We start from the raw sequence: 72,089 nt of genomic DNA on the forward strand, positions 1-72,089 counted from the left end.
AATGCCCTTTCTCGTTACCAAATACCCTAAAAACTTACCTAATCCAACTGCAAACGTGCACTTTGATGCGTTGAATCTGTGAGAACCCATCTTTTAATTATTCTTTAAAGAAAATTTATTAATTAATTTTGTCTACAGTCTATCTGAATTATACATTAGTGTAAAAGTTAGTTTTAAATTGACTCAATTCAATCACTAACAAGACATTATTAAGAATAATAATTTTGTAGGTGTTCAATATTTGTTGTTTATAAATTATTTTAATTAGGATTCAATATAATAACTATTCTTACTAAATACCTTAGTTAAAAATCTTAGTGTGTCAATTTTCAGAAACCCACACAAAAAAATAAAAAATAAAAAATATATATAATAATAATAATGCAAACAAACAAACCGTGGACAAACAACCCACAACTCCTACCAAACCCACCATCTTTTAGAATCTAGGATAGCCATAAAAATTAGGGAAAGCTTATAAAATTTAGGGAAAGCTTGCTCTTAGAAATTGGAGAAAGGGAATGGAATGTTTTTGAGAAAATAAAATAATGGAAAGAATGAGAGGGAGAAAGAGATGTCTTCAACTAGCATTTTATATATATATGCATGCAAGCCTTCCTTGTGCATGCAAGCATCCGGTGAGAAAGAAAAAAGAAAAAAAAAAAGAAGAGAGAAATCCCCAAAGCCACCAAGCTTGGTGTTAGGAGAGGAAGAAGAGTAGGAGATTAAAAAAGTCAAAATTCTCAACCATTTTGTCACTCTATTACTAAGTAAGAAAACCCTCTCAACCCTCTCATTTTGTTTTTATATAATTGAAATTTTTCAGATTACGTACATTTGATACATTGTCTGAAACTGTGTTGAGAATAATCTGTCTTGAATCTGCCAGCATGTTACCCGAATTTTTAGAAAATTTTATACTCAAAATTTAGAGATGATTTCTTCTACAAAGCTGTTGATAATGATGTCTAGTTTATCCAGAAATTTTTGGAAACAATTTTTGAGCTTTCTACGAATTTATACAAATTTTTAACTAAATCTGAAACTGTGTTGAGAATAATCTGTCTTGAATCTGCCAGCATGTTACCCGAATTTTTAGACAATTTTATACTCAGAATTTCGAGATGATTTCTTCTATAAAGTTGTTGATAATGATGTCTAGTTTATCTAGAAATTTTTGTAAATAATTTTTGAGCTTTCTACGAATTTATACAAATTTTTAACTAAATCTGAAACTGTGTTGAGAATAATCTGTCTTGAATCTGCCAGCATGTTACCCGAATTTTTAGACAATTTTATACTCAGAATTTCGAGATGATTTCTTCTACAAAGTTGTTGATAATTATGTCTAGTTTATCCATAAATTTTTGGAAACAATTTTTGAGCTTTCTACGAATTTATATAAATTTCTAACTGAATCTGAAACTGTGAGACAGATTTTACCATGTATTTGAAAATTTATTTAAAATTCTATACTAAGCCAAATCTGGTAATTTCTAACTAGAAGATGAAATTTGAGAAGTCTAGTTTCATAATAAATCCTTAGATTATGGGTTTGATCTATAAATTTAAGCATGGAATTAAAATAAGGAAATGTGACAAATCTGTGTCATAAACACCCTTAGAATTTGTTTAGAATTATTTATAAGTTATTTTTGGGAAAAGCTTTCTGAAAAATAACCATAACATGTTTATTGAGTATCCTGTAGATTGATATGAATTTTAGAGTTGTATAAGTAATGTATTTATAATTTTATTTGCAAGATATATACTCTGAAAATTTTATGGACAGAATAAAATCACCACTTTAATATTATGCTAGTCTAATTTTGTAAATCAAAAATTTGTGCATGTGTGTGTTTAGGGTTTAATTCTTGTATCTAAGTTATTATTTCATACCATGGTTTAAATAAATTGTTTATTTAAATTCTGTACTTTTATTTAGTATTGTGTGACACATGCAATATTTTATGATTGGGAATTTTAATGAGTTGATATAACATTACTTGTGATTAAAAATTTGGAGTTATTTGTGATTAATATCAAAATTAACTGAAATGATTAACGACATATACAAAGTTAACAATTGACGGTTAATACCAGTTGTTCGGGGTGAGTCTTGGTTTAAAGACTGTACGGAATTAAGAGTTGACGGTTAACACCGGTTGTTCAGGGTGAGCCCTGGTTTTGAGAATTCTCACGTAAATTGTGTTGCGAAACTCTAAGATGGCACGGGACTTATTTGAACCATTTTCGGTATTCGGTTTTGGAATAAAGGTGGATGTGCAGGTGGCACACAGGGAGGTTGCTTACCCCTGGCAGACCGTTTCCTTGGGGCAGACCGCGGATGCCACTACTTGGGTATATAACTCCGGACGTGGGCATCCCTGGTAGTTACGGTTGGTAACACTTAAATATTTGACCAAGGGAGGGTTTCAAATTAACCATTGCCATGCTTAGTGGTTGGTGAGTTAAATCTCTTTGGTGAGATTTCGAGTGTCACCTAAATTATTAAAATTACTGAAACTATTCTAATGGTTGTAATTTCTGTGTATAATTATATTGTTATCTCATGTTTAGAATATTATTATTTGTCTCTTAAAAAGAATGGTAGGTTGGTTACGTTTTCTTACTGTGTTGCAAAACTCATGGCATATATTTTGTTGCCCTGGCGTTTCATGTCAGATTATGTTGAAGAAGGGACTGAGGCTGAAATTGGAGCTGCTGCCAATATCGAACCTTGGCTGACTTAGAGTCAATATTTTGTCAGAATAAAATCCTGTTATCCCTTGTATTAGGATTAAACTATGTTGTGACGTTGTGTGTGAACTTGTAGTTTTATTCTGTCGTTGGATTTTGGCTTTGTAAGAACTTAAAAGTTCCTAACTAGTAGTTAAAATTTTATCTAGCAAGTTATTGTTATTTAAAATCTTATGACGTTTCAAAAAAAAAAAAAAAAATTTTTTTTTTGGGGCGTCACAGAATCGGAGTCGGTATGTTTTGAGTATATCAAAGACTTCTTTTAGGTTGGCAAGATGACCCTTAGATTCCTTGGTCTTCACGACCATGTCATCGATGTAGACTTCTACCGTTTTGCCAATTAGGTGCTTGAACATCTTTGTTACTAACCTTTGGTAAGTTGCTCCTGCGTTTTTCAACCCAAAAGGCATTACCTTGTAACAGTACAAGCCTTTAGGGGTGATAAACGTGGTCTTCTCCTCGTCTGGAGGGTACATGGCAATCTGGTGGTACCCTCTGTATGCATCCAAGAAACTCATACTTTTGTGCCCTGAAGTTGCATCTACTAGTTGGTCAATCTTGGAAAGAGGAAAGCTGTCTTTGGGGCAGGCTTTGTTGAGGCTGGTAAAGTCTACACAGACCCTCCATTTGCCGTTCTTCTTTTTCACTACTACTGTGTTGGACAGCCATGTCGGGTAGTGAACTTCTCGGATGGTCCTGGCCTCCAGAAGTTTGTCTACTTTTTCTTCTACTGCTTCGACGTGCATCAACGTCGGTCTTCTGGCTCGTTGAATCACAGTTTTTGCCGACCTGTTGACATTCACCATGCCACGTGTTGGTATTCAGAAAATACATCCCCACACTCTATAGTTTAAAATTTGTGTTACGTTGGTCTTTAATTTTTCAATTATGATATATTTGATTATGAATTTTGAATCTTGTTCCAAATAAAGATAATAAAGATACCATTGCTCAATTTTAAGGAAAAAATCGTTAATTTAATAAAATATAAACTAATTTGACAAAAATAAATATCAAAAAATATTTTAAAATTTTTAAAAATTATTTCTACCCACCAAAAATAAAATTATGTAAAATTGATAAATCTTTTGCACATTTATTTATTTAATTATTTTTACCAAATTAATTTTTGTTATATGTTTGGATAATGATTATGTAATGGGTGATTGTTAAGTTTTTAATGTGTAATCGATATATTTAATATAAGAAATGTTTTTAGTTTTAGATTTTTTGATTTGATGGATTGGTTTAATAATAATATCAAGTTGCCGCCATATTTAACTTTAGAAAAAATAGAAACTAATTTAATAAAAATCAAAACAATTACCCATTATATGATCATCACCCAAACATATAATAAAAATTAATTTGGTAAAATAAATAAATAAATAAATAAATGTGTAAAGCATTTATCAATTTAAATAATTTTATCTTTGGTGGATATAAATATTTTTTAAAAATTCAAAAATATTTTTTTGACATTTATTTTTTTCAAATTAATTTATATTTTATCAAATTGACGACTTTGCCCTTGAAATTGAGCAATGATATCTTCAACAGTCCTCATTTGGAACAAGATTCAAAATTCAGGGTCAAATGTATTATAATTGAAAAGTTAGGGATCAAAGTGATACGAGTCCCAAACTATAGGGATCGTTAGTGTAGTTCACCCAATATCCTATTTGGAGCAGTATGCTTACAAGTGTACTTTTTTTTATCTGTACAAAAATTTATTAAGGTAAGTTAAACGGTACTTACAGAAAAGTCCATCCAACAAAAAACTTATACTAAACAAAGTAAAAATATTACAAGAAACGTAAATGAGAAAACTATGAAAATATCCAAACGCATAGCTCGTGCTCGTACTGCATAAGTGTTCAGCAATAAAATATGTCTAAGATAAATTATAGGGTATAACTACAGATTGAGTAAGCTAAAACCACAATATCGATGGACTTTAAGAAACACAACCAAAAAAATCAAAGAAACAAGAAAAATTTTGACTTAAGACAAAAAATGACCAGATTCGTAGAGGCGGGCCAGATTTGTGGCAGATCTAGTGGCGGAAAGGTCGTGTTGGCTTCGGTGTGAGTCGACGGAAGAGAGACATAATAGATCTAGCATCAGCGGGAAGGGAAGATGAGAGAACCAAACAAAACTTCCACCATGAGGGGAAGAACACCTCCCAAAGAGGGAGAAAATAGAAAGATAGAGCTCCCATGACTTACTGAACCAAAAAGGTAGAATAACAGAAGAGAAAAAGAGAGGAAGATGGAGGAGAGAGGTAGCCGGAGGCTAGAGTCCCCATCCCCATCCCCATCCCCATCCCCATCCCCATTCCCAAGCTGCGTTCCAAGCGAAACCCTAAAAAAAAAAAAGTAGAGAGTGGCTCTCGTTTAGAGAGAGAAAGTAATTTTATTTTGTTTTTAAAATTTTGAGACTTACAAGTGTAGTTGTAAATTGAATGAATGTATGTATCAACCTCAATTCTTAAATAAGTATTTACATTCAACGCTCTTCACAATCAATCAAGCCCAAATCAAGCTTTTGCAATTTAAAAAATGAATAAATACTAGGTTTCAACTAATTTTTTTGAGTTACATTTGAGTTACATATAAAAGAGTGCTACTATTTAACATTAATAAATTATAATTTTATTTACATTATGTTATTTATTTAATAACTCAAACGGAAGAATGGCATTTTGATAAAGAGAAGTGCTCTTCACAAATAGTCAATTTCTTTGATTTTAGCTTTGTTTTTTAACCTCAAATTACAATTTTTTTTTTCCGTCTTCAATTCTACTCTTATTTCCTAAATCCCACCTTCACATCTGATGTTGCTGCCGCTCCCTTTGACAACCTCTTTTCTATTGCAACCATTTTTTGGCAACCTTCTTCCCCTAAGTCAACTGCCCTACTTATACAAAACACCCAAGTTGCCTCATCCTTACCCTTGCGCCGTTTCATCCTTTCCAGTGCAACCATTGTTCAGCAACCGCTCTTTTCCAATTCGGCTCCTAAATTTGCAACATCTTCTGCCACCCTATCCTCACCCTTGCACCGCCTCACCCTTTCATCCTCCACACCATATAATAGGATTTTGAGAAAGGAGTTTTCTTAAGTGTGCAAGTGCACACCATGTGCCACTTACACAAAAAGTGTAAGTGTAAGGTGTAAGTATAAGTATAAGGTGTAAGTGTAAGGTGTAAGGTGTAAGTGGGTTGCACATGGTGTGCAACCTCAAAAAAGGTGTAAGTGTAAGGTTTAATTTTTTACAAAAGGTGTAAGGGTAAGGTGTAAGTGTAAGGTATAAGGTGTAAGGTGTAAGTTGCACACCATAACCAAACCCTTTGAGAAAATATGATTTTGCCTTTTAAATTATCACGCACAAATCAATTCAACTTATGTTCTTTTAATAATATTAATTTTATACTTAAATTATTTGATTTTGTACAATTTTATCCCATCGTCAATTGTTGTCTATAATCAAAACAAAAGTTACTAATGTGACATCTAATTTTTATTTAAAAATTCATTTTACCTCCCAAACTATTCCTAAGCTATCGATTAGATCTCTGAACAATATGAAATTTGGAGTGTAACTGATATTTTATAAATAGTTTGTGGGTTAAAATAAAATTTCGATGTCACATTAGTATCTTTTGTTTGATTATAAATGGTAGTTAACGGTAAAAATAAAATTAATCCAAAATCAAATAATTTAAATATAAAATTAATATTATTGAAAAAATAAAAATTAAATTAATTTTTAAATAATAATTTAAAGGATAAAATGATATTTACATTTGTAAGATGTGCACACTATGACCATCTCCAATGGTTATTCAGATTTGTCATTAAATTTAAATTTGTTGAAAAATGACCATTTTTTCTATTATAACGGTTTCATCAAATAGGTATTAAATCTAAAATTTCACTTTTCTTTCATTAAACTGAGGACCAATGTGTCTTTCATCAAATCACTGTTCATAGCCGTTTGATTTTCACTACCGGATGTCCTCGGAAACCACCTCAAGGCAAAAATTTATGAAAAAATTGCATTGGTCGATCGACCACCTCAAAGCAAAAAAAAAAAAATTATACTAACCGGTCGACTAAACGGACATCCGCCCAGTTTTCTAATGAAATTTTAAAATCTTCCATTAGAACATTTAATTTCACTCAAATTCTTACTTAAATTTAATAAAAAAAATTAATAGACCATTAGAGATACTCAAACCTAAAAATAGAGTGGCTACTTATTCCTTTCAATTCCTTGAATAAAAAAAAAATAATTCTTGAAACCACTAATGATGTGACAGTATGCATGCTGCCGTGCCTTGTTTTTTTTTTTTAACATTTTTCACTACACTTGTAGTAGATTTAGAGCTCATTACATCATTATTGCTAAAAAAAAATTGTTAAAGAAAAAATAAATAAAACACTTCAATAGGATAGGAGCACCTGTCGTAGAGTAGGTAGGGTGTCTCGTATGAGAGAGTTATTACTTACTAGTCATTCGTTTCGCCTTTGAGTACCCCGACAACTCTGTCGATGATCTCTACGAAAATCACCTCTCTTTCCACACCCATCTTTACTTTCTCTCGCTTCTCTCTCCACGTAGTTCAATTCAATTTCAATCCCCACGACCAGTTGTGTGGTTCTGTTCTCTGATTTTCCATTGATTTATATATAATTATAATTATTATTATTCATAATAATAATAGGACATATATATATACATATTTATTGTTTATGTCTGAGTCTGTGAAGGAGCGATCTGATGACATTGTTGGTGTCGGTGGCCGCGACGCTGATGATGGGTCTGGTCGGATGGATGATGATGATGATGATGATCAATGGAAGAAGACAAAGCAGAGGAGACATGGGTTTGGAAGGAATCTCAAAAAGGCGAAGAGGGTCACTCTGTTTCGATTCAGAAAGGCCAAGAAACAACTCCCCCTCAGGAAGAACACAAGCGCTGGTGGCAGTGGCGGTGGTTGTTACTGCTGTTTTAAGCAAACCCCATCTTCGGATTCCCCTGTTGAGTCCCAAACAAGCGACCCCAACAGTCCTGAGTTTACTTATGAGTTGTTGAGAGCTTTGATCGAAAAGAATGATTTCTATTCGAATGAATGCAATCCCCATTTAGATTCAGACAATAAGGATGTGAATTGAAAGAAAAGAGCAACACATCTATCTATACACTCTTCTGTTTGTTTCTAACTGATGAATATGAACAATGAACACTTCTTCAAGAAATTTTAGGTGAGGTTGGTTGAATTGATACTGAAGATGGTAGTTGAAAGTATCATGGATCAAACATTATGGGGTTTCATTGCTTGTGGAACCTCAAGTTTTATATGTTGAGCCATTTAGGAGATTGACCGATTGATTTCGGATTGTTGATTTTCGTTGCGCCTCTATATGTCGATGTTGAAGTTCAAGGAAATTGGGATTTAGGTAAACTTGCAACCATTGAATTCATTCAAATTGTAAAGCTAGTTTTTGGTTCAGTTGTTCCATATTACCATTTTGTGTAGACTGTAAAGTTAATTTTTTAAATGAAAAGGTTAACTTTTGTTCAGTATAGTAAGCATATTTTCAAACCTGTTATCTTACTCTTGGTTGTCTTTATGCCAATGTAATATGAATTACTATCTTGGTATGATATGCATGGATCAATGTCATTTGATTAAGAGGTGATATATAGATAAATGTTGGTCAGTGGACTGAAAATCAAGAAATGCAATGCAGCTCAATTGTAGTTATTGTTACTCAGCAGAGGCGGAGTGTGTGTGTTGCAGATTGGATTTGAATTCCATGAGATCACAATGCTTAGTGCCGAAACTGTGAACGTGTTTCATAGAACTGAAACATTTCTCTGGCTGATGAGATTATATGTGGACTTCTATCAAGAGATTTTTGATGATAAGACTCGGGTAAATTGCTTACATTGCGTCATGTTTTGGGCACATTGTTTTGAAGCTTTTTGCATTAAATTGATGGTTTATGGTATAAGGGAAGCAATGCCTTCAACCATAGGACAAATGAACTGGAAGAAAATTGAATTGCTAATTCAAGAACTTTCCAAGTGAAATTGGAAGTGCAACAAAATTATAGAGAATGTATTTAGTCACTTGAAGTGGTTTGCATTTTCTGAATTACTAGGTTCCTCAAAGAGCCTTGGTCCTTGTTCTTCTCTCTTTCTTTCTCATGTTGAATACTTAATTCAACCTCTCAATCTATGTCACTACAATTAATTACAAAAGTTGTTGGCCAAATAAAACATGTTGTTGTACCTTTAGGACCTTGTCATAAAATTGGTTTATCCAAATGATTTTAGAAACCAAGACATGCAAACTTCCCTTGTGTTGACAGTTTTGTTTCTAGTTTAAATGGACCATTTTAGTTTTAAATTGCCATGATTAGACAATAGGTTTTCATTTAAACTATATTAATACTTTATAAATGTTGTCAAAGAAATGGATTGTTTTTGTTCACAAGGACAACCCTGCTTAGTTCATGACCCTCCTTTGCGTCTTGAACAAGTTGAAAAGTGAGTTTTGTTCATTGAAGGTTTTATTTATATAGTTTTTCTTCCCTCAATTACCACATATAGGGTATTCAAAAGTAGAGGAAACTGGAAAGTACATTGGTCGGATTATCCTCTTTCCAACATTATCTGCAGTTTTCTTGTTAAGTGTTTTCATGAAAATAATGTTCATATACTGATGCCCTAATCATCTGAGAATTCTGAGAGCTTGTTAGATTGTTTGTTCTAGGTTATGTGTTTTTTTTTACTGGTTTTGACATGAATTAGAAGAATTGCTGTTTGACTGAACTAAAATAGACAAAGGAGTTATTTTTGCTGTGCAATATAGAACCTAAGCATTGAGCATTTATAAAAACACCAATGTCCTGCTGAAACACAAATAGTCTAATGGTTGTTCATTTATTGGAGGCTATTTGTAGAAGATGAATTAGGTTATGTTAAATATATCTCATAAACATGAGGCTTGCAAGGCTTTATAAATGAGGAGTCTTTTGTGAAGTTTGTTACTGTCGCTAAAACAAAATGGAAACAAGCTTCCCATATGAAAGCACTGACCCATGTACAATTTCAGGTAGTATTGTAGCAGATGAAGGAAGAGCAAAGCTTTGACTTGCTGAGCATTTGTCGCTGAACAGTACATCTGAAAAGGCACTAGCTTCAAATCTGATGCTCAAGCAAATTGGAAGTAGTGAGAAACATAAAGAAATCGTCAACTCTAGTAGAGCACATGCAATGGTGTAAGCTATGGGTGATGGAAAATATGCGGTGAGGATTGACACCGGCTATCCATTACGTCGCCAGGCCATCAGGGTGAGTTTTGCTTATGTTGGAAGAATGGTTTTGTAATATTTTGAGTCAAAAGTTAAGTGGGACCCACAGAACTTTTAACGTGGGTATAAGTGGTGATGTATTTGTCTCCATATGTAGATTCACATGTATTTCCTTAATCAAAATCATTGATGGCTAAATAAGAAATCGACTCTAAAGTGCATCATTTGAGAATAGTAGAAATATGGTAACAAAGCGTAGTTTCATGTTGGTTGGAGAAGTCACCTTTGTGTGGTATATATACTCTAGCCTAAGATTTGGGTTTAGGCATTGAGGAACATCCAAGTTTTGTGATGGGGGAGGACCTAGCCAAATATGGCTTCACCACACGTTTATTGCTGCCACACTTGGCACGTAGCACCTCTTTCCATGGAATGATGCATTCATTCACGGTTAAGCGGTTCTTAATCTGTCCAACTAGTCACCTGTAGGCCTATATAAATAGTTCCTTGCTACATCCAGTCATCATCGATGTGAAATATAGTAACTATATATTTTGTCTATCATACATACCATATTATATTCATTATCATATTTAGGATTACCATATTTAGATTTCTCTCCTCTTATATAAATGAGTCTTGTATACATTGTTAATACAGATTCAATATAATATTCTCTCTTTCTCTCTCTCTCTTTTACATATTGTGACATGGTATAAGAGTTAGGTTAAGTACTTAGTAATTTCGCTTTACCAGCGGACGGCAGCCCAGCCTTGCTTTGGCCACTTATCGGACCTCAACTCAATCCACTGCCATATTTTCCTTTCAGTATTGTTTCGTAGTGATTTCCTCATTTGTCCGCTGGTTTCTCTATATTCCTCCATCACCAGCCAAAGTTGCACTGCATTTCCCAACTCCGGCCATCGCCAGCATCTCACACTGCTATCCACCAACCCATCGCCATCTCAATATCATACTACATATTTTATTATTTTTTCTTCATTACCTTCAATGGCAAAACCGAAAGAACCACCAATTTTCTATTTTCCTCCTTACTTTATCACATAAGCTTTGTTTTCCACTTTTATCTTTTTACACATTTTTTTAATTTTTTTTATTCCCACCATCACATGGGCTTGCTTACACCAACCCATTTCCTTTCTAGAAAAAATAAAAATAAAAATAATTATTTTTTATATAACATGAAAAAAAATCTATTTTCCTCTTCAATTTGTCTTTTCCTCTGCTTCAACCTCAAATAGGTTTCTATCTTCAAACCAAATTGAGTTTGAGGGAGTATTATACCTATATTATGGTGAGCATGGTAATGCACCATGCAAACCACCCAAGCTACTCCCTCCGCGCATTACCTAAGTCGCCCCCTTGGCCCACTCCCTAAGTTGCCTCATTGTCGCACTAGCCACTGCCTTGGCGCACTCCCTAAAGCCACCCCCTTGGCGCACTCCCTAAACCGCCCCCTTGGCGCATTTTTTGTTCCTTTCCAAGCCATCTCCTGGCGCACATGGTCCCTTCCAAGCTGCCCCCTGGTGCACTTCTTCATTTGTTGCCATCATCATTCAGCACTACACCATAAGTTATGTGTGTGCCACGTTTGCTGGTTCAACATCCAGTTCTTCTTCAACGGTCCGACATGACCCTAAAAATTGTCATCTGATTGAGATTTCTTTACTCCCGACTTCTTCTATGACGGTCCGACACGACCTCACCAAAAACTATCTCCCGACATTAGCTCTGACCTTTAATCTATCTCAAGCACCCTTGTGTTTCTATCAGGACTTTACAATCTATTTGTCTCGGATCTATCCATATTTTTAATTTTATTTCATGTTTTAATTTCTCTTTGGGTGTTAAATATAGTAACTATATATTATGTCTATCATACATACCATATTATATTCATTATTATACTTGGGATTACCATATTTAGATTTATCTCCTCCTATGTAGAGGAGTCTTGCATACATAATATTGAATATACACATACTATAATATTCTCTCTCTCTCTCTCTCTCTCTCTCTCTCTCTCTCTCTTACACATTGTAACAATCAAATTCATCCCATCTTTGCATTTATTTTTTCTGTTCATATAGTGTGAGAGAGTACTAGCACTATGTTGGCTTGCCAGACAGGCTGAATTGCTTCATCTCAGTGGTTCTTGATCATTGTAACTTAGGAGGAAAGCATTTATTCAACTCGTAAGGAAATTGTATTAAGTTCTATATTGGAGTTTTCGGTTTCTGTTTCTGATTTTCATGACATCAGTGGTTTTTAAAGGAGGACTAATATTAACTAGACAACAAAGACAAGTAGAAAGTCTTTTCAGTTCATTTGGCCTTGTTTGATTGTGGTATTTGCAGGAGGGATAAGAAGACAAAAAAAGCATGTAGGTCCATGCTGTCCCTAGTTCTGTCCAGGATAAGCCCTCCAGATTTCTTATCCCCCCATATGGGGACTAAATGGGGCATGGAGTGCATCATTGTGGCGATAGAAGATGTGTTAGCCTCACAACCAAGTTCTCGCATAATAGATTTAGTAGATCCCTCTAGACTCCTCATATGAACGTACAAAAACAGATATGTCTTTCATTAACTGGCCAGCACGGTTTGTGGTAGGCACACTACTAGTCAATCAACTATTTGAATTTAGCAGAAAATTCAAATAACTAGACCCTCTGCATTTCTAGACAGAAAATTGAGAACTGACGAGAGCCACAAAATTTTGGATTGTTGTGGGGCAACATTCCTTGCCCATTCCTCGTTTTTCAGTTCATAATTACCATTATGTGAAATTGTTACTGTTTTATTGAATGCCCCTCATAGGTCCTCCATCAACATAGTTTGTTATCGAAAGAAAACTAGAGAAAGTTGGTGACACTAACTTCCTCAGACAAGGTTTCAGGTTCATGAACGAGGAGAGCGAAGACGATTCATGATTAGGTTAATTAGGAAGGGTTTTTAGTTATTTTGAAGAGTTTTTTGCTCTCTTATCTAAACATTCCTAAGCATATTAACCGAAATAATTATGAGAAAGAATGTATGACTGAGGACAGACAGGTTAATTGCTCAGAGAGGGATTACCAATGTTGCTTTTATGGTTAAAATGAAAAATGCTGGAACGGTGAGTGAAGTCGCCAGCTCCAGTACCCGACTCTTCTTCTTCTTCTTCAATTTTTTGTTTGTTTGTTTGTTTGTTTGTTTAAATGGAATCAAATATGCACTTTCACATGAAATTGCATGACCATGTAAAGGCTCTTTGAAAGCATCCATCCCAAGGTGAAAAGAGAGTATTTGAAACCAACAGGTCACTATTTGAAAGCAGAGAGTATTTTTATTGAATATTCCTATTATTCTGTAAATTCTAGGAGGCACACAACTAGTTGTATTATTTGCTTTGATTGGATTAGCATCTGTTTCAGAACCAACCTCCTGCTCATTTTGTGAAAACATAGAATAATATCGTAATTGCAGGCATGGGATCTTCTGTAACCCCACACCGTGGTACACTCGTAGCCACATGATTTGATTTTTTGATAAATTTTTAATTTAATGAGAAATCAAATCTTGTAGTCACGAGTGATGAGGGAAGAATGAACACATTTTTTTGGGGGACATACAATCTCTAATTGCATATATCTCATATAATTAAAGAAATTTTGATATAAGTTCTCAGGTTAACAATTAGGAACTTTCAAGTTTAAATCCTTACTTCGCTTGATATGTGAGGTTAAAGGATTGTTACACGTATTTAGTTGGGGTCAAGCGGTTCCTCATTATCAAAAAAAGAAAACGTATTTAGTTGGGGTCAAGCGGTTCCTCATTATCAAAAAAAGAAAAAAGAAAAAAAGGAACAATTACAAAAATAAAAAATAAAAATCCTAAGGTTTTAGTGTAGTAAAAAAATAAACTCTGTGCTTTTAATTTTATTAATTTAAACTCTAATTTTTTGATTTATTTTCAATCAAACCGTTTGTCTATTGTCATTAAGTAAAATTGATAAAAAATAAATATTTTAATCATTAAACTTAATATAGATATATATAAAATATTTAAAATATCATTTTTATTGAGTTTTATGACTAAAATACCTTCTTCTCTTTTTCAATTTTAGCTAATGGAAATAGAAAAATAGTTTAGATTGAAAATAAATCAAAAGTTTAGAATTTAAATTGATAAAATTAAAATTTAAGATTTATTTTGTTAGAAAGTTTAAAACTTGTGATTTTTTTTTTTTTTTTGGGGGGGGGGCTAATTTTCTTTAAAAAAAGAAGATGTGGAACACGCGACAAAGTAGTTCTAACCCGAGGTTGAACTGATGACAACGGGTAAAAATATAATTTTGTCAGACAAGCTTGGAAATAAAACCCTTATTGTGATTTAAGAGTAATGTTAGAGGTTTTAAATATTTTATTAAATATTTTATTAAATATCTTACATAGCTGTGAGATCTACACTATATAGGTTTCAAATGGATCTCATACCCATATGAGACATTTGATAACTAACATTGCTCATGATTTAAACTAGACTTTGGACAAATTGTTGCTCTAAATGCCCATTAGTATTAGTTATTAGTATTAGTTATTAATTAAGTTGGTAAATTTACTACTTCTTCTTCCCTTTTTTTTTTTTTTTTGTTCATTTATATCTAATAGATACTTTAACATTGTTATTAGTTATGTTAGTAGTTCCCATTGTTGTTAATACTAGGCCAAGTTTGGCAACCTTAAAAAAATTTAAAAAATTAAAAAATTATCTAATAAGTTAAAAAGTTATTAATATTTATTAAAAAAAAATATATTAAAAAAATAATATATAAATATTAATATAAATCAAAAGTTGGGCCAAATGATAGTGACGTGATGCTGTCAGTCGCTGACAGGGGAAAAAAAAATTTGTAGTAGAATATTAACTATTAGATGGTCAAGTTGGGTTTGTGGAAGCCGACCACCGGGTCCTGTTTTGATAATCTGAACTGTTCAATATATAGAATTCGTCTAGTACAATATGCCTAAAAAATCACTTCTATAGGATATCACTAACTACATAATCAAATCAGTTTTTGTATAAAAATAGATAGTGTTATTTAGGACAGTTAACATAAAAAAAACTAACACAATCAGATAGCTATTGATATCCAATCAATGTGATTTTTTACAAACATTTTGTACTCGACGAGTTCTACACATTGAACGGTTCCGATTAGAAAAACAGGACCCGTGGTGGGCCCCCACAGGCCAAGCAACACCATCCAATCAAAGACCACAAATTAGACAATATTTCCTCATCTACTCACCCAGCCGGTCCACTGCCAATCTGTACCATCTCTTTATCCTATCTTCTCCTACACACTTATTAATATAATTTTTTAATACACATTTTTTTATAAAAAGTCAAAAAGTAAACCCAAACATCCATATTTTTTTTTTCAACTTTTTAGTCCAAAAAGATAAAAAGTACACTTATTTAAGACACCCCGAATAATATATAGTAGGAAGGGTTTGGCGAACTTGGGGAGGTTGAGGGAAAAGTGAGGAGTAAGAGCATTTTTAAGGAATTCTTTAAATGAGATTTACTAGTTATTATAGTTAACATTATCATATTTTAGTTATTTCAATGAGCTAACTATTACAATAGTTATGTTAATAAAAAATTTTAAGACTAGCTACATTTAAAGAGTCTTAGTGGACTGTTTAAATAGTTTGTGTGTATCAATAGGTAAAATAAAGAGGTGGTGTTTGGCAAGTGGGTTGGGGCTAAAATAGCCACAAAAGACAAAACAGGCTATTTTAGCCACAACAAACAAAACATCACATCCAACCCATAATCATTACACTCTTCTCTCACAAAAAAAAGCCAAAAAGTCAAAAAGCCAAAAAGCCCTTCCCAAACCAAGCTTTTTAGCCCAGGCTAAAATAGCCAAAAAAGCCAAAAAGCCAAAAAGCCAACCCACTTCCCAAACGGAGGCAGAGTAGCGTTAAAGTATATAGATATAAAAAAAAAAAAAAATAGGTAAAATAAAAAATTACTATTTTTATAATTTAACTAGTAAAAAATGAAAAATATGATTGAAATTGTTCTAAGTAGATAATTGGGCAAATTTCATTTTTATTCTTATACTTTCACACGATTTTCAATGACACCTCCAGACTTCAAATAATTTCAATTTTACTTTCAAAGTTTTTGAAATTGTATCAATTTTGCTCCTGGCGTCAAATTTGAAACGGAAAAAATTTTAAAAAAATTGTATTTTTGGCCCCAAATTTAAATGATAAATGCAAACCTACCATCTCCTACCCAAACCCATAATCTCTTCTCTCTATATCTCTACAACTCCATTGGCCATCACTGGTGGCGACGGCGGCTACTCCTTCTCCCTCCACTGCTGCAATGTTTATGGTTTGAAGGTGAGAGTTGTCAAAGTCCATTAGATCTCTTAATTAGTAACCACAGAGTGAATTCGAATCACAAATTAACTTTCCAAATAACTAATGAGTCAGACACAAAACACAGACAAATACAAAAGAGAGATATAGAGAGAAATACACAAGTAAGACAGGGTTGTAATGTTTACTTTAAATGTTTAAGCTAATGAGCAAACTCAAAAAGCATATCTTTAGCTTCCCACAGTCAATAGAGAAGGAATGGTGTTGCTATTGCTGTTGGTGTTGTTCTTATTGGATCCTTCTCTCTTCCCAGTTGAAAAAGGCTTACTCAAAGCGCTAATTGGACTCACAAATGTCCATCCCCAACTCTTACTCCTCCTATGAGAAAGATACCTTACCGCCATCGGTGTTTTCGCCACTACTGCCACCATTGCCGTCACCATTGCCGCCACCTTGCCACTCATATGATTGTTATTTTCAACTGAAGATGAAATCCAATGAGAAGATGAAGAAGTGATCATGAACCAACTAAAAATCCCATATCATTTGACTTTTTATTTCATACAATCCTGTCCACCACCACGACGATGGAGATGGGTGACCGTAGGCTTGCCTTTCCTCTGATACTTAACTCACCTTATAATACAATCCCCAAGCCTAGTTGAGATTCGCTCAAAAAAACTCATGTTTCTACACCCAACAGGTCTAGATCTGGAAGCATTTCGATCAAATGCAGCTTGATATGGGCTCTTATTCTCCTCCATTACCACAAACTCCTCTCTTTTCTTCGCCGATCTATACGAGCAAGATCCATTTGAAGAAGCCTCTACTTTGAAGACAATGCGTAACAATTCTCTTTACAAGCATATGAAGAACTCTATCTGCAATCCACAATATATACTCATTCTCGTGCTATTGAAATGTGTTTTGTATTCAAAAGATGGTGATGATCTTGCTGTGAAAATGGAAGAGAGATGTGGAATTGAGGGTGGTGAAACTGGGTCTAGGTGGTCTGATGAGGGTATGAATGAGGGTCAGACAGCTTCCATCTTTAGTCCATAAATGCTTTAGTGGTAGAGAGAGGAGGAGGGTTAGTCACCGCCATCGGCGGTGATGGCCGGCAGAATTGTAGAGGTGCAGAAAGAGGAGAGAGTGTATTTGGGTAGGAAATGGTGGGCTTGCGTCTATTATTTGAAATTTGAGGTTGAAATGTAATTTTTTAAACTTTTTCTATTTTAAATTTGACGGCAGAGACAAAATCGATACAATTTCAAAAATGTTAAGAATAAAATTAAAATTATTCAAAATTTAAAGACGTCATTAAAAATCGTGTGAAAGTATAAAAATACAAATCAAATTTGCTCTAGATAATTCTACGACATGACAATTTGGCAGAAGGGGGGGATCGCAAATAAGGGACCACAATACTTTATGCGTTATTTTAGAAAGATGATTATAATTAACTTTTTAGTTAAAAATTGATTATAATTAGCTTTTTGTGAAAGAGGGAAGTAGGTTATAATTTGAGAAGTGGATTATAACCCACTTCCCAAAAGACCCCTATATACTCATTCGTCTTAAAATAATGGTTTTTTTTTAAAGAATTTAATTTTTTTTTGATAGTATAATTATTATATTTTAAAAAAATTAATTTTTCAAAATTATCCTTTGACAATACATTTTTTGAAAAATATCAATATCATAATTATACTTTTTATGTTGTTAATGAATTTAAAAAAAAAAGACAAAATAAGAAATTTATATTATTTTTGTACTTGATTTTTGAAAAGAGACCAATATTTTAGAATAATAAAAAATGGAATAAGGGACTAATATTTTGAAACGGATGGAGTATATATATATATATATATATATTAACATGTCATCCGTGTTATGTACGAGATTAAATAATAATTAATAAATTTATTTTAAAATTAATTAAAAATAATTTTAAAAAATAAATAAATAATATTAAGTAAGCTTTAATTTTTTTTTTTATAAAAAAAAGAGTGTTTGAAATTAGCCTTTTAAGTAATTTTTTAGATTTTTGAAAAGATAAAAAAGGTTAATGTATTTAGGTATGGGTTTTTTTTCATTGTATGGAAAAATGTAAATATTTTTGTTTGTTAGTTAAATTTTCCGTTTTATCCTTCTAAAGATGTAAATACTTATGCACTCACTCACAAGAATTGTTTAATTTTTTTAACCTAGTGTAAAAAATTTTAAACTTTTTTTTTTTTTTTTTGGTGGTACACGGGAAACACATTTTAAAACTCTTTAATTTCTTAACTTTTTAATAAAAAATGATACCATCGCAAATATGACATTAGTTACATAATTTTTACTTTATTGTTGCTACCAATGTTTTGTCCCAAGTATTATAAGCATATGAGCCTGTGCTATGCATGGGCTGTACAAATAATTAAAAATAATTTTAAAATTAAATAATAACCTAAAATTTATTGAAAAAGTATAGAAAAATAATTTAAAATTAATTAAATTTTGATAATTTTATTAGAATACATGTTGCATTAATTGTATATTTTAAATTCATAATAAAAAATAGATGTCATAATTTAATTGATAAAGTTGAAAAAAATAGAATAAATTAAAAACATTATATTTATGATGAAACGAAAATACATTTCGTTTTATAATTTTTTTAGTTTTAGTTTATTCTATGTTAATGTTTCTCATAAAATTCAAACTTATATTTTAGAAATAAAATATATATATATATATATATATTGATAAAATCGCTAAAATTAGTCAAAAGACTAATCAACTTACATAAAAATTAATTAATTAAAACTCTTAAATTTTATTTTTTTTTTAAATTTAAACTTTATTCAATTGAAATATGCATAATATTACATTATTAAATAGTAGCATAAAGTTCACTTTATATAAGTAAAATAACTCACATTTTCATTCTTTTCCTGATGTGAGATTGTATAAAATAAAAGTTGACAATTGTTTGGACGTGAAGTTTATTCGAATCAAGCAATTTCAACCGTTTAATTTTTAATTAGGTCAATTTTTAGTTTATTTTAAATTAAACAAATCTAACCAATATATTTTGATAAAACTGCTAAAATCACGGTTAAACCAGCAAATCAGTCAAATCAAAAATTGTTCAGCCTATCATTTAGGTCGAAAGATTAACCAACTTATACAAAAATTAATTAATTACAACTTTTAAATTTTATTTTATTTAAAATTTAAACTGTTTTGAACTGAAAGATGCACAATGCTACAATATTAAATGGGAGCATAAGGTTTATATAGTGAAACAACTCATTTTTTCCTTTTTTTTCCGATGTGGGATTGTAAAATAAAGCTTAACAATTGTTTGGACGGGAAGTTAATTTCTAATCAAGCAATCACAGTCGTTCAATTTTTAATCAAGTCATCGAATCAAACAAATCTAATCAATATATTTTGATAAAATCGTCAAAATCACTTTTAAACTAGTGAATCAGTCAAACCAAAAACAATTTAGCCTAATTGGCTAGATTAAAAAACCAACCAATTTATACAAAAATTAATTAATTAAAACTTTTAAAATTTAAATCATTTTGAACTAAAACATGTACAATACCACAATATTAAATTGGAGTATAAGATTCGCTTATATAAGTGAAACAACTCACTTTTTTTTCTTTTTTTTTTCCCGAAGTGGGATTGTAAAATAAAAGTTAACATTTGTTTAGGCGAAAAGTTTATTTATAATCAAGTAATCTAAGCGTTCAATTTTTAATTAGGTCAATGTTTAGTTTATTTTAAATCAAACAAATCTAATCAATATATATTGATAAAATATCTAAAATCATAGTTAAACCAGTGAATCATTCAAATAAAAAGTAATTCAGCTTAATCAGTTAAGTCAAAAGACCAATTACATAAGAATTAGTTAATTAAAACTTTTAAATTTTATTATTTTATTAAAATTTAAATTGTCTTGAATTGAAACATATACAATACTATAATATTAAACTAGTGGTCACCCGTGTGAGGCACAGGATTTTAGAAAATCAATAATTACTAAAAAAAAATTTGCTATTTGTTTATATTTCTTAATATTTTTATTTGGTTTGTGTATATAAATCTTACTTCACATCATTAAAAATATTTAATATTTCACATTATTGAAAATTTTAAAAAATTATCATACGTTAGTAAATCATCACATATATAATAGCTAATTTATCTAAGAATTACTTCAGACAATCAAAAGTAGAGTAACAAAGACATATTATAATTAATCAAAATGACTAATATATTAAATAAAGGTAACACTAATTTTGCTTAATCAATAATAGATATTACATTAATCATCTCATATAATATAATAAATTAAAATAAAATTAATTTTAATTTCCATTATATTTAGTTAGTGGTTTAAATTTTTTACATGCTATTTGTTTTTTTGTTATATTGATTCATTAAACACAAATAGGTTTGGAATGATTATAAAAAATTTTTAAAAAATGTTTGAAAATGCATTAAACTTGAATTGACAAACATAAAGAATATAAATATTTAAATTATTCCAAAAAAAAAATTAACATTTTAAATATGAGATATCTTCCATTTGCTCAAACTCTGAATCTAAATAAATAAATAAAAAATTTAAACGAAGAAGAAATTTGTGATTTAGCTTTCAAAGGAAATGAGTTACCAAAAATAAATTTAATCATGAATTATTTCAATAGGATAATCAATAATAAAAAATTAACTGATGAATACATTTAAAGTATAACCTATATCCAATAAATTTTGATGTGTTCTTCATTTTCAATCTAACACCTACACCAAAAAAAAAATTAAACACAAATAATCAATAAGTGAGAGAGTTACAAATTGATAATAGTAGTGCTTTTATAAATAAAAAAAGAATAAAATCTCAATTAAATGACACATTATTAACAAAAAAGAAAGAAATAAGGAAAAACATAGATTGTAACAATTTTTTTTTTTAAAAAAATAATAATATCCATTTATATGAACTCACTTTCTTACGAATGGAAAAACTCATGCAAGTACACATTTCAAATGTAAAGCAAATATTTAAGATTTTTAGGCGGGATCAGAAATGGCTCAATGTTGATTGTTTTCCCCCCAATTTTATGTGCATGGTTTCTTTTGCAGGAACTTGTTTTTATATTAAAAAGATTATGCTTAAACAAAAGATATATATGGGATTCTATCATGTTTAAAATTTGTATGGATAAGTAATTGATGATTTTAAAAGATAAAATATTAAGTTCGACTTGAAGATAAACTGCAAAAAGATTAAGTTGAAATATATAGAAATTCTATAACAAACTAACCAAAGATAAATATAGATCGTTAAAAAAATTATCATCTTTTTACGATATTTATATCTCAATCTTATTCTTTTTTTTTTAATTTAAATATTTTGTTATCTTTTATTTGAATTTTCATTAAATAGTTATATTTTTGTTTTTGTATATTTTTTCATCTATATTTCTTTATTATTCGTATATACATAATTACCTTTTTATTTTAAAAATCATTTGACTCGTAATATTTTTTTATTTAAATTTTTTTAATTGTTCATATATAAATAGTTAACTTTTTATTTTTATAATTAATTGACTTGTAATATTTTTTATTTGGTTATTTTTTTTATCTTTTATTTGACTCTTTATATTATTTTGTAGTTGAAATTTGAATAGTTGTCTTTTTATTTTATTTATTTTATATTTTTATCTCTACCACTTTGTTGTTCATATTTAAATATTTATCATTTTATTTAAATATATATATAATTCTTTTGGCTTTTGAGATTTAGATAATTGACAAATTATTAAAAATTAGGAAGAGTGGGAGGGGAGACTTGAGAAGTGACATGTAGGAGAGAGAATCAATAAGAATTTAGTATTAAGAGTTTGGAAAATTCTCATACTCCACTACATTTGTTTATATAGATAGTATAGATAGATAGATAGATAGATAGATAGTATAGATGAAAGCATAAGATTTACTTTATGTAAATGAAACAATTCACTTTTTCCTTCTTTTCTTAATGTGAGGTTGTAAAATAAAAATTAAATAAAAACTAGCAAATAGAGATTTTATTTATTGTTTAAAATTAAGAAAATTTGTATAAGATATTAAAAGACTTCTTATTGAAAGACCTCTTTTACACAGATGTTGTTCTATTTTTATATATAACACATTTTAGCTATATCATTAAAGTATTTATTTATTTTAAAATTAATAAATACTTAACACGTAAATTATATCTCACAGTTATCACTTCTTATCTATTAATACAATTTTAATACACAAATTTAAATATTCCCTTAAAATTATTTTAATATGACATATATGGAGGATCCTTTAGCAGTGATTGGTAGATACAAGAATCGTGAATTATTATTATTATTATTATTTATTTATGAGCAATGCTAAGTATCATGAAAAAACTTTCATGAAAATGATCATGAAAAAATTATGACCTTTGGATTACACTTAAAATAAAGTACTACACACTAATCAAGGTAATCCAAGGGCCATAAATTTTTCATGATCAGTTTCATGAAAGTTTTTTCATGATCCCTATCTTTACTCTTTATTTATTTGTTTGGCCATCACGATTGTCTAATTAGTGTCCACACATGCAAGCACATGTGATTGTGACTCTTGATTACATTTGAAAGTAGGAGTATAATAAATGAATAGCATTTCCATCAATTATTAAGCTCGTCTTAAAAATTAGGATAGGTACATGGATATGGATTTCGAATCTAGGTTATCTATTTGGATGGGCCCATTTTCAGAATGTTAAGATAATTTAAATTGTTTATTTGGCACGTAAAGTATTAGATTAATCAGATATCGATGATTACTTGATTATATTTGTTTTTAAAAAATTGGAAGGCAAATGTTAAATTAAGAAATTTTCTAATTTTTTAAAAATAAAAATGTGATCCGATTATATAATTATGGGACATTTATACACAAATCATAATTTATGAACTTATACTCCATTAAGTCTTAATTAAGATTTTTTGAACCTTCAAGTCCTATTAAATTTTTAATAGTCGGAATTACCTTTCAAATAGTAATTGTTCATCATTTATGATTATCTATAAAGGAATATGATGATTTAACATTTATTTTGATTTTCAAAACTTTAAAACATCAACTCTAAACTTGAAAAAAGTTTTAAAAAAATTATGTGAAAAAAAACTAATTTTTTTTTAAAAATTGAATTATTTTTTTGTGCAAAACTGAAAATTTTGTGTTTATAAAGGAACATAATGATTGAATATTGATGTGCAAAACTTAAATAAAAAAAACTGATAATATTCTCGGTTTTATTAGATAGTTGAATCAAACTAATAAGTAGATGCGCAAAAATGTTTAATCTTATGTTTTGTTTTGTTTTTTTTTTCTCAGTTAGTGAAACAATTATCTAGAACATTACTATACAAAATTAATAATATTCTTAGTTTTAAAAATTAGAAAAAACTGATAATATTATCAATTTTATCAAATATGACTTATTAATTTAAAAAATCTTAAATAGGACCTGAATTATCATAAAATTTGTAAATAGAATTTTTAGATAATTAACTCTATAATTATTAATATCCGACCAAATTAATTTTTTATATGAATAACTTATTTGGTGAATTTAACAAAGTGAACAATTTAGATGTATGCAGTGGACCTTATCGAAAAGGGAAATGAGGGCTCGTGTCCAAAGCACAACAAGAATTTCTATTCCTATAAATTTATATGAATTTTACCAATTCAACAATTTAGATCATTTTAATAAAGTATGAAGTGGACGCCCTCCAAAGAGGAAGCAGGGGCTATTATGCCAAAGAACATTGAGGTTATATTTGACATAAATTTTTTGAATTAAAAAAGATAAAATAAGTTAAAAAATAATAAAATAAAATATCACATTTAAATCATAGTTATTTTATTTTTTTCTTTTATAAAAGCTAAAAAAATTAAAAAAATTATCGCAAAATAAAATTTTTTAATCTCAAATTAAAATAATTAAAAAATTAAAAATACATAATAGTCTATTAGCATGTTTTGCTAAGTACAAGTGGGTTAAAAAATGTGTCGAGTTAAGAGTACCTGTATCGTTAAGTTGGTATGATCCTATTAGGTGGGGCCCAGCTGTTCCTTTGGAAAAAGTATAATAAGGAGATGAGCTCTGACAGAGTAATGATGAAGGATTAAGCTACATGGAGAGAATATCAAGGAAAATGACTCTATTAAACGGGAGAGAGGCTGAAGGAAGAGAGATGTTCTAAAAAAAACTTGCACTCCAGGAAAATAAAACTATTTTTTGAAAGAAATTAACTTACCCGTCGTAATGTTAATTCCGGCACCGTCGACTAGAATTTTTTTTCTGTTTCAGATAATATCTTAAGGATCTTTTAAGAACTTATTTAGGTTGAAGAAGTATTCCAAAATCACTCCTCACGATGAGCCATTAGAAAACAAATTTGAAGCATCTCCAACATGATTTTCCATCGACATAGAGCTGATAAAAAAAAAAATGACAATAAAATAATGTAGAGAAAAGAGAGTGAGGAAATTATGTGCCATGATTGCCATATAAAGAAGGGTTTGGTTATGGTGTGCAACTTACACCTTACACCTTATACCTTACACTTACACATTTTGTAAAAAATTAAACCTTACACTTACACCTTTTTTGAGGTTGCACACCATGTGCAACCCACTTACACCTTACACCTTACACTTACACCTTATACTTATACTTACACCTTACACTTACACTTTTTGTGTAAGTGGCACATGGTGTGCACTTGCACACTTAAGAAAACTCCTATAAAGAAAGAACAAATTTCCAACTTTAACGGATTTACAAGCTTGAGATTCCCTGTGTTTGGGTGAAGACTCCAATTTTTAACAATACTTTTCTCACGGAGTTCACACTTTACTTTTTTTTTTCTTTTTTTTTTTGTCGGGTAGAAAAAATTCACAGGCTTGCCTTCATTTGTTGCTTTTTAGTAAATGGGCTCATGGGAATGCCGTGCACCTGTTGGTTCATGCTAAATAAAAAATAAATAAATTGAAAAGACAAAATTATCCTCGTGAATTCATTTTTTTAGTTGGCCGAAGCAATTAAAAAGATATTCTTGAAATTTTCATTTTTTTTTATTACTGACTTACCCATAAAAGATAGTACAATTAATTTTTATTTTCAAATGTTTCATACCAATAAGAAATTGTCATATCCACAACTTTAATATACCATTTCGTAACCCTCTCTAGTTTATTACCAAATAAGGAGTTTGAAATTTATTTTTTCAACTCAAGTTATTTCATAAGGTCGTATTTTTAAAATATGATTTTAACGTTGAAAATACAACTTTAGATTTTTAGAAATAATTTTAAAATTGATGAGGTTTTGTAAATTCAATTGTAAATCAATTTGTACTTGGTGAAAAACTCAACATAATCCATCTTATGTAACCGGGGGATTATGGAAAAATACATAAAGGCGTGAAATATCATCTCCTTAATTTTCAATAATCATATAAATTAACAAACAAAAATAAAAATGTTATATGTCATTAGTTCTAAATTATCACTTTCTTATTATTTTATACAATTCTAAGTTGTTGAAGCTGATGTCAATGATGAGCAAACTAATATACCTCGATCGAATCAAAGTGCTGTGCTAACCTTGAACCTGCCATTAGTTTTAATATCATTACTTAGCCATTCTTGACCTTGATCAAGATGGGTTTACCTAATATATCAAGATTGAATCAAAGAGCTAAGTCAATCTTTAAGATGAGGACGTACGTTCTTATTAGATATAGTAATTGCTAGTTGTATTGACGTAGCTTGTGTGTCACTAGCCACGTGATGCCTTCGTACTATTGGGATAACGATATTTGACACGTCAAAGAACACATGGAGGATTGAGAGAAAAACAATCACAAAAATATTTGGAAAGAATCATAAGGGATTTTATAAAATAAAAAGAGAGAGAACTTCAGGGACAAATAAGAGAATTACATTTATTCGGTAACTTAGACGCATCAACAGATGAGAGCAGATATTGATTTGCTCTATCATTTACTAAGATATTCCTGATTTTTTTTTAAAATTAAATGAGTACTATATTGTAAATGGTGATAAAACACTAGAAATACATCATGCACTAAGGGAGGACATTCTCTCCTCTAAAAATCTTTCTAAGCCTCCGTTTGGCAAGAGCTAAACGAGAATTTTTTAGTTATTTTAGCAACAAAAGACAAAATAGACTATTTTAGCCACAAAAAACAAAATATCACATCCAACCCATAATCATTACATTCTTCTCTCACAAAAAAGCCAAAAAAGCAAAAAAGTCCTTCCTAAACCAAACTTTTTAGCCCAGGCTAAAATAGCCAAAAAGCCAACCCACTTCCCAAACAGAGGCTAAGTTCATTTATTTATGTAAAACTAAATTATAAAATCAAATACAATCTTAAATTTCACACTTCAAGAATTTAATTATGTAATCATCGAATATTTATTTCCTTTCACTTACAAATGCGAATAAATAATGATAACAAAATTTTAAGACAATCTTCAAAAATTCAAAACCTTGTAAAGGTAGTGTAAAAAGCTCATGGGAAATTGGATAAATTATATTTTGCGTTATTACACTTTGCACCAAACTTCACTTTGGTCCCTACATATAAAATCATGACAGTCAATCCCCTACATTTCTTGTTAAATTCCACTTTGGTCCTTGCACATGAAATCGTGACAGTTAATTCCCTGCACTTATGAAATCGTGACAATCAACTCCTTGAGATTTGACCAGAAGTGTAAGGACATTGACTATTACGATTCATGTATTGGGACTAAAGTGAGATTTGGTACAAAGTGTAAAGGTGTAAAGTGTAATTTATCCTGGAAAATTCTAATATACACTTTTTTAAAAAGAGTGTACCATATATATTTTTAATTGTGTTATTTTTTTCTTTAGTTATGACTAATTTTATTCTTTAATTATGATATTATTTTAGTTATGATTCATGAGTTATTTAAGTTATGTCTCATATTATGTTTAGTTATGATATTTTTTTTATTATAATTTAAAAAATTTAAATTATATTATTTTTTAATTATAAAATGCATATAACACTTTTTAGAAGGTGTGTACAGTGCACCATAATATTTCATCAATAATGATATATCTCTCTAAATCAAAGAGCTCTGATGAGCTCTGACGACATGGAAAGTCAAAAAAAAAAAATAAAAACACAAAATACAAATATCACTGTAACAGTAAGACCCACACTCCATTAGAACTATTCAGTGTGTTTGGTTTGAGTTTTTTGAATTAAATTTTTTGAAAATTGAATTTTTTGATTTTCGTATTTTTTTGTTTTTAGTGAATATTTTAAAAATTTTAAACATTTTTTTTACTTTTTTAGATGTACCTTACTTAGACGTATCTAAAAAGTAAAAAAATTGTGAAAAAATATTTTTAAAAATTAATAAATACATAAAAATATAAAAAATATACTAAACTATTGTAAATTTTTTTATATTTTTGGTATTTAATGAATTTTTAAAAGTTTTTTTTTCAATTTTTTTTACTTTTTAGGTATATTTATGTTAGGTATGTCTAAAAATTAAAAAAATTGCTCAAAATATTAAAAAAATTCAGTAAAAATAAAAAAACACAGAAAATAAGAAAGTAAAATTTTTTAAAAAATATTTTTAAAAGTGATAACTAAACATAGTGATTAGAATTCTTTTATTAGAGATCCAAAACATTTTTGATATTTCACCAAACTCAAAAGGAGCAATGTATGGGCAATGTGGGTCAGATGCCGGGTAATCGGGAATCTGCCACAACCAAGTGGGTTTGGGCCGTCATATGCCGACAGACAACAAGAGGGTCGTGTGAGTGAGGTCTGCACTGCACGTGAACTCCATAACTCTCTCTCTAACTCTCAATTCTTTACTCTCTATTTCGTTAACCAAATTTGAGTAATAAAAAGCTTGATGAACATTTCAATTTGGTAAAGAATTTAGGTTGCCTTCGGTAGAATTTTGTAATTATAATTTAAGAATATGGATTATATTTTGAGTTTGTGAGATTTAGAATTATGATTTGAGTGTAGAAAATTTATTTGGTAAAGAGTTTTGAAAATAGTTTTGAAAAGAGTTTTCATTTGAGTGAGAAATTATTGATGTGTCATTTGATATTTGATATAAAAATTTACAACTCATAACTAAACATACAACTCAAAATTATTTTAAAGCACATAAATAATTTTAAAAATTTCAAAAAATATTTTTTTTGATTATATAAAAATTAATATATAAATTGCAAAAAAAAAAAAAAAAAATCACTATTCCGATCAACCAACCGGATGACCGGTTAGGCAAAATTTTCAAAAAAAAAAAATTCTGAAAAGCGCGGTTGAGACATAGCTCTCTGCAGAGTTTTGAAACGTGATTCCAAAACTCCAATCAAACACCATACTTGAACCAAGGTGCAGAATCATGATCTGAGAACACAACCAAACACAACCTTAATTTTTTATTGAAAAATTTGCTCCCTTTTGTTTTGATGAAATTATTGAAACATATTTTTAACTCTGTTTTTATAAAATAAAATAAAATAAAATTGATGAACAATACTCACATGATGATGATACATATAGTAATATAGGGTCCGTTCGGGAAGGGTTTTTTCAGACTTTTTTGGTTATTTTAATCACAAAAGATAAAATAGACTATTTTAGTTAAAAAAACAAAACATCACATCTAATCCATAATCATTAGACTCTTCTCTCATAAAGAAAGTCAAAAAAACTAAAAAATCAAAAAATTCTTTTCAAACCAAACTTTTTAATCCAGACTAAAATAATTAAAAGTCAAAAAATTAATCAACTTTCCAAACGGAGGCATAATATAATACAAATGTATATAAACCTATAGGAACAGCTTTCATGATAAGAACTGATTATAGTCGGACCCACTTCTCAAAAACTATTCCAATCAATACTTGACCCACTTCTCAAAAACTATTCAAATCGATACTTGTGTCGATCAACTGTCTCCTTTGTCAATCTATGTATAGAAACTAACTAAACCCTTATGACTTCTACCCAGTCCTTTCTCTTTCTATTATTAGAAATTATTATACATATATATAGGGTGGTCTTGGAGAATGTTCTTTAATTTTAGTGGATTACACTTCTAAGAGCAGTGGGCAGGCAGTGGTGGGTGTGGGTGTGGTCCCTAGGCTGTGATCAAGATTTTGGGGGTAATGGAATTGAGCTTTTCCATGGTGGAAGAGATGGGTTTTTGTGACCCAACTTGGCTTCTTATTTTCGAGTTCTTCAAGCAATTCCTAACACTTGCACAAGATTTGATCTGATTGTCACTCTCTGTTTTTACCCTCTGTGAACTGAAACCAAGGTTAGATTTTCACTTTCTCAACTCTATACTCAGTGATAATCTTGTTCTTGTATAATATTAGCCTTTGGATTTTGTGGGTTGTGTTTCTTTTTTTCTGGGTTGATTCTAGTTTTGAGTTTTGATCTCATAGTCACTCTGTTTTGGCCTCTGTGAGCTGAAAACAAGGTTAGATTTTCACTTTCTCATGTCTTTGTTCAGTGATAATATTGTTCTTGTCTAGTGTTAGCCTTTAGATTTTGAGGGTTGTGTTTCTTTTTTACTGGGTTAATTCTAGTTTTGAGTTTTATCTCATAGTCACTCTCTTTGGGCCTCTGTAAGCTGAAAACAAGGTTAGATTTTCACTTTCTCACGTCTATGCTCATTGAGAATATTGTTTATTTGTAATATTAGCCTTCAGATTTTGTGGGTTCTGTTTCTTTTTTGGCGTTAATTCAAGTTTTGGGTTTGATTTTGTATGAACATATGTGAAATAGTTGTATTTTAGGATCTAATTATCTGAAAAATTTATTCATTTAAGGTCGTGTCTGTGTGTGTACTTTCTGATGATCTGAGCAAGTATTGATCCATATATTAGTGTATAAAGTTTGCTAATTTGAAATCAAGTAAGTTTGAATCAGAGCAACTAGAGCTTTGCTTATATAATTCTTGCTTGAAGAGCATAACTTTGGTCTCTAATACAGTCAAAGAGGAAGAAGATGAATCACATTTTTATTGGGTTGATCATCTGAGTTTTCTGGTCTTGATAGAGCCTGTATGGAAATGTGATGTTTTAAGCAACATATGAAGCATATTCACATAAAATTCCAGTTTTGTTAGAGCATCTACAATCTTTCACTAATTCTTTTATCAAAATTTCAAATTCAAATTTGATGAATAAAGAGCTAAAAATGAGCTCCAATCATTTCATTAAACTTGTATTGAACCTAGTGAGACAAAATTTTCACCAAACCAAGGTTGGACCAAATCCTTTACCAAATTTCCAACAGTGATATTGTTACCCAAATTTGATGAAATTTTAAAAGGAGTAAGGATTGGAGATGATTTTCTTTCATAAAATGGTTAAAACAGGTTTGTAGGGTAAGTTTAGAATTTTTCAAAACAGATTTGATGAAAAAAATGAGTAAGGATTGGATTGTTCTTTACTAGATCAAGCTTTTTAACTAAATTTTCACTCAAATTTGATAAATTAAAAAAAAAAAAAAGTTAGAAAAAGAAGAAGTAAGGATTGGAGATGCTCTTATGAAGATCATGATGATGATGATGATAAAGATAGCCAGCAAAATTGTTATTCTAGATTTTTGCAGAATAAATTTGAAAAGTCTATTTATTGGTTCTCTGTTATAATTTTCTGTTCTGCCAATCATTGTGATTTGTTGTGTAGTACTGCCTTATTAACATATGAGGCTCTTTATATTTTTCAGTTTGGGTGAATATGTCTTCTTCAAGACCTAGCCAGTCTTCAGGCAGTTCAGGGCGATCAAAACACAGCGCTAGAATTATAGCTCAGACTACCGTAGATGCAAAGATTCACGCAGATTTTGAGGAGTCGGGTAGTTCTTTTGACTACTCAACCTCAGTACGTTTCACCAGCGCTGTTGGTGAAGATCAACAACCTAGGTCTGACAAAGTAACAACCGCTTACCTCCATCACATCCAAAAAGGCAAGCTGATCCAACCATTTGGGTGCTTGTTAGCCCTTGATGAGAAAACTTTCAAAGTCATTGCCTACAGTGAGAATGCTCCTGAAATGCTGACAATGGTTAGCCACGCGGTTCCAAGTGTTGGAGACCACCCAGCTCTTGGCATTGGAACTGATGTGAGAACCATCTTCACTAACCCTAGTGCAGCTGCATTGCAAAAGGCGCTGGGTTTTGGAGAAGTTTCACTTCTGAATCCCATTTTAGTCCACTGCAAAACTTCTGGGAAGCCTTTTTATGCGATTGTCCATAGGGTAACAGGTAGTTTGATTATTGACTTTGAACCAGTGAAGCCGTATGAGGTCCCGATGACTGCTGCTGGGGCCCTCCAGTCCTACAAGCTCGCGGCTAAAGCAATTACACAGTTGCAGTCTTTGCCAAGTGGCAGCATGGAAAGGCTATGTGATACTATGGTTCAAGAGGTTTTTGAACTCACTGGTTATGACAGAGTGATGGCTTATAAATTTCATGATGATGATCATGGGGAGGTTGTGTCTGAGAAAACAAAGCTGGGGCTTGAGCCTTATCTGGGATTACATTATCCAGCAACAGATATCCCTCAAGCTTCTCGCTTTTTGTTCATGAAGAATAAGGTCCGTATGATCTGCGATTGTCGCGCGAGACATGTAAAGGTGCTTCAAGATGAGAAGCTTCCCTTTGAACTAACCTTGTGCGGTTCAACCCTCAGAGCGCCACACAGTTGCCATTTACAGTATATGGAGAACATGAACTCCATTGCTTCTATGGTGATGGCAGTTGTGGTCAATGAAGGAGAGGAAGAGGGAGAGGGCTCTGATCAAGCTCAGCCACAAAAGAGAAAGAGGCTTTGGGGTTTAGTGGTGTGTCATAATACAACTCCAAGGTTCGTTCCCTTCCCTCTTCGATATGCTTGCGAATTTCTTGCTCAAGTGTTTGCTATTCATGTCAACAAGGAGTTAGAATTGGAAAATCAGATTCTTGAGAAGAATATCCTGCGTACTCAGACACTATTGTGTGATATGCTGATGCGCGATGCACCCTTAGGTATTGTTTCGCAGAGCCCAAATGTAATGGACCTTGTGAAATGTGATGGGGCTGCCTTGTTGTACAAAAACAAGATATACAAACTCGGAGTAACTCCGACTGATTTCCAGCTGCGTGACATAGTCTCATGGCTCTCAGAGTACCATATGGATTCCACGGGATTGAGTACAGATAGCTTGTATGATGCTGGATACCCGGCGGCTCTTGCTCTTGGTGATGTCGTATGTGGGATGGCAGCTGTAAGGATAACTTCCAATGACACGCTTTTCTGGTTTAGGTCTCACACCGCTGCTGAAATTCGATGGGGCGGTGCAAAACATGAACCAGATGAGAAGGATGATGCTAGAAAGATGCACCCAAGATCGTCGTTTAAAGCTTTTCTTGTAGTGGTTAAAACGAGAAGTTTGCCTTGGAAGGACTACGAGATGGATGCAATTCACTCCTTGCAGCTGATCTTGAGGAATGCTTATAAAGATAGTGAAGTGATGGATTCAAACACAAATGCCATCCAGACAAAGCTCCACGACATAAAAATTGAAGGGATGCAGGAACTGGAAGCAGTGACTAGTGAGATGGTCCGTCTGATTGAAACAGCTACGGTTCCAATCTTGGCTGTTGATGTAGATGGGCTGGTTAATGGATGGAATATGAAAATTGCTGAGTTAACTGGTCTTTCTGTTGATAAAGCAATTGGGAGGAATTTGCTCTCACTTGTGGAAGATTCTTCAACTGATATTGTGAAGAAGATGTTGTCCTCGGCATTGCAAGGTATGTTCTTCTTGAATTGTTAATTCAAGTTGTCTGTGGGTTAACCTTTTGCATTAGTCATATTATATGCATTGAAGATCTGAGTGAGTATAGTCTGAACTTCCATGTAAATTCATCATGTTGGAAAAGAAGAATGACAAAGCTTAAAATTACACTACCAGCTAAGAAGCACAAACATGACACTCACTGACATACCGACATGGAAATTTTCACAAAATATGTCAAATATTTGAATATTTAAGTAAAGATAATAATTTTTTAAGTCTCGAGGAAAATATGTATAAATTTGTAATTTTTTTTTTTTTGGTTTTATCATTGGATTCCAAGTTATTTTATTCAAACTTTTAATATGTTTCATGTGTGTCTAAATGTTAGAAAGTGTCCAATGAGTGTCGTGTCAAGTCGGTGTCGGACACAACATGTTATTTTCTTAGAAGTGTCTGTGCTTCTTAGATAACCAGCTAATTAAAACTAAGGTTCAAAATTTTTCATGTATTGGCTAGGCTTCAAAGAAAGGATATACAATTTATATATGTATTTATGTACACAGATTTAATTTTCTTCTTATATCCTCTTCTTAGCAGGCAAAGAGGAGCAAAATATCCAATTTGAGATCAAAACACATGGGTCTAGGAGTGACTCGGGTCCCATCAGCTTAGTTGTGAATGCTTGCGCAAGCAGGGACCTTCGTGAGAATGTTGTGGGGGTCTGTTTTGTGGCACAAGATATTACTGACCAGAAAACAGTTATGGATAAGTTCACCAGAATCGAAGGTGATTATAAGGCTATTGTACAGAACCCAAACCCCTTAATCCCTCCAATATTTGGCACGGATGAATTTGGTTGGTGTTGTGAGTGGAACCCAGCTATGGCAAAGATATCCGGGTGGGAAAGAGAAGAGATTATTAATAAAATGCTCTTGGGTGAGGTTTTCGGTACCCACATGGCGTGTTGTCGTCTCAAGAATCAGGAAGCTTTCATAAACCTCGGTGTTGTACTAAATAATGCCATGGCTGGCCACGAATCAGAAAAGATTTCTTTTGGTTTCTTTGCACGAAGTGGGAAGTATGTAGAGTGTCTCCTGTGTGTGAGCAAGAAATTGGATAGTGACGGTTCGGTCACTGGGATCTTTTGCTTCTTGCAGCTAGCAAGTCAAGAGTTGCAACAAGCGCTTCATATTCAGCGGTTAACCGAGCAAACTGCGTTGAAGAGATTAAAAGCATTAGCTTATATTAGAAGGCAGATCAGGACTTCCCTTGCTGGGATTATATTTTCTCGGAAGATGATGGAAGGAACAGATTTGAGTGAAGAACATAAACGGCTTCTTAATACTAGTGCCCAATGCCAGAGTCAGATGAATAAAGTTCTTGATGACACTGATCTTGATTGCATCATTGATGGGTATGATATTCTCTATATTCAGTCATTATCCTTTTCATTTGTTTTAAACAATTTTATTTTTATGCATTCCCGATATAATTAACTTGATTTGGAAGCATAGCAGCTATTTGCTTGAGCCATTATCCTCAATCGCATTAGGTTATAGTAATTCTTAGCTCCCATGTTTAATTTGTTTTAAACAAGTTTATTTTGTGCTTTGCCGACATAAATTTGATTGGAAGCACAGCAGCTCTTTGCTCTAGACTTGATCCTCAATTAGATGTAGCTTTATATGGGCTTCCACGTAGGGAACCAGACAACAACCAGCTTAATTTCTTGCGGAGGTTAATAGATTAAATATGGATCCAAAATTCAAAGCATGTGTCATGACTTTAAGGAGCTATAATCGTTTTTCTTCCATGTTTGGTTAAGCTGGGGACTAAATTAGGTGTACTTTTTTAATATTTACGAGTAGATCCTTTAATGGAAGAATGAGAACTTCTATATTTTTCCCCTTTATTCCACTTGTGTATGATATGATGCATATAGTTGTATGTACCTAACCAACGTATCATCTCTCTCATGTGATGGACAATTGAGATTTAGTATTTGAGTCCTACGGATGAGATGTTTTTGATCAAGCTGTTTCTGCTGATTATCCTATCACTTATGTGGAACAAGTGAGCTTACACATCATCTTGCTGGTTTTAAACTATGCTTGAGAAAGAAAAAAAAAAAACTAGGAGTGGTGTACGATCCAAATTAAGTATCATTTGGTATCTATGCATGCATAAAATGAGAGAGAGAGAAGATAAAGAAGATCAAGAAGTGGAACAATTCTGTTGATTTTCTGACATTTTTTTTGCTCTGATCTTTTCTAACCGTAGCTTTTCTGTCCCAACTATTGACAGGTATTTGGATCTTGAAATGGTTGAGTTTACGCTGAATGAAGTATTGGTTGCTGCCATTAGTCAAATAATGATGAAAAGCAACGGAAAGGGTATTCGGATAGTTAATGATTTGGCGGAAGAGATCATGTCCGAAACCTTGTATGGAGATAGTATGAGGCTTCAACAAGTCCTAGCTGATTTCTTGTCAATATCAGTGAATTTTATGCCAAATGGTGGCCAGCTTGGTGTTACTGCAAGTTTGACCAAAGATCGTTTAGGAGAATCTGTTCAGCTCGTGCATTTGGAATTCAGGTATGTTAACAATCTGAAGTTGAAGTTTTTAAGAAAATGTTAAATTTCAAATCATAGGACCAAAAGTACAGGCAAATTGAGGTGAAAGAGGTCAATAGAATGTTGATGTCTTTCAGTTAGTTAATATTAATTACAAAGGTCGAAATGTACTTCAAGCATGGGCTTTCATAACACTATATAGATTGATAGAATGTGTTTCAAACCATGGAAAAGTGTGTATGCTACTCGAACTGAAAGGTTCTGCTGTCTGCAGTTGTGTGCTGTTTTGCACAATTGTATTAGATTGATATTTCAACATGCTATGCGGAGAAAAGGTAGTTGCGTAATTTTTTTTCCTTTAGAAATGAAATATCTAAATAACCTCGAGTTATTAATTTGTGATTATGTTTCAATTTAAAACTGTGAATATCAATCCCAATAAAAAAATCAATGATAAATCGGTATAGCGATTTAATGTGGAAAAAATCACAATTGGAACATCTCCAATTGTGATAAAAAATTACGGGTCAAAGTCACAAAATAATCCACTAAGAAGACATAAATGAATTACATATGAGTACCCTCAATTACCTAACGAATTCACGCCCAAACTAAACCTAACCTGATGTGCCTCTTCCAACTTCGTTTTCACCATGGAATTGCTTTGCCCAATGTTGAATCCAAAACGCTGATGTCGAATCCACAATGATGAGCCACTTTAGAATCCACCAAAGTTTTAAGCCCAAGTTTTCCGGAATCCACCGAAGAACACCTCTCTCTTTATGTGAATAAACAAACAAAACTACCCTTGATATTTGACACTCTGTTATTCGTTGATCAATCAATTATCTTCTATACATCAAGGAAACTCGTATAAAAACACTCTCCAATATAGAAAACTTTGTATTTTTCTCCTCTTTGAAAATCTGGACGGGTTAAATTTTAAAAACAACGAATGGTGCACTTTATAGAAATAGGGCCGTGAAGATCGCTAAAGCGCACATTTCACCGCTCGAGCAGTGTAAGTAAAGGCGGTGCAAAATATATAGGCCAACCGCTCGAGCGCAATATCCACTGCTTGAGCAGCAAAACACATTTTCCAAAAGTTCTGAATGTAGGTTGAAATACTGGAAGTTCCACTTCACCACTTGACCGCATAAATGACTGCTTGAACGGTCAAACCATAGTCAGCGATGTGGCAAACAAGGAATGCTCAAAATATGGAATGTCAGCACAAACTTCTCTACACAAGTACAATTCGGGTTAGATTCGCATCTAAACACTCACACCTTCACTGAAACAAAAGAGTGAACAGAATCACAATTAAAAGGAATTTTGTTAAACGGGATTGCCAATTACAAAAACCTACCAAGAAATGCAAGAGTAAACTTGGGGCTCTTATAAATTCAATCCAAATGGTTCATACTAACCGTTTCCTTGTTCCTTGGGCAAGGGCCTGGCTGATTTTCCTGGAACAAAAATTGTAGACCTACAATAAGAAATTCACACAAAACAAAAGAAGAAAAACAAGGAATAATAATTAATAATTGAACAAATAAATTGATGAAATTGGTATTTTGGGATTGCTTGTATGGATTGATTTTTTAAATCTAAATTCTTGAATTCAGGATAACTCATGCGGGAGGTGGCGTGCCGGAAGGGTTGTTAAGCCAAATGTTTGGAGGTGACATGGACACGTCTGAGGAGGGCATTAGCCTTCTCGTCAGTAGAAAATTGGTGAAGCTCATGAATGGAGACGTGCAGTATCTGAGGGAAGCTGGGAAGTCAACTTTTATCATATCTGTTGAGCTCGCTGCAGGCAGTAAGCCTCGGGGGTGAATGATTTTGGGAACATGACTCTCAATCTTTTATGTAGTACTGTGTTTTGCATCTCTCTTCTTCTTGACTTCATCATTTGTGTTTTCTGTTTTAACTTGTAAATATGTAATTTTATCCATCTTTGATAGGCTTGGCCGGGACGAATTTCAGATTCACATTTTATGTTATGAAACAATTTCATTCGATTTCCACATTACATTCTTCTTGTTTGAGCAGCTAATCGTTTGCGGATTTATGGTTCGAGCCACTAATTGGAGTGTCCATTTGAAGTTCTGGTGAAAACCAACATAATTGGTTGGTTGTTTTTTGAGTTTTTGAAAATTGTTTTGGCACTAATGCGAAAATTATGGGTATTCTAAAACTGTTTGATATTAAAAAAATGATGAGTTATGCTAAAAAAATAAAATAAAAAATGATGAGTATCTATTAACTTTTTCTTCTTTTATTTTAAAAGAATGAACATAAATTTGTGTTTTTGTTTTCTTGATTTGGTTTTGATTTTTAATTTTTTTTTTGTATGTTTGAAAATAAAATAATGAAAAATATGAAAACAACATCCCTGTCCAGTGCTATGAAGAAAGCCCAATGTGGTAAAATAAAATAAATCTGATTTAGAGTACTTATAATTCAATAAAATTCACAAAGTATTGTGTTTCCCTTAATTTCATGCATTTGAATTTATATTCTAATAGGCCATTTTTCTATATTAGAAGTATTATGTGGATTATTTGATCTTTATAAATTATTATTATAGGGAAATTTTACTATACACAACCCCTACCATATGCATTTCTAAGTTATAACATTTTCTTCTTTAGTTAGGACTAATTTTCTTCTTTAGTTATGACCTTATTTTAATTATAACTAATGAGATCTTTGGTTATGTCTCATGTGTTGTTTGGTTATGATTTTTAATTTTTTTTTTTTTTATGACTCAAAAGTATGAAATTATGTCATTTTCTTCTTTAGTTATAAGGTGTATACATAGTCTTTTCCACATATATATATATATATATATATGTATGTATGTATGATACTATATATCTAGGAGAGAATTATTATTTGATATATTTTATGTATGATATATATAAAATATTTTATATAAATATAAAATATTATTATTTTTAGCATTTTCTTTGCCTCAATGATAGGGATACCATTATTTTATAATCAGGTTATGTCATGGAAGAACATTTGGAAAAGAAGGTTAGTTGTACATGTAATCATAGAAATGGTGGTAAACTGACGACGAACAATTATTTTTTTGTCATTATTATACATAAACTGTAATCTTTTCATCAGTTTGTGTAGTAATTGATATTGTGTAATTTATTCACTGGTGTTATACCGAAGTTGATTATATACAAATTTTTCTAAAAAGGTGCGTAAATAAATATGAACTATTTGATGATTTTTTATATATTGTTTGATGATTTGTTTTATATTGTTTGTTGCTATACTTGTTGGTTGGGCAATTATTTTTATTGTTATTGAATAATCAAAATAGTCAATTTTTACTTCTTTTTATTTTTTATTTTTAATTTTGTTTCGTGTTTTTATGTTGCAATGTGAATGTTCACATTGGTATGAGTTAAGTGTTTTTTAAGATTACTTATATGTTAATTGTAAATTATGAACATTCATATTGTATTTTGGTATAAATCTTATTTTTAGAAGGTTAGTTATATGTTTGTTATTTTTGTTACTATACTTATTAATTGAAGAATCATTTTTGTTGTCATTTGACTAATCGAAATAATCGATTTTCACTTTTGTTTTATGCTTTCACGTTGTAGTGTAATTATTTACATTGGTATGAGTTTAGTTTTTTAAGGGTAGTTGTATGTTAATTATTAACTGTGAATATTTACATTGCATTTTGATATGATTTTATGTTTTTGAAAGTGGTGGTGCTACATGTACCAATTAGTGTACTAACTAGTGTACCAACACTAATTATGACATTATTATTGACTCCACTCATTAATCACATTACAAATCTCAAAAACCTATTAAATTATGCCACATCATCAATTGGTATACTAATTAGTGCATATAACATTATTCTTATGCAGTAAAGTTAGTTGTATATTTGTTATTTATTGTGAACATTTATATTATACTTTGGTATATCTCTTATTTATTAGTAGTTATACTGGCACAAATAACACTGTGTTGTTTTGATCACAAACATAGTGTATACATATAGATATAAATGTTTACATTAATTATGTAATACACATAGGCCGTCGCACCCAATGTTAATGATGACACACTCATATAACATTGAGTGTGTGTATGGTTTCATAAGAAGACGTTATTTATCCGCATATATTTGTAATGTGAAAATTCATATCAACAATTAGTGAGAGATTTTTAGAAGGTAGACAATTTAGGATTTTGATAATGTGAGATTTTTTCTATGGAATAAGGGAGATATTTTTTCCTCAGAATGAGAGATATTTTCTCTATGAAATAAAGGAAAGATTTTCTCCCTAGAATGAGCAAAGATTTTTATTATAAAACAAGAGAGATGTTTTCTCAATAAAATAAGAAAGTGTTGTTATTTTTTACTATGTATTAATTTCAAAATAGAAACAAGTGCATAAAATTGGATGGGTGGTTTGGTCATATTACACCAAATAAAAGTTAATGAAATATTCAAAAAAAAATATGAGTTAGATGAAATATAAATTTTAAGAATGAGATTTACTAAAAAAGCTCTCAATAATAAATAAATAAAAGATGTATGTTTTCTATATTTATTAGATTTTTCATAAATTGTCAACTGTTTTTTTAAGTTTTTAATGATAATACACACACACACACATATATATATATATATATATATATATATATATATATATAATAAAATATGAGAATTATTAATCTCATTAGTAAAATTTGGTTTGATAATTGATAATTGATAATTGATAATTGATAATTTACTTAACTAATAGAATATGATTGACATTAAAGTGTAAGAGGATTATAAAATTCATAAAATATTAGGGAATAATTCAGAACCAGTAAGTTAAATTACGAATAAGTTAGTCGATATAAATAATTACATAGGTTCAAAATGTCCCATGATTATATGTATGTCTAATAATATTTTATAATTTATTTATTATATTTTTATTTTTTGAATCATATAGGCATTTGTGCTACTATTAGACATGCATAAAAGTCAATACTGTATCAGAATAAAAGATAACTATTTCCATGATTAAGGATTTGGTAATTGCACAAGTTGCAACATTGGGTTAATACTTAAATCAATGATATATTGGGTCCTCCGAAAGTGATACAATTGTGTAATGATTAAGCCAATGAAGAGTGCCTGTTGTTATCCTTACCTATAAAGTAAGGCCAGTTATATTCAACTGGCTGGTAGGCCGAGTGTTTTAAGGTTCACCTCCTGATGGTGCACCCTTTGGAAGTGGGACCCTCTAGCCATTTTTATGATCATAATTTAACCAATCAAAAGTAACATACCTCCAAATTTTGAACCAGCCAAAAGTAGCATACAATCCAATTTATCTGCTAAGCAATCTGAGAACTGAGATGGTTAGAGCAATTTTTTGTGTACAATAAAAAAAATTGAAATCAAATTAAATAAATGAAATAAATAATTTATAAAATTTATTTTATTAAATTGAATGAATATTTAAAAGATCAAGTTGAGTATGTGACACTTTATCCTTAAGACAGATTCGTCCCGCTACGGTGCTTACGGACAAATGACGTTTATCTCCCAAAATACAATGATCTTCACAAATTGTAGTAGCACTCAAAATAATTTGTTCTGCGAACAAAACCTGTGTTCTAAACTCTTTGAATTTTTCCCTAAAATAATATGAAGAATAATTGGTGCAAGAGAGCAAAATAAAGGCAACAAAAAATGAATTTTCGGAATTATTTTTGGATCTCCAAACTGCTGAAAAGTGCTGGTATTTATAGGCAAATTTGGTGACTGTTTGAACAGCCCGAATAGGTGCAAAATGAAGTCAACATGTGCAAAATTCAAAAGAACAGATCTGGTATATATAGACCCGAATATGTGTTATTTTCAAACCGGAAGAGATTGGTTTTTGAAACCAATAGGTGCACTATTGTTTGAATAGATAACTGTTGGGCAATTTATATATGTTTGAAACTGCAACAGTTAAAAACCTGTCCAGAAAATCCGAGTAGGTATGAAATCTTCCTAACATATACAAATTTGAAACTGAACGGATATGCAACTGCTTTGAATAGATGCAGTTCAAAAAACTGGACAGATCTGCTGTAACTGCTGGACAGATTTGAATCTGTCAGAGCAGTTTTATAACTGTTCAACATTTGGGAAATTAGTGGAATTCGGATATGAAAAGAGGCACAAATTTTGGAAAAAAATTTGAATTCAAATTCAAATTACATTGGTGCAAAATTTAAATTTATTTTTTTCCCGCAAGAAATTTGAAAAAAATTCAAATAAATTTTGTCTAAAAAATTAATATTAAAACCAAACTGACCTACACCCGCGCTCGGACGACGGCGCGCATGTGGTGGTTTGGGCTAAGGTTCACTTTGTCCATAACTCTTCCCTTCTACAAACTTGGGGTGTCCCTTGGGGCCTAACCCAAGTGTTGCCACTTAGAACTTATATACACATATAAGTTCTCTTAAGTTTCCAATGTAGGACAAGCCTTATAAGGAAACTCATATTTAATTCTTGAATTTCCTATTCCACAAATCCGAAAACGACGTCAACTTCCCATTCACTCATAAATGGTTTTGACGAACCGTTTTCACCGTGTGACTTACCATGCAATAAGGAACACGTCACCTTTTTAGACCCACCCCAAAAGACGTGTGGTACCCTCTCTATTTTGGGCTCAAAGTTAGTAAAAAATAAGCCTATAAAAACCAATTTTCCAACAGAGATTCCATTTCAAAATTACCAAATTAAGATATATACAAAATTTCCTTTTGAAGGAAAATAGTATTTTGGCAAAAACAATTCAAAATAATTGTACTTTTATAGAAATGTAAGTGAAAATTGTATTTTATGTCAAAATTCACTTACATTCTTACAAAAGTTATAATCATTTTAAATTGTTCTTATTAAAAAATAAATTTTCTTTTCTTTAATATTTTAATAAATAAGATCTCATTTCCCAAAGAGAAATGACCAAGAGATTGATCTAATAAATAAAATGCTGCAGAATCGAGTTTTATTACTCTAAATGCAACTTCTATTTTGTAATTTCCTTTCTACCCATTGCAAAAGAGGTCAATAGAATGCTGATGTCTTTCAGTTCGTAAATATTAGTTACAAAGGTCGAAATGTACTTCAAGCATGGGCTTGCATAACACTATATAGATTGATATTTGGCATAGTGCTCTAGAATGTGTTTCAAACCATGTAAAAGTGTGTATGCTACTTGAACTGAACGGTTCTGCTGTCTGTAGTTGTGTACTGTTTGCACAATTGTATTGGATTGATATTTCAACATGCTATGAGGAGAAAAGGTAGTTACATAATTTTGTTCCCTTTAGAAATGAAAAATCTAAATAATCTTGAGATATTAATTCGTGATTATGTTTCAATTTAAAACTGTGAATATTAATTTCAATCAAACAATCAAGATAAATTGTCACATTGATTTAATATGGAAAAAATCACAATTGGAACACCTCCAATTATGATAAAAAATCACACGCCAAAGTCACAAAATAATCCACTAAGAGGCAAAAATGAATTACATATGAGTACCCTCAATTATGTAGCAAATCCGCGCCTGCATTGAACCAAATCCAATTTGCCTCTTCCAACAACGTCTTCACTGCAGAACTGATTTTCCCAACATTCAATCCAAAAATGCCAATGCCGAATTCACGACAATGAGCCACTCTAGAATTCACCAAAGTTTCCGGTCCAAGTTTCACGGAATTCACCAAAGAACACTTCTCTCTTTATGTGAATAAACAAACAAAAATAACTCTTGATGTTTGACACTTTGTTGTTCGTTGATCAATTGATCACCTTCTAGACATTAAAGAAACTCAAATAAAAACACCCTTCAATGTAGAACACTTTGTATTTTTCTCCTCTCTCTAAAAATCGCGAATGACGCACTTTATAGAAACTAAGGCCATGAAGATCGCTCGAGCGCACACTTCATCGCTCAAGCAGTGTGAGTAAAGGCGGTGAAAAATATATAGGCCAACCGCTCGAGTACAATATCCACCGCTTGAACGGTAAAACACGTTTCCAGAAGTCCAGAATGCAGGTTGAATTACTGAAAGTTCCACTTCATTGCTCGATCGCACAAATGACCGGTCGAGCAGTTAAACCATAGTCAGCGAAGTGGCAAACAAAGAATGCTCAATATATGGAATGTCAACACAAACTGTTCTACACAAGCACAATTCTAATTGAATTCAAATCTAAACATTCACAGCCTCACTGAAACAAAAGAGTGAACAAAATTATAACTGAAAGGAATTTTGTCAAATAAAATTGACAATTACAAAAATCTAACAAGAAATGCCAGAGTGAACTTGGTGCCATTATAAATTCAATTCAAATGGTTCATACTAGCCATTTGCTTGTTCCTTGGCAAGGGCTTGCCTGATTTTCCTGGAACAAAAATTGTAGACTTACTATGTTGTAATTGTATTAAGAAATTCACACAAAACTAAAGAAGAAAAATGAGAAATAATAATTAATAATTGAATAAATAAATTGGTGAAATTGGTATTTGTTGGACAATCTTCACTGTATTCCGAATAAATTAAGTTTGTGTACTTAACAACAAACAAAAGAAATAAATGAAAGGAGGGAGAATGTTTGATTACAAAAATCAAACTAGAAAATAAAATAAATAAATAAATAAAATTATTTTGTTACAAAAACAAAATCAAAATCTGATCTAAATAAATAATAAACCAGAAAATAAATTAACAACTTACTTGATTAATATCTTGAGTAAATTTTTTATCAAGTCCAGTGTTTAACACTGTGTCCTTAAGGCAGATGCGTCCTCTCCGCGGTGCTTTTAGATTTGCGGACGTCTATCTCCCAGGATAAAATGATCAACAACGAATAATTGTAGCACTTCAAATTATTCGCATAACGAACACACTTTGTGTATATATTTTTTCTCACCGAAAATTAATGTAGCAAAATGTAGAGATTAAAGGCAACAAAGAAGAACGAAAATTGAAGTGAGAAAACAAATGAGGGACTTGTCTTATTTATAGATGATTGGTGGCTGTTTGGTTTAAATTTAACAGGTACAAAACCTGTTTGAACAGGTATTGAATCTGTTCGGGACAAATTAAACAGTTAAGGCACTGTTTGGTTTGAAATTAAAACAAATATTGAATCTATTCGATTTTAATTCAAACAGATTGGAACTTGTTGGGTTTAAATTTAAACAGAAATTGAATTTGTTTGGGTGGGAAAAGCTAGACAGATTTTATTTCAAAAACAAAATTAATTTCAAATGTTTTTGGCCCAAAAAATAATTAGTATTGGGACCATACACCTGCGCCCAGGCCCAGCCCGCCCGACCGGACGGACGGTGGCAGCGTGCGCGTGTTTATTTTTGGGTCTAATGGGTCTTTACCCATAACTTCTCCCTTCTACAAACTTGGGGTGCCCCTTGGGGCCCTCCCAAGTTATAATCCCATGTCTTATAAACTCACTCAAAATTTGTCCACCAAATCAATGTGGGACAAGCCTTAAACCAAACCTTTAGGAAATTTCACCAAAAACACAATTTCCATGGAGCGCTCTTTGGCTTCAATTTCTCATTCACCCGATAATGGTTTTGAGTAACCAAATATACCACGTGAATCACAACACGACATAGAACGCGTTATCAGTTAGACCCGTGAAATTTGACGCATGGGTCCCACTTAAAAATTAGACCAAAATTGAGGAAAAATTATATTTTTTCCAAAACTTTCAAAATCATTTCTAACAATCTCCTACATGAATAGAATTTGATGACAACGGAAATGTAACAATATGCAGAATTTTTCGAAAGAGTATAAATCGAAAATATATTGTATCAGGACAGGTAGCTTTCGGCCTTGAACCTTCCCTAACCAATAGACGCCATGCCTTGAATTGTTTAGCCGTTTGTGTAAGCCAAGACAATAGATTTCACACAAAATATCTTCTGACACATCGTGGTTCTCATGGTTGTGTTCATTCTAGCCTTGAACGCTCCTAGTTGTTCATGAGTATTTCTAGAGAATATAGCTTCTTTATTCTCATAGAACCGGCCCCTGTTCGACACTCATATAGGTGATTCTTATTATGAGTATCTCTTACACTCGTCTTGATTTTACGCCTAAATCAAGATATAAGTAATCATTAAAAGCAAAGCTTATTTTTTAAACCCTTGCATACAACATATGTTACAGATATCACTCTCACCATAGGAATGGGTAAGGATTTTTTAAATCCCTTGGTGATTTATGGTGAGCCACACATAGCTTAGTTCTTGGGATCTCTAGTCATTTAAGTAAGGTTACCATTATGATGACTTTTATGTAATAGGCTTTAATCCCATCCCCTTTGATGAACTATACATTTACTTTTTTGTCAAACCTTTTGTTAACGGATCCGCAATATTCTCTTTAGATTTTATATAATCTATTGAGATTATTCCATTTGAGAGCAATTGCCTTACGATATTATGTCGACGACGAATATGTCGTGACTTACCATTATGCATATGATTCTGTGCCCTACCTATTGTAGATTGACTATCACAATGAATGTAAATAGCTAGCACAAGTTTGGTCACATTGGAATGTCTTCTAAGAAGTAGTGAAGCCATTCTGTTTCTTTTCCTACTTTGTCTAAAGCAATGAACTCAGATTCCATCATGGATTGTGCGATGCACGTTTGTTTCGTAGATTTCTAAGAAACAACAGTGCCTCCCAGAGTAAAAACATATTCACTAGTGGATTTTGAATCTTTAGTATCCGATATCCAATTGGCATCACAGTAACCTTTGAGTACTGTTGGATATCAAGTAAAGTTCAAACCATTATCACGGGTAAATCTTAGATATCTAAAAACCCGAATGATTGCTTTCCAATGGTCCTCTCCGGGGTTACTAGTGCACCTACTCAATTTACTGACTGCATAAGCTATGTCAGGACGAGTACAATTCATTAGGTACATTAGGCTTCCAATGATTTGGGAGTATTTTAACTGAGACATCGCATCACCTTTATTTTTCGATAAATAAAGACTGATGTCTACAGGTGTTCTAGCTACATTTATATCATCCTTGATAAATTTACCAAGAATTTTCTCAATATAATGTAATTGAGATAATGCATATCCATCAGATGTTTTAGTAATTTTTATTCCTAATATTACATCTGCGACCCTTATATCTTTCATATCAAATTTTTTGTTTAGCATTTGCTTAGTTGATTTGATCATATTTTGACTGCTTCCAATGATAAGCATGTCATCCACATAAAGACAAGCTATGGCATATCTTTAATCAATGTTTTTAATATAGACACACTTGTCACATTCGTTTATCTTAAACCCATTAGTAAGCATAGCATGATCAAATTTTTCATGTCATTACTTAGGCGCTTGTTTTAATCCATAAAGAGATTTTACAAGCCGACAAACTTTCTTTTCTTGCCCTGGCACTACAACTTTTTTGGGTTGCTCCATATAGATCTCTTCATTTAGATCATCGTTTAAGAAAGCTGTCTTAACATCCATTTGATGTATTTCTAAATTATACAACGTTGCAATAGCAATAAGCATGTAAATTGATGTTATTCTTGTCACAGGGTAACATGTGCCAAAATAATCCAAACCTTTATTTTGTCTGTAACCTTTTATCACAAGTCTTGCTTTATACTTGTCTATTGAACAATCTGCTTTCATTTTTCTGTTGAATATCCACTTACATCCAAGAGGTTTAGAACCAGGTGGAAGATCCACCAATTCCCAAGTATGATTTTGCATAATGGATTCAATTTCATTATTAACGGCCTCTTTCCACAAAGGTGCTTCAGGACCTGTCATTGCTTTCTTAAAGCTTTGAGGTTCATTTTCTAATAGGTATGTCAAAAAATCTGGACCAAAGGATTTTGATACTCTTGCTCTCTTACTTTATCTTAGTTCAGCATCAGTTGTTGGTTGGGACCATTACTAGTCTCTTATGTTTTATTGTCATTAGTCTCTTGACTTTGTGTACAATCATAAGCTTTTTTCTATGAACTTAATTCCTGTCCTTTTTCGTAAGGAAAGACTTGTTCAAAAAACACAGCATCCTTGACTCTATAATAGTATTTACATTTATATTAGGTATTTCTGATTTATAAGTCAGAAACCAATATGCACTACTATTCTGAGCATAACCAATAAATTCACAATCCACTATTTTTGGTCTTATCTTAGTCTTTTTAAGAACAAGAACTTCTACTTTTGCCAAACACCCCTACACTTTTAAGTATTTGTAGGAAGGTGGTTGACCTTTCCATAATTCATAAGGAGTGCTGTTGGTTTTTTTGTGGGGTATTCTGTTAAGAGCATAATTAGCAGACAATATTGCTTCCCCCCACAAGTTCTGCGGTAAGCCTGAACTTAATAACATGGCATTCATCATTTCTTTAAGGATTCTATTTTTTCTTTCAGCAATTTCATTTTGCTGTGGAGAATAGGGTGCTGTAATTTGATGAATAATGCCATGTTGTGCACAAAATTCATTTAACGGTGCATCATATTCACTACCCCTATCATTTCTAACCATTTTAATGGTTTTTCCAAGTTGATTTTCAACTTCAGTTTTGTAGAGTTTAAATATTTCTAAGGTTTCATTTTTACTTCTAAGTAAGTATACATAACAATATCTTGTGCAATCATCGATAAATGTTATGAAATACTTTTTGCCTCCTATAGTTTAAATAAATTTAAGATCACATACATCTGTATGAATCAATTGTAGAGGTTCGTTTTTTTTTTTTCAACTGATTTAAATGGAGCCTTAGTTATTTCGCTTCTACACAAATCTCACATTTGTAATTATGATTAATTTCAAACTTTGGTATATAATCCAAACCAATTAATCTACGCAAAGCATCAAAATTTACTTGTCCTAATCTACCATGCCATAAATTTGACTCGAGAATATAAGCAAAATATGTGTTATTCTTATTAATAGCAAGTTTTGGTACAATCGTCATTACATTCAACTTGAAGAGACCATCACTCATGTATCCCTTACCAACATACATACCACTCTTTGTTAATACAAATTTATTAGACTCAAATACAAGCTTAAAACTATTTTTACTTAACAAAGAACCAGACACTAAATTCTTCCGGATGTCTGGTACATGTAGTACGTTGTTGAGAGTAAGTTCTTTTCCTGATGTCATCTTCAAGATCACTTTTCCTTGTCCAACTACAGTAGAAGTAGAAGAATTTTTCATAAAAAGTTGTTCACCATTTGCAACCTCATTGTAGGTAGTGAACATCTTCTTGTTCGCACAAATGTGACGAGTTTCCCCAGTGTTAACCCACCATTCTTTGGGATTTCCAACCAAATTAGCCTCAAACACCACAACAAAGAGATTGATGTCATTTACCCCGTCAGAGATGTAATCTAATTCTGTCACATTGGCTTGATTGGTGGTTTTCTTGCTTGTACTTTCGTGATCCTTCTTAGGGCAGCGGCAGTCAGAAGCTCGATGGCCAGTCTTGCCACAGTTATAGCATTTTCCTTTGAACTTCTTGTTGTCATTGTTGTCTCACTGTGTAGGATCATCTCCAGTAAACTTCCTCTTTTTGTTATGTGGTTTGTGCATTTGTTCAACCACATTAACCTTGGACTCAATGGAATTTTTACCATTCCTCTTTTCAGCTTTTCGGTTATCTTCCTCAAGTCTTAGTCTTACAATCAATTCATCCATGGTCATCTCCTTGCATTTATGTTTTAAATAATTTTTGAAATTTTTCCAAGCCGGTGGTAACTTTTCCACTAAAGCAACGGCTTGGAAAGACTCACTAAAAGACATACCTTCAGAATGAATATCATGCAAAATTAACTGAAAATTTTAAACTTGAGAAATTACCGTTTGGAAGTCTACCATAACGAAGTCTAGAAATTTATCAACAACAAATTTCTTTGTGTCAGCATTCTCTGTCTTGTATTTTTTCTATAAAGAATCCCACAATTCTTTTGTTGTTTTCAGAGGGCTGTAAACATTATACAGTATGTTGTCAAGGCCATTGAGGATGTAGTTTCTACATAGAAAATCGGAATGTTTCCAAGCGTCTACAGCGGCAACAACTTGCCGATCACTTTCATCCTCTCTAAGTACTGGAGCCTTTTCACAGAGAAACCGGGACAAATTTAGAGTTGTAAGATAGAACAACATTTTCTGCTACCATCTCTTAAACTCAGTGCCATTAAATTTTTTCGATTTTTCTCCACGATTTATCGGAACTTGAACATGGTTCTGGATAGGGACTAGAGTCATTGTAACGATCGGATTTGGAGTACTACTCTCAGCAGCCATAATATATGAATACAAAAATTAGAAAAAACCAAAATACAAATTAATTTTTAGTTACTAAAACCAGAAAATAAATTGTAATACAAAACAATTTTATTTTCCTTGTTATTAAAACTAGAAAAATAAAATACCACAATAATTTTTTGTAACATAAATTAATATTCTGCAATTGTTAATGACACCAGTATATTACTACTAGTTGTCAAAGAAAATAAATAGTATATTACTACATTTTATATTTTCCAACCAGAATATCACTTTGTGAAAACACAGAAAAATAAATATAATGAAGACACCAAAAAATAATCTGTCTTAAGATTGTTGGACAATCTTCACTGTATTCCAAATAAATTAAGTTTGTGTACTTAACAACAAACAAAAGAAATAAAGGAAATGAGGGAGAATGTTTGATTACCAAAATCAAAGTAGAAAATAAAATAAGTAAATAAAAACAGATTTTCATTTTGTTATAAAAACAAAATCAAAATCTGATCTAAATAAATAATAAACTAGAAAATAAATTAACAATTTACTTGATTAATTTCTTGAGCAATTTTTTTTATCAAGTCCAGTGTTTAACATTGTGTTCTTAGGACAAATTCGTCATTTTTGCGGTGTTTTCAGATTTGCGGACGTCTATCTCCCATGATAAAATGATCAACAACGAATAATTACAGCATTACAAATTATTCGCACAATGAACACACTTTGTGTATATACTTTTTCTCACCGAAAATTAATGCAGCAAAATGTAGAGATTAAAGGCAGCAAAGAAGAACGAAAATTGGAGTGAAAAAACAAATGAGAGACTTGTCTTATTTATAGATGATTGGTGGCTGTTTGGTTTAAATTTAACAGGTACAAAGCCGATTTGAATAGGTATTGAATCTGTTTGAGACAGATTAAACAGTTAAGGCATTGTTTAGTTTGAAATTCAAACAAATATTGAATTTTTCCAGTTTTAATTCAAACAGATTAGAACCTGTTGGGTTTAAATTTAAACATAAATTGAATTTGTTCGGTGGGAAAAACTGGACAGATTTTATTTCAAAAACAAAATTAATTTCAAATGTTTTTGGCCCAAAAAATAATTAGTATTAGGACCACGCACTCGTGCCTAAGGCTCGCCTGACCGGATGGACGGACGGCGGCAGCGCACACGTGTTTATTTTTGGGTCTAATGGGTCCTTGCTCATAACCTCTCCATTCTAGAAACTTGAGGTGCCCCTTGGGGCCCTCTCAAAGTTATAATCTTATGCCTTATAAACCCACTCAAAATTTGTCTACCAAATCAATGTGGGACAAGCCTTAAACCAAACCTTTAGGAAATTTTCCCAAAAACACCATTTCCATAGAGCTTTCTTTGGCTTCAATTTCTAATTCACCCGATAATGGTTTTGAGCAACCAAATATACCACGTGAATCACAATGCGGCATAGAACGCATTACCACTTAGACCCGCGAAATTCGACACATGGGTCCCACCTAAAAATTAGACCAAAGTTGAGGAAAATTTTTGTTTTTTCCAAAAGTTTCAAAATCATTTCTAACAGTATTTTGGGATTGCATGTATAGATTGATTTTTTTAATCTAAATTCTTGAATTCAGGATAACTCATGCGGGAGGTGGCATGCTAGAAGGGTTGTTGAGCTAAATGTTTGGAGGCAACGTGGATACGTCTGAGAAGGGCATTAGCCTTCTCGTCAGCAGAAAATTGGTGAAGCTCATGAATGGAGACGTGCAGTATCTGAGGGAAGCTGGGAAGTCAACTTTTATCGCATCTATTAAGCTCGCTGTAGGTAGTAAGCCTCGGGGGTGAATGATTTTGGGAACATGACTCGCAATCTATTATGTAGTGCTGTATTTTGCATTTCTCTCTTTTTCTTGACTTCATCATTTGTGTTTTCTGTTTTAACTTGTAAATATGTAATTTTATCCGTCTTTGATAGGCTTGGCCTGGACGAATTTTAGATTCACATTTTATGTTATGAAACAATTTCATTCGATTTCCACATTACATTCTTCTTGTTTGAGCAGCTAATCTTTTGCAGAATTATGGGTCGAGCCATAATTAGAGAGTCTATTTGAAGTTCTGGTGAAAACCAGCATATAATTGGTTGGTTGTTTTTTGAGTTTTTGACAATTTTTTGCACTAATAGGAAAATTAATAAAAAATGATGAGTATTTATTAACTTTTTATTCTTTTGTTTTAAAAGAATGAACAAAAATTTGTGTTTTTGTTGTCTTGATTTTGATTTTGATTTTTAATTTTTTTTTTGTATTTTTGAAAATAAAAGAATGAAAAATATGAAAACAACAACCCGCGTCCAGTGCTATAAAGAAAGCCCAATGTGGTAAAATAAAATGAGATTTATTTATAAATTCTATTTACAGGGCTTATAGGCCCAATAAAGTTCACCAAATATTCTTGTGTTTCACCTAATTTCATGTATTTGAACTTATATTTCAATATGTTATTTTTCCATATTTGAAGTATTATGTGAACTATTTTATCCTATATAACTTTTATTATAATATATATAGAGAGAGAGAGGGAGAGAGAAATTCTACTATACACACCTTGTATTATATGCACCCTAAGAGTCAAAATGTCCAAGGTGGGTAGGAAGAAGTGAAGTAAAACCCTTTACAGATCAAAGATCATATGCAGAGGTTATAACAGGACAAATGAGCAGTGGTGAAAACATTACATTGAAGGTAGAGCAAATTGGAAATGGGTGGTTGTATGAAAGTGTAGTGGTGCGTTTGAAGACTAAATATGCTAATATTAGCTTGAAAAAAGAGACCTTCAATAAGTAGGTATTGAGGATATTATGGCAAGAGAAAGTGGAGGGTGTGATATAGTTATAACATTCAAATCAAATGAGGATATGGGACTGAAATTGAAGCCAATAAAATAGTTGATCTTGGACTGGTGTGATGATATTATTGAAGGGAAATCAGGGGTAGTGTTGGAGCAGGAGAGGGATATCTGGATTAGTTGTTATGGTATCCCACTAAATCTGTGGAACAACACAAATCTAAGAAGGATTGGTGAATTGTGGGGACAAGTTATAGGCTTCGATGGTGATACAAACCAGCCAGAGTCATTTGTGTGTGCTAAGATGAAGATCTCCACTAGATGTATGGAACCAATTAATAGGGTCGTTCATTTGGAAATCAAAGGTTCACTACATCCAGTGCGAGTATATGAGGAGCAGCTGGTAATGGTAAAAACAATGATAAGAAAGTGTGGGTGTAATAGGCATCAAGATATGGAAGAAAGCTGCAGTTCCAATGCGCTGAAAAGGCAAGAGATGAAAGGGAGCAGCAGTGAAAGGAAGAAGATGATGACATGGATGATGAGTCAGACCCTGAACTGGAACATGTCTAATGTGGCACAATATCACGAGCCAAGTAGATAGAATAGGAGTGAGCAGATGGAAAAGGAGGTGAGCTGGAGAAAAGAAAATGAAGATGAAGAATCAAGAAGTAGTGTGGGAAAAGAAGCCAATAGAAAGGAATGTAACATAATGATGAAGGCGAGAAACCAAAGAAACGACTCGATAGATGAAGCTAGTGGGAGGGAGAGAATTGATGGCCAACTACTTATGCCTGGTTATGTTAGAAGTTTGAGTGGGTCGAATCTGTTTAGGCCTAGTGTGAATATTGAAGTGGTATTCGGCCAAAATCAATTACCAAGACAAGAACATGGGTTGCAACATGTTCATAATGGGCCTACAATACAAGTTACTAATACAACTGTAAGGAATGTAGCAGTAGGGCCAGTTATTAGGAACTCAAGTTTGTCTGAAGCCTATAATGAAGAGCCCAACAGTAGACCAGAAAGCAATAAGAAAGGAAAGATAAAGATAAGTAACAGAAGGAAATACAATCAACAGTGGGCAAAAAAGAGCTACTTCGACTTAGCTAGGAGGTATGGTCGAAAAGGGGCTTTAGTAAGTATATCAGCTCCAAAGACAGCAATTTGGAGAGCAACAGTGGTAACAATTTCTCTATTAGCATCAATTGAAAATGAGAGGGATAAAGGGAGGCATGTTTTGAATGAAGCTCAAACAACTCTAAAGACGAGGGAAATTTTGGGACTGGAGAACAATGGGAAAGAAGATGAAGTGCTGACTAAGATTGTGGAACTAGAAATGAAGGACAAGGGAAGATTGGAAAGGGGAAACAAAACAGGGACTTAGGGTTCTTTAATTAGGGTTCTAGAATGGAGTAATATTATGTTGTGATGAAGCTTTTATCATGGAATATCAGAGGAATGGACAGGAAGGAAAAGCAAGGTAAAATTATGAAGATATTGAAGGAAAGAAAGGTGCATGTTGCAGTGTTTCAAGAAACAAAAAAGTCACAAATCTCAGAGGTTGAAGTCAGAACATCGTGGACAAAGGACAAAATGGAGTTTATGGCTATGGATGCTGAAGGTTCAGCAGGAGGACTTCTATGCATCTGGGATCCAGATATCTTCCAAATGTCAGAGTGCTGTAGTAATAAAAGGTTTATCGTTATCTCAGGTACTTTTTTCCATTCAATCGAGTGTACTTTGTTGAATATTTGTGCACTTAATAAAGTGGGTACAAGGGGAGAATTTTGGGGTAGACTGGTAAACTTAAAATAGTAGTTCACTAAGCCTTGGTGCATAGTTGGGGATTTTAATGAGATTAGGAGTATTAGTGAAAGGAAGTGGTGCTCTAGAAGAGATAGGGGTATGAAGGATTTAAATGAGTTTATAGAAAAATGTGAGGTGTCTGATTTACCACTGCTGGGCAGAAAGTTTACTTGGTACAATTCAGCAGATGGGGAAAAGTAAAGTAGAATTGATAGGGTCTTAGTTGATCCAATATGGCTTGAAGTGTTTAATTTAAAGCTATGTGGATTACCTAGAGTGGTTTCGGATCATTGTCCTTTACTATTAAGGGAGGATGAGAGGGACTGGGGTCCTAGACCATTTAGGGTTCTAAATGCATGGTTTTTACATAGAGAATTTCAAGCTTTTGTAGAAAATAGTTGGAAAGAGGCTAATATAATAGGTTGGGTTGGGTATGTATTACTTAATAAGTTGAAGACTCTGAAATTAGGTCTTAAGAAGTGGAATGTGGAGATATTTGGGAATGTGATCCTCAAATTGAAGACAGCAGAGGCAGAGCTGCATCAATTTGATCTTTTGGCTGAGGATAGAGACCTTAATGACTCAAATAAAGCAACAAGAAAAGAAGTCCAAAAAGAGGTGTGGAGATTACGTAGAATGGTGGAATGGATGTGGCTCCAAAAATCAAGACTTAATTGGGCAATGAAAGGTGATAGAAATACAAGATTTTTCCATGTAATGACAAAATGTAGACAAACAAGAAATGAAATTAGATCTATTACAGTGGGGGTGGTGGTGATTGAGGATCCTTGTCATGTGAAGGCTAAAGTACTTGAGCATTTCATTATCCAGTATTCTGAACATTGGGCATCAAGACCTCAATTATGAGGGTCTTTTAAATCAGTGGAAGGAACCATAGAGTTTGGTATGCTGGAAGCAGAGTTCACAGAAGCTGAAATAAAAGCAGTAGTAAAGGAATGTGATGAAAATAAAGCACTTGGGCCAGATGGTTTCAATATGTTATGTTTTCAGAAGTTTTGGAAACTAATGAAGGGTGAGGTGATCAACTTTGTAAAGGAATTTCATAAGAATGGGAGATTGGTGAAGGGGATCAATAGCTCCTTCATAACTCTTACACCTAAGAAGGAAAACCCAATAGGGCTATCAATTATAGGCCTATAAGTTTGGTAGGGTCAATTTATAAGGTCCTAGCCAAACTATTGGCAAATAAGTTAAAAGCAGTATTGCCTCACATAATTAGTGAAACACAGTCAACATTCTTGAGTGGAAGGAACATACTAGATGGTGTGTTAATTGCTAATGAGGTTGTTGATGGGTGGAAGACAGCAAAGAAGAAGGGGGTGGTTTTAAAATTAGATTTTGAAAAGTCATATGACTCCATTAATTGGGGCTACTTATTCTTTATGTTATCTAAGTTTGGGTTTGGTCCTAAATAGTCCAGTTGGATTAAGAAGTGGGTTTCAACTGTAAGGCTATCAGTGCTTGTCAATGGATCACCAACTGAAGAATTCAATCCACAAAGGGGCCTAAGACAAGGGGATCCTTTGTCCCTTTTCTTGTTCAATATAGCAGCAGAAGGCCTTCATATTCTCCTAACCAGAGTTCAGGATCTAGGACTAATTAATGGAGTGAAAGTAGGGTCAAATGGTGTTGTGCTTTCCCATCTCCAATTCACAGATGATTCATTGTTACTCTGCGAAGCCAAGAATGCAGAGGTCAAAAATTTGAAAAGAGTGTTAAGATGATTTAAGATCATGTCTGGGTTGAAAATAAATTGCCGTAAAAGTGATGTGTGTGGTGTGGGTGTTTCAAATGATGTTTTGGATGGTTTTGCTTCATTACTTAATTGCAGAGTTAAATCCTTACCCTTCACTTATCTTGGGCTGCCTTTAGGGGCTAATCTAAGGAGGAAAGCCACATAGAAACCTGTTTTAGATAAAGTTCAAAGTAGGTTGGCTGGTTGGAAAATGAAGTTGTTCTTTTTGGAAAGGAGGTTAACACTTGTCAAAACAGTAACATCGGCTTTTCCAGTGTACTATTTGTCTTTGTTCAAGATGCCTATGGGGGGAGCTAAAGAATTTGATAAACTTCAAGCTTCATTTTTGTGGGGTGGGTCAGAACTTAAGAAGAAGATTCATATGATCAAATGTGAGGAATTATCTAAAAGGGTGGGTCAATGAAGGTTAGGCATCAGGAAAGTTAGGGAAGTTAATAGCTATTTGTTAATCAAATGGTTGTGGAGGTTTGGTTGTGAAAGTAAATATAAGTTCGATGTTCGAAGTTGGTTCCCATTATTTTCTCCTTCTGGTAGACACTCAGTTATATGGTAAGGAATCCTATTTATTGCTGAGCAGTGCAACACTTTAAAAGATTTCTATATGATGAATTATCATTTGAAGGTTGGGAATGGTTCAAGGACCAATTTCTAGACTGATATATGGTGTCAGGCAGAAAGTTTGAAAGATCGATTTCTAGGTCTTTATAGGTTGTCATTGGAATAGAGTGAATCCTTGAGAACAATCTATGACAGAAAAGCTGTATCAAGAGAATGAAAGCTTTCATTCAGAAAAAAGGTTACATGATTGGGAAGACGTGGATCTTGCAAGTCTGTTAAATCTATTTATGTTAGGTCCTGAAGTGAGACCAGGGCAAGTTCATAAACTTGTTTGGTCAGTAGCTGCCTCTGGTGAGTTCTCTGTATCATCATTACACAAATCTGTTGTGGATAGTCTTGGGCCATCTCTGAGAACAAGTAATTGGTTTGGCTAAATTACATTCTTTCTAAGGTGCAAGTATTTGGGTGGTTAGCTTGGAAAAAGAAAGTCAAGACAAAAGAGTTCCTTCATAAAGTGGGTGTTCTTCATGGAAATGTGTTCATTGTATGCGTTTTCTGTAAGAGTGACAGTGAATCTGGGGATCATGTGCTAATCTACTGCCCCTATGTTTGGAAGGTTTGGGTTAATATGTTGAATTGGTGAGATGTTCAGGGTGCTATACCAGGTACAGTGGATCAGCTATTGTTATGGTGGGCTGGGGGAATCATGAGGAAGATGGAGAGGAAGATTTGGAGTGCTGTTCCATTAGCTATACTATGGTCTGTCTGGAAGCATCGAAATGAATGTGTGTTTAGAGCTGTTACTCCAAATCTGATTGAGTTTTGTGAGTTGATCAAGATTAGGATTACTTTGTGGATGAAACCATTATTGAAGGATTTTAACTTTTCAATCCACGACTTTAATTTTAATCTTAGACAAATCAGGATGTGCTTGGGGAGTTGGCAATCTAACTGAGTTCTCAACCCAACAGGTGTCCTGTTTTCTTGTTGTTCTATTTTGGGGAGCAACAGTCAGGTTTTGAGTAGTAGTATTGCTATTTTCATGAGGAGCTTTGGGCTGCTGTTGGTGTTGTTCTCTGTTTTCTATGTTGTTGGTTCCACACCAACATTGGGTAGTGCTAGCAGATGATTAGGTAGCCTTCGTGGTGCCAACCTTGTTCAGATAGCGTAAGTTACTGTGATGCTTATTGCACCTCTCCTTCTTGTTGATGTATATTTTGTAATAGCCGGTTTATTCATCAATAAAATTCTCTTTTTTGGTTGATCAAATATATATATATATATTATACTATATATCTAGGAGAGAGAAAATTATTATTTGATATATTTCATTTATGATATATATAAAGTACTATATATAAATATAAAATATTATTATTCTTAGTATTTTTTTTTTTGGGTCTCAATTTGAGGGATACCATTATTTTACAATCAGGTCATGCGATGGAAGAACATTTAGAAGAGAAGGTTAGTTGTACATGTAATGATAGAGATGATGGTAAATCGATGATGAACAATCGCTTTTTGTCATTGTTATTCATAAATTGTAATCTCTTCATCGGTTTGTGTAATCATTGATATTGTGTAGTTTATTTGTCGATATTATGGTGGAGTTGATTGTATACAATTTTTTCTAAAAAAGTGCGTAAATAAATATGAACTAGTTGATGATTTTTTTATATATTGTTTGATGATATGTTATAAATTGTTTGTTACTATGCTAGTTGGTAAACCAATTATTTTTATTGTTATTGAACAATCGAAATAGTCAATTTTTACTTCTTCTTCTTCTTTTTTTGTTTTTTGTTTTTTTATAAATTTTGTTTCATGCTTTTATGTTGTAATGTGAATGTTTACATTGGTATAAATTTAGTATTTTTTAAGATTAGTTGTACATTAATTGTAAACTGTAAACATTGACATTGTATTTTGGTATGAATTTTATTTTTTAGAAGGTTAGTTGTATATTTGTTATTTTTGTTACTATACTTATTATTTGAACAATCATTTTTGTTACCATTGATTAATCAAAATAATCAATTTTCATTTTTATTTTATGTTTTCACGTTGCAGTGTGATTATTCACATTGGTATGAGTTTAGTTTTTTAAGAGTAGTTATATGTTAATTATAAACTGTGAATATTCACATTATATTTTGATATGATTTTATTTTTTTGAAAGTTAGTTGTATATTTATTATTTATTGTGAACATTACATTATACGTTGGTATATGTTTTATTTTTTCAAAGGTTAGTTATATATTAGTAGTCATACTAACACAAATAACAATGTGTTATTTTGATCACAAACATAGTAGGTATATAGAGGTATAAATGTTTACATTAATTCTGTAATACAAATGGATAGTCGCACCCAATGTTAATGTTCATATACTCATGTAACATTGAGTGTGTGTATGGTTCCATATGAAGATATTATTTATCAGCATACATTTGTAATGTGAAAATTCATATCAACATTTAGTGAGAGATTTTCAAAAGGCTGACAATTTAAGATTTTGATAATGTGAGAGATTTTTTCTATGGAATAAGGGAGATATTTTTTTTTTCCCCTAGAATGAGAAAGATTTTCTCTATGAAATAAGGGAAAAAATTTCTCCCTAGAATGAGGAGAAATAAGAGAGATATTTTCTCCATAAAATAAGGAATTGCTGTTATTTTTTATTGAGTATTAATTTCAAAATGGAAACAAGTGCAGAAAACTGAATGGGTGGTTTGGTCATATTACACCAAATAGGAGTTAATGGAATATTAAAAAAAAAAAAAAAATTGGGTTACATGAAACATAAATCTTAAGAATGTAATTTACTAAAATAAATAAATAAATAAAAGATGTCTATTTTTTTATTTATATTTATTAGATTTTTCATAAATTGGCATCTGTTTTTTTAGGTTTTTAATGATAATACACACACACATCATATATATATATATATATAATATTAAAAATAGTATTTTTCATTTTCTTAGGTGGCACATTCTAAAATCTTACCTTTTTTTTAAAAAAAAAAAAAGTCACATCAGCATGTCTTTTTCATTTACATATAAAATTATGTACAAACTCAATTTCAATTATAATAGTCAATTTTATATGGACTCTATTTGACAAATTCTTTTTTTTTTAATGTATTTTTATATAATTGATATTTTAATTTAATTATTATGATATTTGAAAAAAAATTATTTTGATATACAAATAAATAAATAAATAAATAAGACAAAATATACTTAATTATGCACATATCAAATTAATTTTCTTTTATATTTTATATTTTTTGTCTATCTTATTGATATCTTAATTTTAATTTATATTTAATTTTTTTTATTTAATATGAAATTCTTTATCACAAATATATTTAATTTAAGTTTTATATATCTATATACAATATGTATGAATAATTCAAAAAGAATATTAAAGAAAAAAGCAATACTCTACATAATTAATTTATATATTTTCATTTTAATCGAATCACAATATATTTATATTTAATCTTTTGAAAAAAATTGTATAATTCTAGTTATACATATTTTTATTTTCCAAATAAAAATAAAAATGAAAATAAGTAATTAGAATCACTTTTAATTTTATATTACTAATTCTCTTTCTAATTTAATTATTATTTTTAATATCAAAATGAGTATTTATTTTACTATTTTATGATTTAATATATATCATATAAAATCATTATATGATAATTACACTTTCATAGCACAATAGAACCAAAATCATCAAAATAAGAAAATAATTTAACCAAATTTATTATATATAAATATTCAATTAACACTTTTATAGAATGATAATGCTAAGATTATTAAAATAAATAATATAAATTTAAAATTTATTTTAAATTAAAATTAATATTATTCTTTTGTAACACATATCATAATATAAAATATCATTACATTGATTAAAGTTAACTCCATTGTAATTTTATATCAGACATCATATTTGTAGAAATGATTTACATACATGTGTAATCTAATTTGATATTGATTGATTAAAATAATGAATCTCAATACTTTTTTTGTTAAGTTTTTAGAAAAAAAATTGACAAATGTCAAATTATAAATAGTGCGGAATATTATTTTAAAGAATAATGATTCATCGAAAATAATTGTACACATTTAAGGCACATATTGATGTTTCTTGAATAATTTTTAAATAAAAATTTAAAATGTGTCATCTAAACAAAAGAAAAGCACTACTTATATATATATATGATAATTAATCAGAACCTTTTTGAGAATATAAATTATTAAGATTATAGAGATTTTGTGCTTGATTTCATTTGAGTCAACCCACTTTAAGCATTTTTTCGTGTAATAAAATACTTAAATATTGTTATATAAAAATATTATAATAGATCATAATTAAATACCATTTGAAACATATCTAATTAAAAACTCGATACACCATTTTTTTTCTTCTTTTCTTGAGAATATGAAAAACATATATATTAAAAAAAACACCATACACTTTAAACATAGCCAAAGACATAAGAAATTAGTAAAGACCTTTTCGATGAATAACCATAATACTTTGTATATTATAGAATTTTTTGATGCTTTATTTTTTTTTAGAAAAAAATATTTTGATACAAGTGGAATTCTTGATTTTTGGTAAATTTGATTAACACAAATGAGGATTTAATTTAAGGTTGAGAATACACTCCATTTTTTTTTAATTAATAATTTTGAAAGAAATCGTTTTTATGAGCTTTTTACTTAGGATCATACAAAATGACAAAAAATTTCATCAAACATTAGCAAATCTGTTTGTATTTAACTTTTAATTGTTAAAATTTTCTACACATAAAGTATTAACACTCCAAATCAATTTTTTATTTTTAAAACAAATTCTCGTGCATAGGACGGATTACCTACTAGTATATATATATATATATATATATAAATAGAATATGAGAATTATTAATCTCATTAGTAAAATTTGGTTTGATAATTGATAGTTGACGGCCTCGTTTGGGAACCCTCCATTTTAGTCAAAAAGTTACTAAATTAGTCAAAAAGCCAACAACTCACACTAAAAAGTCAAAAATTCTCTTTTCTCTCTACTTTTTGCACATCTTTTCGTAAAAATCTAAAATGTCATCCCAAACAAACTAATTTTTTTTAACTCATATTTTAGTTAAATAGCCAAAAAAATTACTAAATTAACATGTTCCTGAACGAGGCCTAATAGAATATGATTGACATTAAAGTGTAAGAGGATTATATAATTCATATAATAGTGGGGAATAATTCAAAATTAGTAAGTTAAGTAGGTCTGAAATGTCACATGATTATATGTATATTCAATTATATTTTATAATTTATTTATTGTATTTTTATTTTTTGAATCACATGCGCATTTATGTTCTACTATTAGATCTGCATAAAAGTCAACACTGTATCAGAATGAAAGATAATTATTTCCATAATTAAGGATTTTGTAATTGCACAAGTTGCAACATTGGGCTAATACTTAAATTAAGGATATATTGTGTCCCATTAAAGTTTCTGGTTATGTCTAAAAGTAATACAATTGTGTAATGATTAAGCCAATGAAGAATGCTTGTTTTTGTCCTTACCTAAAAAGTTAAGGCCAGTTATATATATATATATATATATATTTTTTTAGGTACAAAAAAAAAAAAAAAAAAAAAAAAAAAAAAAAAAAAAAAAAAAAAAAAGCTAAGCCCTATAGCCATTTATATTCAACTGACTGGTAAAAGTGTTTTAAGGTTCACCTGCTGATGGTGGACCCTCTAGCCATTTTTATGATCCTAATTTAACCAATCTAAAGTAACATACCACCAAATTTTAACCAGTCAAAAGTAGCATTCAATACAATTTACCTGCTAAGCAATTTGAGAACTGAGATCCCATTTCCAAATTACCTAATTAAGATATATACAAAACTTTCTTTTGAAGGAAAATTGTATTTTAGCAAAAACAATTCAAAATAATTGTACTTGGGTAAATTATACTCACCTCCCCTAAGGTTTTTGATAATTACATGGATCTCTCCTGTAATTTCAATAATTACAGAAACCTCTGTTATTTTTTTTTGACATTGTTAAGATTTCCCCCTCCCATTAATTTAAGCCAAACGATGTTAATTTGGTTGTGCAAATGACCATAATCCTTTAATTGTAATTTACATATATATATATATATATATATATATATATATATTAAATTATCATTTTATTTTTCACAATTTTTTTTTTATATATTTCCTTGACTTCGTATTTTTTTTCCACTATAGTTTTGAACTTTTATAAGTTTAAAAAAAAAATAAAAAAAATCAACCATTAATGAAATTAAGAGAGAATATCCATGTTTCTTATTTGAATTAATTTTGAGATTTAATTTAATAAAAATAATTTAAATGAAAGAAGCAAAGATGGAAATATAAATTTTAGATGTAATAAATAACAAATTAGTTGAGTATTTTGTTATTTTCAAATAATTTATTTCTTGAAGTAAAATTCTACTTTAATTAGATGTAAGAAATAACAAATTTGAATAGTTTATAATTCTCAAATAATTTATTTATCTTTCATTCCCTATCATCAAATTGTAATTTATTGTAACGTGATTAGATATTTTTTCACGTTTATATTTATTTTTAAAAAATTTATTATTAAGGTGAGAAATATTGACTTTTTTATTTTATTTTATTTTAATGATGATTAAATTTTGAGAAGAATATAGGATTGTGAAAAGATAAAATGATAATTTTTTTAAAGATATTTATGAGCTAATATTTGGCAATTTTTCAAGTCAATTTTTTTATTATAAATATGAAATGTTATTATGTTTATTTTTCTTAAAAAAAAAAATTAATACACAAATATGTTTACAAAACAAAAGAAAAATTTATGTTTCGTAAGTTGCTATGGTTAGTATTGGGTGATACAAACATTGATGAAAGAGAAAAAATGATGAAAAAAATTTAGGAAAAAACATAGAGAAGAGAACAAATAATAATAATAATCATAATAATAATAACAATAATATATTATATGGCGTTATAATTTGTTGCAGTGACACTATGAAAAAATGAAAAAGAAAATAAATAGAAATAAAAATGACAGAAATAAAATAAAGAAAATGGAAAGAGAGGGATAATTTCTCTAAATATATATTTTTCATATGAAAAAAAAATATCAAATACCTGTATGTATTTTTAAATTTTTATTCAAACTCTAATTTTTCAAAATAATTATTTATAAAATTGGTGGTCTTTTTAAAAAATAAAACTTCTTTTATACTTTGTTTCATTATTTTCAAATAAATGATTATATTTAATCTAGTATAAGGTTTAATAGTGATCAATTTATTAGCTCTTTTTTTTTTTTTTTTTTCTTCTTCTAGATAAGGTAATGTTTGGTTATTCTACTATATATATGCTTGTCTTAACAATTTAAAACTTTTTTAAATATTGTATAGAATTTAATAATTTTGTTTAACATTATTAAAATAATATACGGATCTTTATTAATTTTTTGTAAAAGCTCAGAGGAGGTGAGTGAAATTTATTATTTGAATATATAAGGGCAATCTTGAAATTTTTTGCTCATAGATGAAATATCTTAATTTTGTAGTTTCAAGTCAATGTTAACACTCTAAATGCACTCGTTTTTTTCTTTTCTTTTTTTTTTTTAGTTTCCTTTCTATCTATTGTAAGCAAAATAAATAAATAAAATCCGAAAAGCCACAGTGGGTAATAGTGACAACCAACATGAAAATCTCTCCTGTCTTATTTCTGGGTAATTAAAACAACAGCATCTCACAGATGGAATACTACATTTTCTGGATTTTCACATACAGAAGACAGATTTTTTTTTTCTTCTCCCTCACAATTTTTTTATCAATAGACAGTAAATAAAATAAAACAACACACCACCACTCCATGTACCCTCTCCTTAACTCTTTGGTGCAAACTTTGACTTAATTTTATCAACCTCCTTGTTACCAATCTGGAAAGCCATAGCCAACACATTATCCGGCACCGGCGGTGTAGCGGCGAACAACGTGGTGGCGATGACCTGAGTGCCCTGCAACTGGCTATTGAAGGCAGCGATCACAGCGGCGGGAACTTTCCCATTATTCTTCTGGAAATGAACCAAACTTTTGGGGAACACATAAACATCACCCTTTTTCAATGACTTAGGAACAAGTACATTGGCAGTGGTGATGAACCCAACATCCAATTCGCCTTCGAGCACGAAGATGATCTCGGTTGCACGCGGGTGGGTGTGGGGCGGGTTGAGGCCCCCCGGGGCGTAGTCGATGCGAGCCATCGACACACCCAGGGTGTTAAGCCCTGGGATTTTCATAACATTGGCTAGAGTCACTAGTGAACCCATTGAGTTGTTGGTTAGGCCTGGTTTGGCTATCCCTTCAAAGAAGAAATCTGTTGCGGTGAAGTTTGCCTTGCATGCAAAACCATTCATTTTCACAGCTGTAAAATCACAAACAAATGTGTATAAACATATGCTTAGTTTGCCCCCTCCCCCCAAAAAAAAAGATAAAAATAAAAATAAATAAATTTAGCTCTATTGTTAGGATTTAATGAAGAATGAAAACTCAAAAAGGATTAATATATTGATAAGTTGAGTATGATTTCGAATCTTATGAATTACTTAATCAAGATATGTGCTTAATAATTATTCAATATATTTAGAACGGAGAATACATGTATAAGGATTAATTAAGACAGATCAAAAATTAGTCAGAACAAAGTCTCAAATATCCTCATCAAACTCCAGGTTTAAAGATCACCAGCTAAGCCTATGAACTAGGCAAACAATAAATAAGCAAACCACAGACAAAATTGATAGAAATCTTAGCACAATTGACCAATTGATGAGAACTTTTTGCAGACTTTGGAGGAAAACCAAGATTGTGTTTGATACAAACTTGACCGTAACCCATGTGATTGTACCTCTGAATTTTTAAGATGACGTTTGACTTCTGAACCCAAAAAAGTGTCAAACGCTCAGTCGTACTAACTCAACTAAGCATTTGATACCAAAAAAGTGTTGCTCAATTATGAGTATGAATAAAAAGTAGTTTTTGATAGTCAATACCAGAATTGAGATCAGCAACACAAACGTCTTGAAGCAGATCTGGATCTGCAGAAACAGGGTTGGAAATGGTGGCTGCTAACACTACCACCATCACCATGATTATCACCGAAGAGACAGAGAGTTTACCAGCAGCTGCCATAGCTGGCAACAAATATTATTATATTTGAAAAAGTTGAAGCAATCAAAGCTTTGGAGAAAAGTTTGGGTTTGGAAATGTGAAGGCAAGGTAGAGAAGAAAAGTTGGGGGGCCTTACTTATAAGCAGGGTATTTTAGAGAGAGAAAAGTCTTCTAGAGAGAGAGAGAGAGAGAGAGAGGGAGGGAGGTAGAGATGGTGACAGAAAGGAAGACGCATGGATACATGCCTTATTCTTCTTAGACCAAACGCAAAGGCAAACACAACACAGGTCCCATTTGGGGAGTCCAGAAACTACAGTCCATAACTCTATTTTGGGCCATTTTTTAATCCATTTTCTGACTTCGATGCCTTGGTCATGATCTGAGTCACTCTGACCCACTTGGCCCTTGTTTATACTTATACGTCATGTTTGTTTGGGTGGATATGAACTTGGGATTAGATTAATAATCTAATAAAATTATTAATCTGATATTTGGTTAAACAATTGAAGTACGGACTAATTATTTTAAACTTGACTATTAGTTAAGATAGGATACATAATCCAATGGATTTGTAGTCCTAGGACTATTAGTCATGGGAATGCTAATCCAGTCCGCCCAAACAAACATGGTGTATTATTGAAAAATCATTCATCTTGTTTTGGTTTAGAATTTTGTATCCACTTTTTAGAAAATTGTATTTTTTTTTTTGTTTTCACTGAATTTTTTTAATATTTTAAATAATTTTTTTAGTTTTTAAATACACATAACATAAATATACTTAAAAAATATAATATTTGTAAAAAAAATATTTTAAAAATTCAATAAATACAAAAAATATAAAAATTTAGTATATTTTCGTATTCTTATGTATTTATTGATTTTTATAAATATTTTACTTTTTAGGTACATGTAAGTTAAGTGCATTTAAAAAATAAAAAAAAAATACTTAAAATATTAAAATAATTCATTAAAAAAAAAACCCGAACTTTTCAAAAAAATAGAATTCAAAAATTAAAACCAAACAAAGTGATTATTATGTTACGAGGTAGTTATGAATATCTCTATACAACAATGATAGGTGGTCCGGATTTTTTTGGTTCGAATGGCTCGAATGTCTCAAAACGACATCGTTTTGGGTGTAAAACGACATCGTTTTGGCACATTTAAGTCATTTAAACTATATAAATTCAGGCCACCAAGCATCTCTCATCTCTATATATGCCAATCTTTATGAGTTTTTTTTTGTTATTTATATGTATGTTTATAATTGTTCTTGGGGTATATAGAGGTATTAATTGCTCTTGTAGGTATATTGAGATAGCTATAAGGGGCACATTGGAAATATAAAAAAATCATGACATAAACACTCAACCAAACCTTTGGGTAATTCTATTTACACACCATCATTATTCTTAGTACACATCATTGTCCAATTTTTTTTAAGGGCATGGCTTCTGTCCAGTCCTTAATCGGACTGGACCATGCTGTTGGGCCCGTAGAGGCTCACTACGGGTCCCGTTTTGATAATCTGAACCGTTCAATGTATAGAACTCATTGAGTACTATATACTTGTAAAAAATCACGTTAATCGGATATCGATAGCTATGTGATCAAATTAGTTTTGTATAAAAAAAATGGACGGTAAATAAATTAACGATTGACAAAAATCTATTTTGATCACATAGCTATCGATATCCGATCAACGTGATTTTTTACAGGCATGTAGTACTCGACGAGTTCTACACATTGAACGGTTCAGATTATCAAAACGTGACCCGTGGTGGGCCTCCACGGGCCCAACAGCACAGTCCAGTCCGATTCGGACTGGACAGAAGCCATTCCCTTTTTTTTAATTACCATTGGGTCCTTGAATGAAATTACCGTTTTGGACAAAAATCCTAAAATCAAATCCACCAGTAGACTCCCCTTTGGCCACACCATCAACCAGCCACCATTGACACCTTTTCCTGCCCTGTCGTGCCAACTCCTCATTCTTTGGCAACTCTCAATCTCCTCTGTCTCTCTCTCTCTTCTTATTCCAGCCTTCTTCTTTGTTACCTCTGTCTCTGCAACTCGCGCCTCTATTCTCTACTGTCGCCATTGCCACTGCAATTCACACATTCGTCTGAGATGCGAAAACCCTCAGCTTTTCTCTCTCTCTCTCTCTCTCTCTCTCTCTCTCTCCATGCGGTGGACAAGAGTTGGGTTGCGATGGAGAGGGTGGGGAGACAAATCGCGATGGCGATATAGAAGCAGGTGGTTCGTGATGGTGGAGTTACCATTGTCTTGGTGGCTGAGGACGACGATTGTAGTTTAGGGATCAAGAGATGAAGGTTGGCGGTGGTGAGAAGGATGATGACAATGAACCGCGGGGTTGGGAGTGAGGGCAACGATAAAGAGCAACAATGGTTATGGAGATTTTTCAGAAGAACACGAAGCTTTAGGGGGTTATCGGAAGTGATGGGCTAAGGAGGGGTGGCAGCCAGCGTTCGGTGGTACGAGAAGGGTAGGAGGCTGGAGTGAAAGTGGTGGCCGGCGGTGATGGTTAGGGTTAGTGTTAGGTTAGGGTTTGGAATGTAGAGTTGAAGAAGATGGGGGTAATTTAGGATTTTTTGAAAAGTGATGGTGTGAAGTGAGAAGAAATCAAAAAATTGAAAATGTGTGTGGTGTGTATTGAGAAGATGATGTGTACTAAAATATTTGATGGTGTTGTTTTATATAATAGAATAGATATATACTTAGTCATGTGTATACATATTCAAAGGTGTATTGCAAGAGGTTACAAATTTTGATGTTATCTAGACAGTAACATGAAGTAAGAAGTTACAAGTAATTACATTAGAATATCTTTAAAGAACTAAAAACATGAAAGTCTAGACCAATTTAAGCATAGGCTTTACATAATAATATAGACTTTGGATATAAATGCAATGTGCTTTTAGTTTTACATTTAATGTTTTTTAGTAATTTAATAAATGAAGAAGATAGATTGAATTTGATAATTATTAACAATTATTTTATAAAAAAGTTAACAAAATATTTGTTTTTTTTAGAAAAGAAAAGTTTTAGATAGTTTTAAAACTTGCAAAGTTCTATATTTTATAAAATAATATAGATATAAATATTGAAATAGTAAAGTAATAATATTATGATGATTATATTATTTTATTATAATACTAATAGTTGACCAGTGCGATGTACGGGTTAATTTTTTTATTTTTAAATAATATTTTATAAAATAAAATAAAATTATTTATATATGTGTATATATAAATTATTTGTAGAATTATGTTGCAATGTATGCATTACAAAAGAATAAATTTAATTTTATCATGATATAAAATATAAAAATATTATTTATTTTAATATTAAAAATATTGATTAAATTGGAGAAAAAAAATCATTTAAAATTCAAGATGATTCTAATTATTTATTTTTATAATCTTAATCTTATTGTTCCATAAAAGTGTTATTTAAAAAAAATATATAATAATTTTCTTTCAATTATTTATGTGCATTTTAATAATCTTAGCTCTATCGTGCTATAAAAGTGTAACTGAAATAAATATATAATGATATTATATGACATTAAATTATAACATAGTAAAATAAATACTTAATTTGACATTAATAATAATAGTTAAATTGGAAAGAAAAGTAATAATATACAATTAAAAGTGATTCTAATTATTTATTTTTTTATTCAGTTGGAAATTTAAAAAATATATATATAGGAATGGAAGTTATGAAAAAAATTATTTTAAAAAATTAAATATAAGTATGTTGCGGCTAGATGAAGAAAAAAATAGATAGATCAATTATGTTGAGTATTGATTTTTTTTTTAATATTTATTTTAAAACTGCTTGTACATATTATATATAATTATATATATGTATATAAATTTTAAATTTAATATAAATTTTTCCTAATAAACAATTTCATGTTAAATAGGAAACTCAATATAAATTAATAATAAAATATAAATAAGATAGGCAAAAAAAAAGAAATATATTTAATTTTAACATAAAAATTTAATACTTAAATAAAAGTGAAAAAAGTAGAAGAAAATTAATTAAAGTATTTTTTGGTACATATAATTATTTTAAAATTTATTTATGGGTAGTTTAGATTAAGTAGAAATCTTTTAAATATTAGATTTTAAAAATAATTAAGTAAAATGGTATGTTATGTGGCACTTAAAAAAAACAAAAGAACAGAATAGATATGCCACATAGGAGAGAGAAAAATTTTGAGGCTATATATATATATATATATATAATTAAGGGTATATATATAATTAAGGGTAAATTATACTTTGCCCTCCTAAAGTTTTACCCATTTTTAACATTGGCCTTTTAAGTTTGATTTTTCTCACTTTGGCCCTTCAAGTTTGCAATCCTTCCCATTTTAGCTCTTCATGTTTGCAATCCTTTCCACTTTAGCTTTTTAAGTTTTGATTTTTTTCACTTTGACCCTTCATGTTTACAATCCTTCCCACTTTGGCCCTTTATAAGTTTGATTTTTTCCACTTTGACCCTTCATGTTTGCAATCCTTCCCACTTTACGTCTAGACTAACTTCCATCCAAAAAACTAACAGAATTTTCCACATCACCAACACATCGGTTCCACATGTGATGTAAAAAATTCACTAAAGATGCAAGAAATGAGAAATAGAAAACAAAAAAATTGAAATTTTTTTTAGTCCTTAGTAAACTTTTTTTTTCAAATTTATTTATAAACATTATTACATTATAGATGTATCGAGCTTAGATGCACCTAAAAAAATAAAAACAAATTTAACTAAAAAACGAAAAAAGTTCACTAAAGACTAAAAAAAACGATATTAAACTTTTCATTTCAGAATTGATAATACAAGTGTTTGAGTCAGTATATATATATATTTTGTCTTTAATAAACTTTTTTCTTTTTTAGATAATGTAATAATGTTTATGAATAAATTTGAAAAAAAAATATACTAATGACTAAAAAAAAATTCAACTTTTTTGTTTCCTATTTTTCATTTTTTGCATCTTTAGTGAATTTTTTACATCACACATGGAGTTGATCTGTTGGTGATGTGGTAGATTCAGTGTGTTTGGTTTTAATTTTTTGAAAACTGAGTTTTTTGTTTTACGTGTTTTTTTATTTTTAGTAAATATTTTTTAAATTTTAAGCAATTTTTTTACTTTTTTAGATTCACCTTATTTAGATGTATTTAAATAGTAAAATATTTGTGAAAAAATATTTTAAAAAATTAATAAATACACAAAAATATGAAAAATGTATTGAATTTTCAATTTTTTTTGTTGTATTTTGTGTATTTTTTATTGATTTTTTTCACAAAAAATATAAATTTTAAGTGTATTTATGTTAGGTATCTAAATATTAAAAAACAATTGCTTAAAATATTAAAAAAAATTCATTGAAAACATTAAAAATATAGAAAATAAAAAAGTAGAATTTTCTAAATTTTTTTTTTT

General features: G+C 31.0%; 2 protein-coding genes and 1 long non-coding RNA gene across 4 annotated transcripts; 2 read left to right on the forward strand and 1 right to left on the reverse strand.

Moving 5' to 3' along the window:
* The first annotated feature begins 7,206 nt into the window (after positions 1-7,206).
* Positions 7,207-10,293, forward strand: LOC114255861 (uncharacterized). The gene is made up of 2 exons (XR_003626986.2): positions 7,207-8,225; positions 9,890-10,293. It is a non-coding gene; the product is annotated as an uncharacterized LOC114255861 (long non-coding RNA).
* Positions 10,294-29,476: 19,183 nt separating this feature from the next.
* PHYA (phytochrome A) lies at positions 29,477-38,039 on the forward strand. 2 transcript variants are annotated; one of them, XM_028195360.2, is made up of 5 exons: positions 29,477-29,955; positions 31,377-33,443; positions 34,025-34,844; positions 35,735-36,025; positions 37,633-38,039. In XM_028195360.2, the coding sequence occupies exons 2-5, from the start codon at positions 31,388-31,390 to the stop codon at positions 37,841-37,843; spliced, it is 3,378 nt and encodes a 1,125-aa protein (XP_028051161.1). In that variant the 5' UTR covers positions 29,477-29,955; positions 31,377-31,387; the 3' UTR covers positions 37,844-38,039. The 2 variants fall into 2 exon arrangements, with proteins under 2 accessions (XP_028051161.1, XP_028051162.1); XM_028195361.2 differs by having other exon boundaries at positions 29,496-29,955; positions 34,028-34,844.
* A 27,088-nt stretch (positions 38,040-65,127) lies between these two features.
* On the reverse strand, positions 65,128-66,988 carry LOC114255810 (germin-like protein 5-1). Its single transcript, XM_028195359.2, has 2 exons — positions 66,490-66,988; positions 65,128-65,861 (listed from the first exon to the last, which is right to left on the reverse strand). The coding sequence occupies exons 1-2, from the start codon at positions 66,626-66,628 to the stop codon at positions 65,323-65,325; spliced, it is 678 nt and encodes a 225-aa protein (XP_028051160.1). The 5' UTR covers positions 66,629-66,988; the 3' UTR covers positions 65,128-65,322.
* Between the last annotated feature and the right edge of the window lie 5,101 nt (positions 66,989-72,089).

Source organism: Camellia sinensis, chromosome 2, assembly GCF_055761805.1.
Source record: "Camellia sinensis isolate YWXY chromosome 2, ASM5576180v1, whole genome shotgun sequence".
NCBI classification, from domain to species: domain Eukaryota; kingdom Viridiplantae; phylum Streptophyta; class Magnoliopsida; order Ericales; family Theaceae; genus Camellia; species Camellia sinensis.

Excerpts from the sequence above, each read along its gene's own strand:
- PHYA (XM_028195360.2), top strand. The coding sequence starts at position 31,388 with ATGTCTTCTTCAAGACCTAGCCAGTCTTCAGGCAGTTCAGGGCGATCA. Across the intron at positions 33,444-34,024 it reads GTTGTCCTCGGCATTGCAAG|CAGGCAAAGAGGAGCAAAAT; the intron begins GTATGTTCTTCT and ends TCCTCTTCTTAG. Across the intron at positions 36,026-37,632 it reads CTCGTGCATTTGGAATTCAG|GATAACTCATGCGGGAGGTG; the intron begins GTATGTTAACAA and ends TCTTGAATTCAG.
- LOC114255810 (XM_028195359.2), bottom strand. The coding sequence starts at position 66,628 with ATGGCAGCTGCTGGTAAACTCTCTGTCTCTTCGGTGATAATCATGGTG. Across the intron at positions 65,862-66,489 it reads TGTTGCTGATCTCAATTCTG|CTGTGAAAATGAATGGTTTT; the intron begins GTATTGACTATC and ends GTGATTTTACAG.